Here is a 71,584-nt window from a genome sequence, read left to right as displayed (position 1 = left end):
GGTGTCAACTACCTTGACGAGCAGAGTCCACTGGCTCCCCACCTGCAAGTAACACCATGGCCCGCCAACTTCAGGGCGGGGACCTATCCCAAGTACAACGGCAGCACTGACCCAGCATAGTATATCATGAGCTATCAGGTCGCCGTTGCATCATCCGGAGGGGACGACGCCACGATGGCCAAGTCATTCATCATCGCCCTCGAAGGCCCGGCCCTCACCTGGTACACCAGGTTGCCACCGCTGTCCATCGACTCCTGGAGAAGTCTCCGGGACAAATTCCTGCTCAACTTCCAAGGGTACCGCCCAGACACTGACGCCTTGGCGGAACTTTCACTCTGCAAGCAGCTGGAACGAGAAACTCTGCGGGAGTACTACCGCAAGTTCCTGACTCTCAAGTCACAACTGCCTTCGGTTGATGACCAAATCGCCATTCACTACGCCATCAGTGGCCTTCGGGCTGGCGTCCTTTATAGCCACTGCATCAGAGATTTGCCTAGGAACCTACAGGAGCTGTATCAGCTATTCGAAAAATACGCCAGATCCGAAGAGCTCCACCAGCGCAAAGTTGAGTCTCAGAGGAAACCTAAAGACCCTCCGCAGTCCAGCCGCATGTGGACGAGGCCTTCGCAGGCAGACTCCGGTCAGGATGGCCGCAATCAGCAGCAGGTGCACAACATCGCCAACCAGCACCCCGCTGGCGAAGCCCCTCGCCGCCAGGAGTATCCCCCCCAGGGCCGCGGAAACGGAACTCGTGGCCGAGGCCGGGGACGCGCGCAGCAGCCGCGCAGATTCTACTGCTTGTTCCATGGCAAAGACTGTGCACACCCTACAAGAGACTGCCCAGAGACGAAGGCCACCAGAGACAGGATGGCACGGGCGCAACCAGCCGACAACCCCAGAGTTGTCGCACACACATATCAGCAACCCCCTCAGCCATACAACCACGGCCCCGCTCCGCATCCGCCGCACCACGCATACCAACACCACCAGGAGGTACAAATCCTACCTCCCCCACCCCCACCTCCACACCCGCAACAGCAAAACATCCACCACCCCAACCATCCTCAAGCCCCAAAGCAAGAAGACTTTGCCGATCAGCCATATCGTGGAGTCATTCACATGATCACTGAGGGGTCCAGCGTCGACTTCGATACGAAGCGACAGAAGAGAGACCATTACCGCAACATCAACCATGTCGCCGTCACCGGTCCAGTTGTGCAGACGAAGTGGTCCCATGTGCCATTAACCTTCGACGCCCAAGACGTCGATCTGCGCAGCGCACCCCACATCGACGCCATGGTCATCAACTGCAGCGTGGTAGGCTGGGACCTGCACAAAGTCTTAGTCGACAATGGCAGCCAGGCAGATATCATTTTCCTCCATGCCTTCGACCGCATGGTCATAAGCCACAGCCTGCTCAAGCCTTTGGACAACCCGCTGTACGGCTTTGGTGGCAAGGGCACCTTTCTTGCCGGCAAAATAGAGCTACCCCTCTCCTTCGGTGTAGCACCCAATGCACAAAGCGAGCAAGTCATGTTTGACATCGTCGACATGGTGTACCCGTACAACGCCATAATGGGTTGGGGCTCCATCAACAAGTTTGAGGCAGCCATTCACAGACTCTACCTGTGCATGAAGATCCTAGGTCCGCAAGGCGCCATCACAGTCTACGGCAACCAGCAGGCCGCGCGCAACATAGAAAGAGACTTCGTTCCCGGTCAAAGGAACGTACACTGCCTCACGGCCCAGCGCGAAGTCTCTGAGTCTGCCAGCCCAGCCACCAAAGAACACGACAAAGCACAGTTGCAGAGTAACAACGGGATCAAGACTGTTCCCCTCGACCAAGCAACGCCCAAGCAAACGGTCACCATCAGCGAAGACCTCACTCCGCATGACGAGGAGAGACTCCTCTGCTGCCTGTCCAAAAATAAAGACGTCTTTGCCTGGTCCGCCTCGACCTGGTCGGAGTCAGTCGCTCCATCATTGAGCACAGCTTGGGGATCGACCCTTCGGTGAGGCCGAAGAAACAGCGGCTGCGCAAGATGTCTGATGAGAAAACAGAAGCCGCCAAGGCCGAGGTACATCGCCTGCTTGAGGCCAAATTCATTGAGCCAATCGCCTACCCTACATGGCTCGCCAATGTAGTGATGGTGCAGAAGAAGAGCGGCAAATGGCGGATGTGCATCGATTTCACCAGTCTCAACAAGGCCTGCCCCAAGGACAACTTCCCGCTGCCTCGGATCAACAAAATCGTCGATAGTGCGCCCGGGTGCGAAGTCATGTCACTCCTTGATTGCTTCTCCGGCTACCATCAAATATATATGAAGGAGGAAGACAAGGCAAGCACCAGTTTCATAACACCCTTCGGCACGTATTGCTTCATCAGAATGCCAGAGGGACTTAAGAACGTCGGGTCCACATTCTCTCGGCTCACCAAAACGGTGCTCGAGAGCCAGGTCGGCAGAAACATATTTACATATGTCGACGACATCGTCGTCGCCAGCAGAAGCGAGGATCATCTGGCTGACCTCACCGAAACGTTTGCAAACATGCGGGACGCACGACTTCGCTTAAACCCCGAAAAGTGCGTCTTCGGCATTCGCCAGGGGAAAATATTGGGCTACCTGGTGTCGCACCGCGGCATTGAAGCCAATCCAACCAAAATCCAAGCCATCATCAACATGACGCCACTGCAGTCAGCCAGAGACGTCCAACGACTGATAGGCAGACTGGTCGCCCTCAACAGATTCATCTCCAAATCCTGAGAACACCTAGAGGGGGGGGGTGAATAGGTGATCCTGTGAAACTTGAAACTTAAGCCACAAAAACTTGGTTAAGTGTTAGCACAATAATCGCCAAGTGGCTAGAGAGGAGTCTCAACAAAACACAATAACCACAAGAGATCAGTCACAGAGATGGCACGGTGGTTATCCCGTGGTTCGGCCAAGACCAACGCTTGCCTACTCCACGTTGTGGCGTCCCAACAGACGAGGGTTGCAATCAACCCCTCTCAAGCGGTCCAAAGACCCACTTGAATACCACGGTGTTTTGCTTTGCTTTTTCTTAATCCCGTTCGCGAGGAATCTCCACAACTTGGAGCCTCTCGCCCTTACACTTGAAGTTCACAAAGAAGCACGGAGCAAGGGAGGGATTAGCAACTCACACAAGACACTAAGATCACAGCAAATACACACACACAAGACCCAGACTTAAGCTCAAAAGACTAGCACACTAGAACGGAGCTCAAATCACTAGAATGTCGAACAAGTGCGCAAGAATGGAGTGTGAGTGATCAAGAGTGCTCAAGGAATGCTTGTTTTCTTCCTCCATGCGCCTAGGGGTCCCTTTTATAGCCCCAAGGCAGCTAGGAGCCGTTGAGAACATTCCTGGAAGGCAGATCTTGCCTTCTGTCAACTGGCGCACCGGACAGTCTGGTGCACCACCGGGCACTGCCCGGTGCAGATATCCTTCCTTATTTGGCGAAGCCGACCGTTGGAGTCTGAGAGCCGTTGGCGCACCGGACACTGTCCGGTGCACACCGGACAGTCCTGTGCACCAATGTGACCGTTGGCTCGGTCACGCGCGGAATCCTCGGCCGACCGTTGCCCCGGCTGACTGTTGACTCACCGTACAGTCCGGTGCACCACCGGACAGACCGGTGAATTTTAGCCATACGCCGTTAATCATCTCCCGAGAGCGACGAGTTCGCCTGTGAACGGCTCACCGGACAGTCCGGTGCACCACTGGACAGACCGGTGAATTATAGCCGTACACCGCCGTCGAAGTCCCGAGAGCAGCCTGTTCGCCAGAGCCAGCCTGGCGCACCGGACACTGTCCGGTGCAGCACCGGACAGTCCGGTGCACCCAGACAGCGCAGACTTTGGCTGAACAAAGCCATCTCATTTCCAATTCAATTTTTTCTGTTTCCAGCACTTAGACACAATACATTAGTCCATAAAACAATGTACTAAGTCTAGAAACATACCTTTTGACATGATTTGTACTTTGTCCACCACTTTACATAGATTAACACAAAAGCACTTGTGTTGGCACCCAATCACCAAAATACTTAGAAATGGCCCAAGGGCACATTTCCCTTTCAATCTCCCCCTTTTTGGTGATTTATGCCAACACAACATAAAGTGACTAGAACAAGTGCAATATCAAAGCAAATGAACACTCAAAATTGTTTTGATTCAATTTTGGCATATATGGATCATACTTTGCCACCACTTGGTTTGTTTTTGTAAATCAACCTCAAATTCCCATCTCTAAGTCAAACACACTTGTAAAGACATAAAGAGAGTTGTTCCAATGGAAATTGATCACAGATTTCAAAAACTCCCCCTATTTCCCATAATCGACTATTCTCCCCAACAAGAGGTCAACTTTTGACAAAAGAGACAACAAGAGAGTTTTGACAAACCAAAAGCTCTATTCTACTATTTTCAAAATTTCTCAAGTGGTAGCTGATCCATTTATTGCTTTGGCCTTTATTTTCTCCCCCTTTGGCATCAAGCACCAAAACGGGATCAATCTTGGCCCTTTAACCCCATTGCCTCACAAAAATCTTCAATTAAGAATATAAAGACAATAGGAGTACATGAGATGAACTTGGCATAAGTTACCCTCTCATCGGAGTGCAGTGGAAGTCTTTCATGGTCCAAGTCCACCTTTTCCCTTTCAAACTTCCTTTGAGACTAAATTAAGCAAACTCAAGCACACGGTTAGTCTCAAAGGGTCAAGTTGTAACACAACTCCCCCTAAATATGTGCATCACTTGCACAAGGACTTGTGAGGTCCGGGGAGTGATTGTACAACTTGAGCACCACAAGTAAGCAACAAAATGCAGAAGGAACATGATCAAAGGCATAAACACATGTATGCTATAAATCAATCCGGGTTCCGCGAATCCAAGACATTTAGCTCACTACGCAGCCTGCAAAAGGTCTTCTCATCTAAAGGCTTAGTGAAGATATCGGCTAGCTGGTTCTCGGTGCTAACATGAAACACTTCGATATCTCCCTTTTGCTGGTGGTCTCTCAAAAAGTGATGCCGGATGTCAATGTGCTTTGTGCGGCTGTGCTCAACAGGATTTTCCGCTATTCGGATAGTACTCTCATTGTCACATAGGAGTGGGACTTTGCTCAGATTGTAGCCAAAGTCCCGGAGGGTTTGCCTCATCCAAAGTAGTTGCGCGCAACACTGTCCTGCGGCAACGTACTCGGCCTCAGCGGTGGATAGGGCAACGGAAGTTTGTTTCTTAGAGTTCCATGACACCAGGGACCTTCCTAAGAACTGGCATGTCCCCGATGTACTCTTCCTATCGACCTTACATCCAGCATAGTCGGAATCTGAGTACCCAATCAAGTCAAAGTTAGACCTTTTTGGATACCAGATCCCGAAGCAAGGCGTAGCGACTAAATATCTAAGAATTCGCTTCACAGCCACTAAGTGACTCTCCCTTGGATCGGATTGAAATCTAGCACACATGCATACGCTAAGCATAATATCCGGTCTACTAGCACACAAATAAGGTAAAGACCCTATCATAGACCGGTATGCTTTTTGATCAACGGACTTACCTCCTTTGTTGAGGTCGGTGTGTCCGTCGGTTCCCATCGGTGTCTTTGCGGGCTTGGCGTCCTTCATCCCAAACCGCTTTAGCAAGTCTTGCGCGTACTTCGTTTGGGAGATGAAGGTGCCGTCCTTGAGTTGCTTCACTTGGAACCCAAGGAAGTAGTTCAACTCGCCCATCATCGACATCTCGAATTTCTGCGTCATCACCCTACTAAACTCTTCACAAGACTTTTGATTAGTAGAACCAAATATTATGTCATCGACATAAATTTGGCACACAAAAAGATCACCATCGCAAGTCTTAGTAAAAAGAGTTGGATCGACTTTCCCAACCTTGAAAGCATTAGCAATTAAAAAGTCTCTAAGGCATTCATACCATGCTCTTGGGGCTTGCTTAAGTCCATAGAGCGCCTTAGAGAGTTTACACACGTGGTCGGGGTACCGTTCATCCTCGAAGCCAGGGGGTTGCTCCACGTACACCTCCTCCTTGATTGGCCCGTTGAGGAAAGCGCTCTTCACATCCATTTGGTACAACCTGAAAGAATGGTGAGCGGCATATGCTAGCAAGATACGAATAGACTCTAGCCTAGCCACAGGAGCAAAAGTCTCCTCAAAGTCCAAACCTGCGACTTGGGCATAACCTTTTGCCACAAGTCGAGCCTTGTTCCTTGTCACCACCCCGTGCTCGTCCTGTTTGTTGCGGAACACCCACTTGGTTCCCACAACGTTTTGCTTGGGACGAGGCACCAGTGTCCAAACTTCATTACGCTTGAAGTTGTTGAGTTCCTCCTGCATGGCCAACACCCAGTCCGGATCTAGCAAGGCCTCTTCTACCCTGAAAGGCTCAATAGAAGAGACAAAAGAGTAATGCTCACAAAAATTAACTAATCTCGAATGAGTAGTTACTCCCTTGCTAATATCACCCAATATTTGGTCGACAGGATGATCCCTTTGAATCGTCGCTCGAACTTGGGTTGGAGGTGCCGGTTGTGCTTCTTCCTCTTCAACTTGGACATCTTGTGCTCCCCCTTGATCACACGCCTCCACTTGAGGTACTTGTTCATCATCTTGGGTTGGGGGATGCACCATAGTTGAGGAAGATGGTTGATCTTGCTCCAATTGTTCCTGTGGTCGCACATCCCCAATCGCCATGGTGCGCATTGCGGCCGTTGGAACGTCTTCTTCATCTACATCATCAAGATCAACAACTTGCTCTCTTAGAGAGCCATTAGTCTCATCAAATACAACGTCGCTAGAGACTTCAACTAAACCCGATGATTTGTTGAAGACCCTATACGCCTTTGTATTTGAGTCATAACCTAATAAAAACCCTTCTACAGCTTTGGGAGCAAATTTAGAAGTTCTACCTTTCTTCACAAGAATATAACACTTGCTCCCAAATACATGAAAATAAGACACATTGGGTTTGTTACCGGTTAGTAGCTCATACGAAGTCTTCTTGAGGAGGCGGTGAAGGTAGACCCTGTTGATGGCGTGACAAGCCGTGTTCATGGCTTCCGACCAAAAGCGCTCGGGGGGCTTGAACTCTCCAAACATAGTCCTCGCCATATCGATGAGTGTCCTGTTCTTCCTCTCTACTACACCATTTTGTTGTGGTGTGTAGGGAGCAGAGAACTCGTGCTTGATTCCTTCCTCCTCAAGATACTCCTCCATTTGAAGATTCTTGAATTCGGACCCGTTGTCGCTCCTTATCTTCTTCACCTTGAGCTCAAACTCATTTTGAGCTCTCCTGAGGAAGCGCTTGAGGGTCCCTTGGGTTTCAGATTTATCCTGCAAAAAGAATACCCAAGTGAAGCGGGAAAAATCATCAACCATAACAAGACCATACTTACTTCCTCCTATGCTTAGATAGGCGACGGGTCCGAAGAGGTCCATATGAAGCATCTCCAAGGGTCTTGATGTGGTCATCACATTTTTGGTGTGATGAGAGCCTCCCACCTGTTTGCCTGCTTGACAAGCTGCACAAGGTCTATCCTTTTCGAATTGCACATTAGTTAAACCTATCACGTGTTCTCCCTTTAGAAGCTTGTGGAGGTTCTTCATCCCCACATGTGCTAAGCGGCGATGCCACAGCCAGCCCATGCAAGTCTTAGCGATTAAGCATGCATCTAGACCGGCCTCTTCTTTTGCAAAATCAACCAAATAAAGTTTGTCATCTAGTACACCCTTAAAAGCTAGTGAACCATCACATCTTCTAAAGACAGACACATCTACATTTGTGAATAGACAATTATATCCCATATTGCATAATTGACTAACGGATAACAAATTATATCCAAGCGACTCAACTAGAAACACATTAGAAATAGAGTGCTCGGATGAAATAGCAATTTTACCTAACCCTTTTACTTTGCCTTGATTCCCATCACCGAATATTATTGAATCTTGGGAATCCTTGTTTTTGACGTAGGAGGTGAACATCTTCTTCTCCCCCGTCATATGGTTTGTGCATCCGCTGTCGATAATCCAGCTTGAACCCCCGGATGCATAAACCTGCAAGGCAAATTTAGGCTTGGGTCTTAGGTACCCAACTCTTGTTGGGTCCTACAAGGTTAGTCACAATTGTCTTAGGGACCCAAATGCAAGTTTTATCTCCCTTGCGTCTTGCCCCTAATTTCCTAGCAATTACCTTCTTACCCTTTCTACAAATGGTAAATGAAGCATTGCAAGCATGATATATTGTAGAAGGTTCATTAATTTTCCTAGGAACATTAACAACATTTCTCTTAGGCATATGATGAAAAACAGTTCTCCTAGCAACATTTCTATCATGCACTACACGGGAACTAGAAGCAGTCATAGCATGAGAATCAAAAGCATCATAACTTCTAAAGGCATTCCTAGAATGTCTCCTATCATTATACATGAAAGCATGGTTCTTTTGCACACTACTAGCCATAGGGGCCTTCCCTTTCTCCTTGGTGGAGATGGAAGCCTTATGGCTTGTTAAGTTCTTGACTTCCCTCTTGAAGCCAAGACCATCCTTAATTGAGGGGTGTCTACCAATCGTGTAGGCATCCCTTGCAAATTTTAACTTATCAAATTCACTTTTGCTAGTCTTAAGTTGGGCATTAAGACTAGCTACTTCATCATTTAATTTAGAAATGCAATCTAGGTGTTCACTACAAGCATCAATATTAAAATCTTTACACCTAGTGCAAATCACAACATGTTCTACACAAGATGTTAATTTACTAGATTTTTCTAACTTAGCATTTAAATCATCATTCATGCTCTTTAAGCTAGAAATTTTCTCATGGCAAGTAGATAGTTCACAAGAAAGCATTTCATTTCTTTTAACTTCTAGAGCCAGTGAATTTTGTGCACTAACAAATTTATCATGCTCTTCATACAACAAATCCTCTTGCTTTTCTAGTAACCTATTCTTGTCATTCAAGGCATCAATTAACTCATTAATTTTGCCAATTTTAATTCTATCTAAACCTTTAAATAAACTAGAATAGTCTATTTCATTGTCGTCACTAGAATCATCATCACTAGAAGAATCATAAGTAGTACTGTCTTGAGTACATACCTTCTTCTCCTTTGCCATGAGGCATGTGTGACGCTCGTTGGGGAAGAGGGATGACTTGTTGAAGGCGGTGGCGGCGAGTCCTTCATTGTCGGAGTCGGAGGAGGAGCAATCCGAATCCCACTCCTTTCCGATATGTGCCTCGCCCTTGGCCTTCTTGTAATTCTTCTTCTTCTCCCTCTTGCTCCCTTGTTCCTGGTCACTTCCATTATCGGGACAGTTAGCTATAAAATGACCAATCTTACCGCATTTGAAGCATGAGCGCTTCCCCTTGGTCTTGGTCTTGCTTGGCTGTCCCTTGCGACCCTTTAGCGCCGTCTTGAAGCGCTTGATGATGAGGGCCATCTCTTCATCATTGAGCCCGGCCGCCTGATAGTCGCCTAGAGGGGGGTGAATAGGGCGAAACTGAAATTTACAAATATAAACACAACTACAAGCCGGGTTAGCGTTAGAAATATTAACGAGTCCGCGAGAGAGGGCGCAAAACAAATCGCAAGCGAATAATGAAGTGTGTGACACGTGGATTTGTTTTACCGAGGTTCGGTTCTTTCAAACCTACTCCCCGTTGAGGAGGCCACAAAGGCCGGGTCTCTTTCAACCCTTCCCTCTCTCAAACGGTCCCTCGGACCGAGTGAGCTTCTCTTCTCAAATCAAAGCCGGGAACAAAACTTCCCCGCAAGGGCCACCACAAAATTGGTGCCTCTTGCCTTGATTACAATGGAGTTTTGATCACAAGAACAAGTGAGAAAGAAAAGAAGCAATCCAAGCGCAAGAGCTCAAAAGAACACGGCAAATCTCTCTCGCTAATCACTAAAGCCTTGTGTGGAATTGGAGAGGATTTGATCTCTTTGTATGTGTCTAGAATTGAATGCCTAGCTCTTGTAAGTGGTTGAGAAGTGGAAAACTTGGATGCAATGAATGGTGGGGTGGTTGGGGTATTTATAGCCCCAACCACCAAAAGTGGCCGTTGGGAGGCTGTCTGTTCGATGGCGCACCGGACAGTCCGGTGCACACCGGACAGTCCGGTGCCCCCTGCCACGTCATCACTGCCGTTGGATTCTGACCGTTGGAGCTTCTGACTTGTGGGCCCGCCTGGGTGTCCGGTGCACACCGGACATCTACTGTTCCTTGTCCGGTGTGCCAGTATGGGCACGCCTGCCATCTGCGCGCGCTGCGCGCGCATTTAATGCACCGCAGGGAGCCGTTGGCGCGGAGATAGTCGTTGCTCCGGAAACGCACCGGACAGTCCGGTGCACACCGGACAGTCCGGTGAATTATAGCGGACTAGTCGTTGGAGTTTCCCGAAGCTGGCGAGTTCCTGAGGCCGACCTCCCTTGGCGCACCGGACACTGTCCGGTGTACACCGGATAGTCCGGTGAATTATAGCCGAGTCGCCTCTGGAAATTCCCGAAGGTGGCGAGTTTGAGTCTGAGTCCCCCTGGTGCACCGGACATGTCCGGTGGCACACCGGACAGTCCGGTGCGCCAGACCAGGGGTGCCTTCGGTTGCCCCTTTGCTCCTTTGTTGAATCCAAAACTTGGTCTTTTTATTGACTGAGTGTGAACCTTTTACACCTGTATAATCTATACACTTGGGCAAACTAGTTAGTCCAAAGATTTGTGTTGGGCAATTCAACCACCAAAATTATATAGGAACTAGGTGTAAGCCTAATTCCCTTTCAATCTCCCCCTTTTTGGTGATTGATGCCAACACAAACTAAAGCAAATATAGAAGTGCATAATTGAACTAGTTTGCATAATATAAGTGCAAAGGTTGCTTGGAATTGAGCCAATATAAGTACTTACAAGATATGCATGGATTGTTTCTTCATTTTTATTTACAATTTTGGACCATGCTTGCACCACATGTTTTGTTTTTGCAAAATCTTTTGTAAATCCATTTCAAAGATCTTTTGCAAATAGTCAAAGGTAAATGAATAAGAGTTTGCAAAGTATTTTCAAGATTTGAAATTTTCTCCCCCTGTTTCAAATGCTTTTCCTTTGACTTAACAAAATTCCCCCTAAATGAGATCCACCTCTTAGTGTTCAAGAGGGTTTTGATATATCATTTTTGAAATACTACTTTCTCCCCCTTCTTGAACATAAAAGGATACTAATTGAAAATACTCTTTGAAAAACTAAGTTTTTGAAATTGGTGATGGTGCGGTCCTTTTGCTTTGGGCTCATACTTTCTCCCCCTTTGGCATGAATCGCCAAAAACGGAATCATTAGAGCCCTTAGAATTCCTTTCTCCTCCTTTGGACATAAATGAATGAGTGAAGATTATACCAAAGTAGGAGTCCTTTTGTTGTGCTCTCTCCCCCAAGGATAGAGAGCGGCTCGGAGTGACGGCGAAGGATGAGTTACGGAGTGGAAGCCTTTTGTCTTCGCCGAAGACTCCAATTCCCTTTCAATACACCTATGACTTGGTTTGAAATAGACTTGAAAACACATTAGTCATAGCATATGAAAGAGACATGATCAAAGGTATATTTATGAGCTATGTGAGCAAGCTAGCAAAAGAAATTTCTAGAATCAAGAATATTGAGCTCATGCCTAAGTTTGGTAAAAGATTGTTCATCAAGTGGCTTGGTAAAGATATCGGCTAATTGATCTTTAGTATTAATGTAAGAAATCTCGATATCTCCCTTTTGTTGGTGATCCCTAAGAAAATGATACCGAATGGCTATGTGCTTAGTGCGGCTATGCTCGATAGGATTGTCGGCCATTTTGATTGCACTCTCATTATCACATAGCAAAGGGACTTTGGTTAATTTGTAACCGTAGTCCCGCAGGGTTTGCCTCATCCAAAGCAATTGCGCGCAACAATGGCCTGCGGCAATGTACTCGGCTTCGGCGGTGGAAAGAGCGACCGAATTTTGCTTCTTTGAAGCCCATGACACCAAGGATCTTCCCAAGAACTGGCAAGTCCCCGATGTGCTCTTCCTATTAATCTTACACCCCGCCCAATCGGCATCCGAATAACCAATTAAATCAAATGTGGATCCCCGAGGGTACCAAAGCCCAAACTTAGGAGTATAAGCCAAATATCTCAAGATTCGTTTTACGGCCGCAAGGTGGGATTCCTTAGGGTCGGATTGGAATCTTGCACACATGCAAACGGAAAGCATAATGTCCGGTCGAGATGCACATAAATAGAGTAAAGAACCTATCATCGACCGGTATATCTTTTGATCCACGGACTTACCTCCCGTGTCGAGGTCGAGATGCCCATTTGTTCCCATGGGTGTCTTGATGGGCTTGGCATCCTTCATTCCAAACTTGCTTAGGATGTCTTGAGTGTACTTCGTTTGGCTGATGAAGGTGCCCTCTTGGAGTTGCTTGACTTGGAATCCTAGAAAATACTTCAACTCCCCCATCATAGACATCTCCAATTTCTGTGTCATGATCCTACTAAATTCTTCACATGTAGATTCGTTAGTAGACCCAAATATGATATCATCAACATAAATTTGGCATACAAACAAATCATTGTCAAGAGTTTTAGTGAATAAAGTAGGATCGACTTTGCCGACTTTGAAGCCATTAGCAATAAGGAAATCTCTTAGGCATTCATACCATGCTCTTGGGGCTTGCTTGAGCCCATAGAGCGCCATAGAGAGCCTATAAACATGGTTAGGGTACTCACTATCTTCAAAGCCGGGAGGTTGCTCAACATAGACCTCTTCCTTGATTGGTCCATTGAGGAAAGCACTTTTCACGTCCATTTGATAAAGCTTAAAGCCATGGTAAGTAGCATAGGCCAATAATATGCGAATTGACTCAAGCCTAGCTACGGGTGCATAGGTTTCACTGAAATCCAAACCTTCGACTTGGGAGTATCCCTTGGCCACAAGTCGTGCTTTGTTCCTTGTCACCACACCATGCTCATCTTGCTTGTTGCGGAAGACCCATTTGGTTCCTACAACATTTTGGTTAGGACGTGGAACTAAATGCCATACCTCATTCCTAGTGAAGTTGTTGAGCTCCTCTTGCATCGCCATCACCCAATCTGAATCTTGAAGTGCTTCCTCTACCCTGTGTGGCTCAATAGAGGAAACAAAAGAGTAATGTTCACAAAAATGTGCAACACGAGATCGAGTGGTTACCCCCTTATGAATATCGCCGAGGATGGTGTCGACGGGGTGATCTCGTTGTATTGCTTGGTGGACTCTTGGGTGTGGCGGCCTTGGTTCTTCCTCATCCTCCTTTTCTTGATCATTTGTATCTCCCCCTTGATCATTGCCATTATCTTGAGGTGGCTCATCTTCTTGATTTTGCCCTTCATCAACTTGAGCCTCATCCTCATTTTGAGTGGGTGGAGATGCTTGTGTGGAGGAGGACGGTTGATCTTGTGCATTTGGAGGCTCTTCGGATTCCTTAGGACACACATCCCCAATGGACATGTTCCTTAGCGCGATGCACGGAGCCTCTTCATTACCTATCTCATCAAGATCAACTTGCTCTACTTGAGAGCCGTTAGTGTCATCAAACACAACGTCACATGAGACTTCAACTAGTCCAGTGGACTTGTTAAAGACCCTATATGCCCTTGTGTTTGAGTCATAACCAAGTAAAAAGCCTTCTACAGTTTTAGGAGCAAATTTAGATTTTCTACCTCTTTTAACAAGAATAAAGCATTTGCTACCAAAAACTCTAAAGTATGAAATGTTGGGCTTTTTACCGGTTAGGAGTTCATAGGATGTCTTCTTGAGGATTCGGTGAAAATATAACCGGTTGATGGCGTAGCAGGCGGTGTTGACCGCTTCGGCCCAAAACCGATCCGAAGTTTGTATTCATCAAGCATAGTTCTTGCCATGTCCAATAGAGTTCTATTCTTCCTCTCCACTACACCATTTTGTTGTGGAGTGTAGGGAGAGGAGAACTCACGCTTGATGCCCTCCTCCTCAAGGAAGCCTTCGATTTGAGAGTTCTTGAACTCCATCCCGTTGTCGCTTCTTATTTTCTTGATCCTTAAGCCGAACTCATTTTGAGCCCGTCTCAAGAATCCCTTTAAGGTCTCTTGGGTTTGAGATTTTTCCTGTAAAAAGAATACCCAAGTGAAGCGAGAATAATCATCCACTATTACAAGACAATACTTACTCTCGCAGATGCTTATGTAAGCAATCGGGCCGAATAGATCCATGTGGAGTAACTCAAGCGGCCTGTCGGTCGTCATGATGTTCTTGTGTGGATGATGGGCTCCAACTTGCTTTCCCGCCTGGCATGCGCTACAAACCCTGTCTTTCTCAAAATGAACATTTGTTAATCCTAAAATGTGTTCTCCCTTTAGAAGCTTGTGAAGATTCTTCATCCCAACATGGGCTAGTCGGCGGTGCCAGAGCCAACCCATGTTAGTCTTAGCAATTAAGCAAGTGTCGAGTTCAGCTCTATCAAAATCTACTAAGTATAGCTGACCCTCTAACACTCCCTTAAATGCTATTGAATCATCACTTCTTCTAAAGACAGTGACACCTACATCAGTGAATAGACAGTTGTAGCCCATTTGACATAATTGGGATACGGAAAGCAAATTGTAATCTAAAGAATCTACAAGAAAAACATTGGAAATAGAATGGTCAGAAGATATAGCAATTTTACCAAGACCTTTGACCAAACCTTGATTTCCATCCCCGAATGTGATAGCTCGTTGGGGATCTTGGTTTTTCTCGTAGGAGGAGAACATCCTTTTCTCCCCGGTCATGTGGTTTGTGCACCCGCTGTCGAGTATCCAACTTGAGCCCCCGGATGCATAAACCTACAAAACAAATTTAGTTCTTGACTTTAGGTACCCAAACTGTTTTGGGTCCTTTGGCATTAGAAACAAGAACTTTGGGTACCCAAACACAAGTCTTTGACCCCTTGTGTTTGCCCCCAACAAACTTGGCAACGACCTTGCCGGATTTGTTAGTCAAAACATAGGATGCATCAAAAGTCTTAAATGAAATGATATGTTCATTTGATGCATTAGGAATTTTCTTCTTAGGCAACTTAGCACGGGTTGGTTGCCTAGAACTAGATGTCTCACCCTTATACATAAAAGCATGATTAGGGCCAGAGTGAGACTTCCTAGAATGAATTTTCCTAATTTTGTCCTCGGGATAACCGGCAGGGTATAAAATGTAACCCTCGTTATCCTGAGGCATGGGAGCCTTGCCCTTAACAAAATTTGACAATCTTTTAGGAGGGGCACTAAGTTTGACATTGTCTCCCCTTTGGTAGCCAATGCCATCCTTAATGCCAGGGCGTCTCCCATTATAAAGCATGCTACGAGCAAATTTAAATTTCTCATTTTCTAAGTTGTGCTCGGCAATTTTAGCATCTAGTTTTGCTATGTGATCATTTTGTTGTTTAATTAAAACCATATGATCATGAATAGCATCAATATCAACATCTCTACATCTAGTGCAAATAGTGACATGCTCAATGGTAGATGTAGATGGTTTGCAAGAATTAAGTTCAACAATCTTAGCACGAAGTATATCATTCTTATCTCTAAGATCGGCAATTGTAACTTTGCAAACATCAAAATCTTTAGCCTTAGCAATCAAATTTTCATTCTCTAATCTAAGGCTAGCAAGAGAAATGTTTAATTCTTCAATCCTAGCAAGCAAATCATCATTATTATCTCTAGGATTGGGAATTGAAACATTACAAACATGAGAATCAACCTTAGCATTTAAACTAGCATTTTCATTTCTAAGGTTGTCAATCATCTCACGGCAAGTGCTTAGCTCACTAGACAATTTTTCACATTTTTCAACTTGTAGAGCGTAAGCATTTTTAACCTTAACATGTTTTTTATTTTCCTTGATTAGGAAGTCCTCTTGGGAGTCCAAGAGATCATCCTTCTCATGGATGGCACTAATTAGTTCATTTAATTTCTCTTTTTGTTCCATGTTAAGGTTGGCAAAAAGAGTTTGCAAATTATCTTCCTCACCACTAGCATTATCATCACTAGAAGACTCATATTTAGTGGAGGAGTTGGATTTAACCTTCTTCTTTTTGCCGTCCTTTGCCATGAGGCACTTGTGGCCGACGTTGGGGAAGAGGAGTCCCTTGGTGACGGCGATGTTGGCGGCGTCCTCGTCGTCGGAGGAGTCGCTTGAGCTTTCGTCGGAGTCCCACTCCTGACAAACATGGGCATCACCGCCCTTCTTCTTGTAGTACCTCTTCTTCTCCTTTCGCCTCCCCTTCTTGTCGTCACCTCGGTCACTGTCACTAGATATAGGACATTTAGCAATAAAATGACCGGGCTTACCACACTTGTAGCAAACCTTCTTGGAGCGGGACTTGTAATCCTTCCCCCTCCTTTGCTTGAGGATTTGGCGGAAGCTCTTGATGACGAGCGCCATTTCCTCATTGTCGAGCTTGGAGGCGTCTATTGGTTGTCAACTTGGTGTAGACTCCTCCTTCTTCTCCTCCGTTGCCTTGAATGCAACGGGTTGAGCTTCGGATGTGGTGGCATCATCAAGCTCGTTGATCTTCCTCGAGCCTTCGATCATGCACTCAAAACTTACAAAATTCCCGATAACTTCATCGGGGGTCATTTTAGTATATCTAGGATTACCACGGATTAATTGAACTTGAGTAGGGTTAAGGAAAATAAGAGATCTTAGAATAACCTTAACCATCTCGTGGTCATCCCACTTTACGCTCCCGAGGTTGCGCACTTGATTCACCAATGTCTTGAGCCGGTTGTACATGTGTTGTGGCTCCTCCCCTTTGCGAAGCCGGAACCGACCGAGCTCCCCCTCGATCGTTTCCCGCTTGGTGATCTTGGTGAGCTCGTCTCCCTCGTGCGCGGTTTTGAGCACATCCCAAATCTCCTTGGCGCTCTTCAACCCTTGTACTTTGTTATACTCCTCTCTACTTAGAGAGGCGAGGAGTATTGTTGTTGCTTGAGAGTTGAAGTGCTCGATTTGGGCCACCTCATCCTCATCATAGTTCTCATCCCCTACGGACGGTACCTGTGCACCAAACTCAACAACATCCCATATACTTTTGTGGAGCGAGGTTAGATGAAATCGCATTAAATCGCTCCACCTAGCGTAATCTTCACCATCAAAAGTTGGTGGTTTGCCTAATGGGACGGAAAGTAAAGGTGTATGTTTGGAAATGCGAGGGTAGCGTAGGGGGATCTTACTATACTTCTTGCGCTCATGGCGCTTAGAAGTGACGGAGGGCGCATCGGAGTCGGAGGTCGATGTTGATGAAGTGTCGGTCTCGTAGTAGACCACCTTCCTCATCCTCTTGTGCTTGTAGCCTTTCCGATGCGGCTTGTGGGAAGAAGATTTTTCCTTCTTCTCTTTGTGGTGAGAAGAGGAAGACCTTTTCTCCTTCCGTTTGGAGGAGTCCTTCTTCTTCTCCTTCCTCTTGGTGCGGGACTCTTCCGATGAAGTGCTCCCGTGGCTTGTAGTGGGCTTTTCGCCGGTCTCCATCTCCTTCTTGGCGTGATCTCCCGACATCACTTCGAGCGGTTAGGCTCTAATGAAGCACCGGGCTTTGATACCAATTGATAGTCGCCTAGAGGGGGGTGAATAGGGCGAAACTGAAATTTACAAATATAAACACAACTACAAGCCGGGTTAGCGTTAGAAATATTAACGAGTCCGCGAGAGAGGGCGCAAAACAAATCGCAAGCGAATAATGAAGTGTGTGACACGCGGATTTGTTTTACCGAGGTTCGGTTCTTTCAAACCTACTCCCCGTTGAGGAGGCCACAAAGGCCGGGTCTCTTTCAACCCTTCCCTCTCTCAAACGGTCCCTCGGACCGAGTGAGCTTCTCTTCTCAAATCAAAGCCGGGAACAAAACTTCCCCGCAAGGGCCACCACACAATTGGTGCCTCTTGCCTTGATTACAATGGAGTTTTGATCACAAGAACAAGTGAGAAAGAAAAGAAGCAATCCAAGCGCAAGAGCTCAAAAGAACACGGCAAATCTCTCTCGCTAATCACTAAAGCCTTGTGTGGAATTGGAGAGGATTTGATCTCTTTGTATGTGTCTAGAATTGAATGCCTAGCTCTTGTAAGTGGTTGAGAAGTGGAAAACTTGGATGCAATGAATGGTGGGGTGGTTGGGGTATTTATAGCCCCAACCACCAAAAGTGGTCGTTGGGAGGCTGTCTGTTCGATGGCGCACCGGACAGTCCGGTGCCCCCTGCCACGTCATCACTGCCGTTGGATTCTGACCGTTGGAGCTTCTGACTTGTGGGCCCGCCTGGGTGTCCGGTGCACACCGGACATCTACTGTTCCTTGTCCGATGTGCCAGTATGGGCACACCTGCCATCTGCGCGCGCTGCGCGCGCATTTAATGCACCGCAGGGAGCCGTTGGCGCGGAGATAGCCGTTGCTCCGGAAACGCACCGGACAGTCCGGTGCACACCGGACAGTCCGGTGAATTATAGCGGACTAGCCGTTGGAGTTTCCCAAAGCTGGCGAGTTCCTGAGGCCGACCTCCCTTGGCGCACCGGACACTGTCCGGTGTACACCGGACAGTCCGGTGAATTATAGCCGAGTCACCTCTGGAAATTCCCGAAGGTGGCGAGTTTGAGTCTGAGTCCCCCTGGTGCACCGGACATGTCCGGTGCGCCAGACCATGGGGTGCCTTCGGTTGCCCCTTTGCTCCTTTGTTGAATCCAAAACTTGGTCTTTTTATTGACTGAGTGTGAACCTTTTACACCTGTATAATCTATACACTTGGGCAAACTAGTTAGTCCAAAGATTTGTGTTGGGCAATTCAACCACCAAAATTATATAGGAACTAGGTGTAAGCCTAATTCCCTTTCACCGCCTCAACTTGCGCCACCTTGCTGGGTAGCGCCTCCTTGCTCCTCGTTGCCTTGAGAGCAATGGGTTGAGGCTCATGGATTGGACCGTTCAACGCGTCGTCCACGTATCTCGCCTCCTTGATCATCATTCACCCGCTTACGAATTTCCCAAGGACTTCTTCGGGCGACATCTTGGTGTACCTGGGATTTTCACGAATATTGTTCACCAAGTGTGGATCAAGTACAGTAAAGGACCTTAGCATTAGGCGGACGACGTCGTGGTCCATCCATCGCGTGCTTCCGTAGCTCCTTATCTTGTTGATGAGGGTCTTGAGCCGGTTGTATGTTTGAGTTGGCTCCTCGCCCCTTATCATCGCGAATCTTCCAAGCTCGCCCTCCACCAATTCCATTTTGGTGAGTAAGGTGACGTCGTTCCCCTCATGTGAGATCCTGAGGGTGTCCCAGATCTGCTTGGCATTGTCCAAGCCTCTCACCTTATGATACTCGTCCCTGCACAAAGAGGCTAACAACACAGTAGTAGCTTGTGCATTTCTATGAATCTGTTCATTGATAAACGTAGGACTATCCGAGCTATCAAATTTCATTCCACTTTCCACAATCTCCCAAATGCTCGGATGGAGAGAAAACAGGTGACTACGCATTTTGTGGCTCCAAAATCCGTAGTCCTCTCCATCAAAGTGAGGAGGTTTGCCAAGTGGAATGGAGAGCAAATGAGTATTTGTACTTTGCGGAATACGAGAGTAGTCAAAAGAAAAGTTTGAATTAACCGGTTTTCTTCTCTCGTAGTCGTTGTTGTCGTTGTCCTTTTGGGAACAAGATGACTCATCGCTGTCGTCGTAGTAGACAATCTCCTTGATGCGCCTTGTCTTCTTCTTCTTCCCATCTTTCTGTCTATGGCCCGAGCCCGAGTCGGTAGGCTTGTCATCCTTCGGCTCGTTGACGAAGGACTCCTTCTCTTTATCGTTGATCACGATACCCTTCCCCTTAGGATCCATCTCTTCGGGCGGTTAGTCCCTTTGTGAAGAGAACAGCTCTGATACCAATTGAGAGCACCTAGAGGGGGGGGTGAATAGGTGATCCTGTGAAACTTGAAACTTAAGCCACAAAAACTTGGTTAAGTGTTAGCACAATAATCGCCAAGTGGCTAGAGAGGAGTCTCAACAAAACACAATAACCACAAGAGATCAGTCACAGAGATGGCACGGTGGTTATCCCGTGGTTCGGCCAAGACCAACGCTTGCCTACTCCACGTTGTGGCGTCCCAACGGACGAGGGTTGCAATCAACCCCTCTCAAGCGGTCCAAAGACCCACTTGAATACCATGGTGTTTTGCTTTGCTTTTTCTTAATCCCGTTCGCAAGGAATCTCCACAACTTGGAGCCTCTCGCCCTTACACTTGAAGTTCACAAAGAAGCACGGAGCAAGGGAGGGATTAGCAACTCACACAAGACACTAAGATCACAGCAAATACACACACACAAGACCCAGACTTAAGCTCAAAAGACTAGCACACTAGAACGAAGCTCAAATCACTAGAATGTTGAACAAGTGCGCAAGAATGGAGTGTGAGTGATCAATAGTGCTCAAGGAATGCTTGTTTTCTTCCTCCATGCGCCTAGGGGTCCCTTTTATAGCCCCAAGGCAGCTAGGAGCCGTTGAGAACATTCCTAGAAGGCAGATCTTGCCTTCTGTCGACTGGCGCACCGGACAGTCCGGTGCACCACCGGACACTGTCCGGTGTAGATATCCTTCCTTATTTGGTGAAGCCGACCGTTGGAGTCTGAGAGCCATTGGCGCACCGGACACTGTCCGGTGCACACCGGACAGTCCGGTGCACCAATGTGACCGTTGGCTCGGTCACGCGTCACGCGTGGAATCCTCGGCCGACCGTTGCCCCGGCTGACTGTTGACTCACCGGACAGTCTGGTGCACCACCGGACAGACCGGTGAATTTTAGTCGTACGCCATTAATCATCTCCCGAGAGCGACGAGTTCGCCTGTGAACGGCTCACCGGACAGTCCGGTGCACCACCGGACAGACCGGTGAATTATAGTCGTACACCGCCGTCGAAGTCCCGAGAGCAGCCTAATCGCCAGAGCCAGCCTGGCGCACCGGACACTGTCCGGTGCAGCACCGGACAGTCCGGTGCACCCAGACAGCGCAGACTTTGGCTGAACAAAGCCATCTCATTTCCAATTCAATTTTTTCTGTTTCCAGCACTTAGACACAATACATTAGTCCATAAAACAATGTACTAAGTCTAGAAACATACCTTTTGACATGATTTGTACTTTGTCCACCACTTTACATAGATTAACACAAAAGCACTTGTGTTGGCACCCAATCACCAAAATACTTAGAAATGGCCCAAGGGCACATTTCCCTTTCAAATCCGCAGAGCGAAGCCTCCCTTTCCTCAAAACACTCCGCGGTGCAAAAGACTTCGCATGGGGACTAGAGCAGGCGGCGGCCTTCGCTTCATTAAAACAGTACCTGTCAGAGTTGGCGATTCTTACAAGCCCCGACCCCTCGCTACCCCTGTTGCTCTACATCGCAGCTTCGCCGCATGCGGTCAGTGCAGCACTGGTTCAAGAGCAGAACAGAGAGGGCACGATCAGGCAATGTCCAGTTTATTACGTTTCCGAAGTACTCACGACATCAAAATGCAATATGTCCGGATTTCCGAAGCACTGGAAAAAATTGCCTACGCAGTTGTTATGGCTTCGCGCAAATTGCGCCATTATTTTGAGGCATTCAAGGTCCGGGTCACCTCAGATAGGGGACTTGGTGAATTGTTTAGAAACCCGGAGGCATCAGTCCGGATTGCCAAATGGGCAGCCGAACTCTCCATCTACCACATCACATTTGAACCCAGGACAACCATCAAGTCACAAGTCCTAGCAGACTTCGTCGTCGACTGGACTGGGCCAATAACACAGCCGGACCCGCCCGCAGAGAAGGTGTGGATAATCCATTGCGACGGTGCATGGTGCCATGCGGGGGCAGGCGCCGCTGCAGTCATCACTTCACCTGCAGGGGTCAAGCACAGATACGCAGCACGCCTCAGCTTTGCTTTGGAGTCTGATAGATGCACCAACAATATAGCAGAATACGAAGCTATCATTCTCGGCCTTCGCAAGCTAAGGGCACTTGGTGTCACCACCTGCATCATTATAACAGACTCCAAGGTAGTCGCCGGCCAAGTCAAGAAAGACTACGCAACGAAGGACCCCGCGCTTATGCAGTACCTCGCGGCTGTCCGCAGCCTTGAAAGACAATTCAAAGGTTTTACCCTGCAGCATGTGGACCATGCCAAGAACGAAGAGGCCGACGCATTGGCCAAGGCAGCCGCCAGAGGCGAGGCCCTCCCCTCCGACGTATTCTACCATGTCATCGGCACGCCAGCTGTCCGCAGCCCAGAAGGGCTCCAAATAACCAATGACAGCGAGGGCCACCGCATAGTTAACCTAATCATGACCGAAGATTGGTGGGCACCAATAACCTTGTTCCTACAGGGGTACTATCATCCAACCGATGTCAATGAAGCCAAGCGCCTCAAACATCGAAGCCGGGACTTCACACTTATCGAAGGTCAGCTTTACAAGAAGGGGATCAGTCAACCCATGCTTAAATGTGTCACCGAGACCGAAGGCGTCCAAATCCTGCGCGAAGTCCACAGCGGGACTTGCGGCTCTCACGCAGGGCCTAGGGCCCTAGCCGCAAAGGTGATCCGTCAAGGTTTCTATTGGCCCGCCATGATCTGCGCCGCAAATCGGGTCACCAGGTCCTGCGAAGCCTGCCAGAAGTTTTTCCCACGCTCGGGAAGCCCTTCGCAACTAACAAAGCTAATCGCCCACACGTGGCCTCTTCAGCGCTGGGGCCTGGACATTGTCGGACCCCTACCCACGGCCCAGGGGAACCTCAAGTTCACCTTCGTCGCCGTTGAGTATTTTACCAAATGGATCGAGGCGAGGGCAGTATCCACGATAACATCGAAGACTGCCCAGAAATTCTTCTGGCAGAACATCGTTTGCCGCTTCGGAGTCCCGTCCGAGCTCACAATTGACAACGACAAGCAATTTGACAGCCAAGACTTCAAGGATTTCTGCTTCTCCATTGGCACCAAGCTTGCCTTCGCCTCAGTGTACCACCCGCAATCCAACGGAGTCGTGGAACACGCCAATGGTAAAATTTTCACAGCCATCAAGAAAATGCTCCTCGATGACAAGAAAGGCAAGTGGGCCGACCTGTTACCCGAAGTTGTCTGGGCGCTGAACACGACTGAGTGCAGGGCGACTGGGTTCACCCCTTTCCGCCTTCTGTATGGATCGGAGGCCATGACCCCGCAGGAAATAAAACATGGGTCACGTTAGCCGTCCCCGACGTAGACGAGCCTACTTTGAAGGACCTCATCGACGGAGACCGCGTCTTTGCCCTACAGGCTCTAAACAAATACCAAGCTCAAACAAAAGCATGGCGCGACCACACAGTCATCCCGAGGGAATTTAGCGAAGGAGACCTCATACTTGTCCGAACAACCCGGACAGAGTCACGGGGAAAGCTGGAACCAAAGTGGGAAGGGCCGTTTATCGTCAAGACAAAGTTGTCTCCCAGCGCGTACAGATTAACAACACAATCCGGCGAAGATCTAGAACATTCCTGGAACATAGACAACCTTCGGAAATTTTTTGTTTAACTACTCAGGGTCAACTCACCCTTGTAATTCCCCAAACAGTTTTATTCCGGCTCGCACTCTTTTCCTCCCGAGGCGTGAGGTTTTTAATGAGACGGAGCCATGTAATATATACGCAAAAATCCCCCGCAAAGAATCACGTCGAAAACAGACCGCATTGACGGTCTTCGGCATTCGACCACAACGAAGTTACCGCGAGGGGTAGCGCTAGCTACCCTCGCGTGCGACACTCCGCGCAAAAGTCGCCTAAGGGTGCAGCTGGACTAGCACAACAAGTGCGCAAAATCGAAGTCTTCTCCGAAAGACTATCCGTGCAAAAGTCGCCTAAGGGTGCAGCCGGACTAGCACAACAAGTGCGCAAAAGCGAAGTCCTCTCCGAAAGACTATCCGTACAAAAGTCGCCTAAGGGTGCAGCCGGACTAGCACAACAAATGCGCAAAACCGAAGTCCTCTCCGAAAGACTATCCGTGCAAAAGTCGCCTAAGGGTGCAGCCAGACTAGCACAACAAGTACGCAAAAGCGAAGTCCTCTCCGAAAGACTATCCGTGCAAAAGTCGCCTAAGGGTGCAGCCAGACTAGCACAACAAGTGCGCAAAAGCGAAGTCCTCTCCGAAAGAATATCCGTGCAAAAGTCGCCTAAGGGTGCAGCCGGACTAGCACAACAAGTGCGCAAAAGCGAAGTCTTCTCCGAAAGACTATCCATGCAAAAGTCGCCTAAGGGTGCAGCCAGACTAGCATAACAAGCACGCAAAATCGAAGTCTTCCTAAAAAGACTATCTGGGCAAAGACCGACTACAAGTGCAGTCGGACCGACATCATAAACGCGCTAGATCAACTGCATACGTCCCCCACGGACACGACCGGATCAGCGAGGGCATACAACATCATTGTCCAAATTATAGTTACATACGTACAGCGAGGGCATCACACCTTACATCGGTTCAACCTTTGGGATGATACCCATCTCCCTATAGTTAAACAGCATTATCCTCAACTCTTCACCCTCAAAAAGACTTCGCAACTCCCCCTCGCCTACCCCAACCGGCGAGGACAACAACTCCCGCTTGCCAGCCCTGTCCACACGAAGACGAGCACCCTCCACCTCACTCACTCTACGCTTAGCCACCGCCCTTTGCCGCCTACGCCCAGCACTCGGACCAGGAAAAACTTCCGCGTTCGTCGCACACGGAGAAGCCTCCGCCGCAGCCACGTCCAAGGCCGCAAAATAATCCAAGTAGACACAGACTCATCAGATTCATTTCCAGCAACCATGATAGACGCCACCACAAATTTAGCAGTAGCGATTGCGTGCGCAGGCCCAAAATCCTGAACCTGCGCAGCAACCAAGGTTCAGTAACACAGACAAAATTCACTAACTCCCCCACACCCACTAAGCCACCTGCGAAGGCCCAGCCGCTGCCACGGGATCCTCTGCCGCTAGCTCCGCCTTCGGGGGATCTTCCGCCATCGGCGCAGGGGCTGGCAACGAGCCTTCACCAGACTCAGTAGACGCAGGTGCAGCGAGGGAGGCTTCGCCGGTTTCCGGGGGCAATGCTGGGTCGACCTCAGCCTCGGGCAGCACCGGGTTAACCTCCGCCTCGGGCCGCGCGCCATTCAAATTCCCAAAGTCTTCAACATCCTCGGCACGCGCCATCTGCAACAACAGCACATTCATTCAGCAAACCCACGCGTACCCACATTCCACGACGCGAAACAGAAGACAAACTTTACCTGATCCCTCGCTCGGTCAGACCGTTCCCTAACCGCCTCTCGACCATAAGGTCCCCACATCCGATCGAAGAGTGCCCCCGTGGAGCCCTTCACCATAGGGTCTTCGACCCTAAAAATTTCGTGCTCAAAGTCTTCATCTGACTGATCGAAGACCTCATAGTGTTTGCACCCCTCGCGCGACAGCGCGTTCATTGCCCCCTCGCATGTGACGAGGGAGGCGTAGGACATGAAGCCTTGCACAATAGTCGGGAGCACCCGCAGCTCCTCCTGCAACCATTCAAGGAAGTGAAGGCTGGCCTCATGGTCGGGCACTTCAAAATCTGCAGTCCGCGCACCCAGTTCGTGGTATCCCTCCACGAGCTGCGCGTGCGTCCGCATGATTTCTGAGCGCACCGAGGTCTCCGCCTTGTCCAGGCGGCTGCGCAGGGCGTCGAACCTCACCTCCCATTCCTCGGCGCGTTGGCTGGCGAGGCTACCCTTCGCCAGCGCCACCTTAGCCTCCGCTCGCGCAACCTGCGCTTCGGTGACAGCCTGGTTAGCCTCCCTCCTCTCCTCTGCCAGCTGGCGTTGGAGGTCAGTCCTCTCAGCCTCCAGGACGGCCACCTTCTCCGCTAGCCTACGACTCTTGCTCTCCGTGGCCGACTTATCCCGGACAGCATCTGCGTGCTGCGCCCGAAGATTTTCGACTTCGGCGGCGATGTCCGCGGTCAGGACGCCCGACGCAACACAATCGGCGAAGTCGGCCGCCTGGCAAAAACACAAGTCAAACCTTCATGAGACAGACGCATGAACCAAAACACAGCAAACATAGAAGTCCAGCGCAACTTACTTGCTTCAGCTGCTGCGTCAGCTGCTGCGACAACTGCTGAGACACTTCCCTCAGCCGCTGGGACATGGTGCCCGCCACGTCCCTAGCGGCAGCGGCCGTCAGAATCTCGCTGCTCGCGCAAAAGGCGGCCCAAGGGTCCTGCGTGACCCCCTTCACCTTTACCACCGCCGATGGCGAGGTGACTGCCAGCGAAGGCGGGACAACAACCAAGTGCCCCTCGCCCGACCCTGCAACACATCTCTGGTCAAAAAAAAAGAAGAAGACTTACCGCCCAGGTAGTCCTCGACACTTATATTTGTGCCGAAGTCAGCAACACGTTCCGCTGGCGACGGACCGCCCGGGAGAGGCTTGGTTTCGCTAGCAGTTGCAGCCTTCTCGCCTGTCGACGCCTTGCTGGCACTAGCTTGCCGCTGCCGGAGGCCGCAGCCTTCGCGCTTCCTCGCGCCCTCTTCGCCTCGCGCACGGGGTCGACCATCCTGACGACCGGCCGATGCTTCTGCGCAGCATCCCGACGGTCCTTGTTCATCACTGCCGACACAACAGCAGCAATATTCCGTCTGTAAGGAAACACTCTCAAGTCACGAGCCATGCGAGACGTAAAGAAGTCTTCGCCAGCCGCGCGGGGGATAGGAACGTTCTTGCGCCATCGACCCCCGGTAACCTCCAGCATCCGCGCCGAAGACTCCCGGAGCTCAGGCGAAGACATCCTTCCTCCGGGGGCCACGCATGTCCCCATCAACTCCATAGCAAATCTATTGGAGACCTCCAACTCCCCCACCGCAGTACCTAGCTTCCTTTTCTTAGTGGCTGGGGCGGCCTCCGGCGCGGGGTCTTCTTCAGCCACAGCCGCTGATCTTTTCCCGCGGCGGTCGACAACATCTTCCCCGGGATAACCGCCATATGGTAAACGATTCAACTCGAAGACCCTATTCAGGCGGTCGTTGGATCCGCGTATATCCTAGCTCCGCAAGGCCTCCGTCTTCGGCACGTAGCACCCCACAATTCACACTGCCCCATCCTCCACTTCGCGCACAACCGCGGCAAGATCCCGCCCTCGCACATCCAAAGCAAAAAGCGGACTTCATACTTTCTGCCCACCCAGGGAGGGCATCACGCGAGGGCATACTTCGCCCAACGCCCATCCATGCACCAAGGGCCACACCCCATACCCTATGAACTCCTCAACTAGATCACGCCCACTACTCGTACGGGCAGCGATCCGAAGGGCCACTTCATTCTCATCATCCTCTGCTACTTCAAATGGCGGGTACGCCACATAATAATGAGAGCACATAATGGCTGCAGGGAGCCCTGGGCGGTCTTTGACTTCGGCCTCTGAAACATAGAACCAGTAATTCCACCAGTTGCCCCACTTATTTCGGGCACAGGGGACCAGCTCCACGACTTCCATCGAAGTCTTCCCGGACTTCGGCGTGAAAGTGCACGATCCGAATTGCGCAATCTTATGTCCAATTTTTCTCTTCTGCCAGTGCAGACAGTAATGCTTGGCGAAGACCTCCACCGAAGGCTGACCGCCATACGATGTCATTGCTCAGACGTACTTCGCCAACGCCACCACATCGTTCGGTGTCAGTTGGTGAACCTGGACTTCGAACTTCTGCAAAACCTCTGACACAAAACGGTGCGCAGGCAAACGAAGGCCGGCGATGAAAAATGCCTCGAAAACAACCAATCCGCCCTCGGGCTCGGGAACCTCCTCTGCCCCCGGGACACGCCCAACCCCGCCGCCAAAATACCCCAACTATTGCATATCTTGCACGCGGACCGACGACATCCGTGAAACACCAAATTCCACCGTATCACTCGGCCGTAACTCTGCCACCGCCACAGTGCCCGAGGTAACTTCGGACGACGCCTCGGCCGTCGGTATGGTCGCAGCAGACGAGGAGGAAGACGGCATGGCTACGTACCGTCGATGGCGGCGTGCGGTCTGCTTCACGCGGGCCAGATCTCTGACGAACAGGAGCAAGGAGGGCACACGAGCAAGCGAGCAGTTCGAAAAGGAGGTTAGAGTTTTCATGGCGCGCGGAAAGGTAAATTTCAACCTGCGCTGCCCCCACACCCTTTTATACACAGGGCGCGACGCTTGGGGAAACCCGCAATCCAACAGTACGTCGTCAATCAACGGTCATGTCAAAAACCCCCGCGGAACCACTTCGAGCGAGGGCAGCGTCTCCACCATCTAGCGACGCCTTTGGCACCAGATGACTTAGTCGAACTGGTCCCTCAGAGGGCAAATGTTGGGGCGAAGGCGAAGACGCCACCCTTCGCTCGATGCCTTCGCCAGTCTCGCTGCACCAACGGAGAAAAGACGACCGACAGACCCCTTTGCTCGATGTCTTCGCCAGTCTCGCTGCACCAACGGAGACAAGACGACTGGCAGTCTCCACCCTTCGTCCAATGCACCGAGGAACGAAGGCTTCTGGCGAGGTCGTCCCATCCCGCGGCGTCGTCCAACACGAAGGCCCACGTGCAATCTGGCCCATTATAACAGGCCCTGCGTGGCCGCGGAGCATTACGGGCCTGATTTGTAAAGGCTTCTCTGTAATTACAGTCTGTAACCCTGCTTTAATGGGAATATTCTGGGGATAACCTGGGCGCTTGAGGGCACATGCATACTTAACCCCTGGCGCTGGGCACTCAAGCACCTATAAATACCTCCACACAGTGCCCTTGTGAGGGGAGATTGAGAAAGCAATTGCCCTCTTGAGCAAAACCTTGTCTGCATTACTTCTACTCCCCCGTTGGATCAAACTTGCTCGGGGGAACAAGTTCCAACACGGCACCAGAGAACTCGATCCTTTAGGTTTCCACCCAAGGGACCCAGCTTCAATAGACCAGCTGGACCCACTCCATCGCATTTCAGTCAGCAGAGTCAGAGCTCCTTTTAGGCCCCTCGGTTGTAAGCAACCAACCACCAGCAAATGTCTGTTGGCACTGCGGAGACCCCAGTCACTTCAAGAACAAATGTCCCCAGTTGAAGGCATCAGGACCTGCTTACTCCAACTCGGTGAATGGCCCCAAGAATACCTCAGCACCCGCCCCCAAGGCGCCCTCCTCCATCAGCCAGCAGAACAAGACCCAGTATCAGGGAAGGGCACGAGTAAACCATGTCGATGCTCAGGAGGCTCAGCAAGCTTCGGGAGTAGTGCTCGGTGAGTTCCTTGTTGAATTTACTCCCGCTACTGTACTTTTTGATTCAGGAGCATCCCATTCTTTTATAGCCACTAGTTTTGTGGAAAAGCATGGCATCCCCTCTACCCACCTAGAAATTCCCTTGGTCACCCGAACCCCAGGGTCAGACCTTCTATGCCAGCTCAAATGTTCCCAAGTCAGAATTCTTTTAAGTGGGGTAGTGTTCTTGGCAGACTTAACCATCTTGCCATCCCAAGGGATTGATGTGATCTTAGGAATGGATTGGTTAACCAAGCACAAAGGCATCATAAGTTGCGCCAACAAAACTGTCCTTCTCATGGACCACCAAGGAAAGTCAGTTTCTTGTCAGGCTCAGCCACCCGCCAATGATCCAATGGTGTTTAATCTAGCAACAGAAAGCATATCAGTGGTAGAAGAATTCATGGATGTATTCCCAGAAGAGTTGCCAGGAATGCCGCCAGAAAGAGAAGTGGATTTCTGCATAGATCTGATCCCTGGCATGGCACCCATCACAAAGAGACCATACCGCATGGCTCCTACCAAGTTAGCAGAATTAAAGCTCCAAATCGTAGAGCTTCAACAAAAAGGGTACATCCATCCCAGCTCATCCCCTTGGGGAGCACTAGTCCTTTTCGTCACCAAAAAGGATGGAAGTATGAGGATGTGTATTGATTACCGATCTTTAAATGAAGTTACAATCAAAAACAAGTATCCACTCCCTCGGATCGACGACCTCTTCGACCAGCTTCAAGGGGCCAAATATTTCTCCAAGATAGACCTAAGGTCTGGATATCACCAGCTGAGAATCAAGGAAGCAGATATTCAGAAGACTACATTTGTCGCCCGGTACGAACAGTACGAGTTCACAGTAATGCCTTTCGGACTAACGAACGCACCCGCCTTTTTCATGAACCTCATGAATAAGGTATTTATGGAAGAAATGGATAAGTTTGTCGTAGTCTTCATTGACGACATCCTTATCTACTCCAAGAATCATGAAGATCATGAGCATCACCTCCGGATCGTCCTCGGAAGACTTAGAGCACATCAACTCTATGCTAAGCTCAGCAAATGTGAATTCTGGTTAGAAAAGATAGCCTTCCTTGGGCATATCTTGACTGTAGAAGGAATAGAAGTAGACCCGTCCAAGGTAGAAGCAGTATCAAAATGGAAGCAGCCATCCAACGTCAGTGAAGTTCGAAGCTTTCTGGGAATGGCAGGATATTACCACCGCTTTATCAAGGGATTCTCCAGCATAGCAAGACCTATGACCGAGCTCCTCAAGAAAGACAATAAGTTTGTGTGGACCCCGAAGTGTGAGGAAAGTTTCCAGATCTTAAGGAAGAAGCTCACGACCGCGTCCGTTTTGACACTACCAGATATACATCAGGATTTTGTTGTCTATTGTGATGCTTCAAGGCAAGGCTTAGGGTGTGTTCTAATGCAGAATGAGAAAGTCATTGCTTATGCATCATGCTTACTCAAGCCGCATGAGCAGAATTATCCCACCCACGATTTGGAATTGGCAGCCATAGTGCATGCCCTGAAAATATGGAGGCACTACCTAATTGGGAACAAATGTCACATCTTCACCGATCACAAGAGTCTGAAGTATATCTTCACTCAGCCAGACCTCAACCTCCGTCAGAGAAGATGGCTGGAACTGATCAAAGATTATGACCTTGAGATCCATTATCACCCCGGAAAGGCCAACGTGGTAGCAGACGCCCTCAGCCGAAAACCTTTCGGGAGGAAGGGGACCAACTTTTTGGAAGATTGGAAGAAGGAATCAGCTCAGCTGAATACATGTCTGGGAAACAACAGCAGCCTAGAAGTCAAGCCAATGCTAGAAGACCTCATATGCAAGGCTCAACGCCTGGACACGGAGACAACAAGATTTATGGAGAAAGCTCACAAAGAACAACTTTCGGACCTCAGGACAGATGAAGGAGTCCTTTGGTTCAAGAACCGTCTATGTGTACCAAAAGGAGAGGCACGAGAAGTCCTAGTCGATGAAGCTCACAACTCAGCCTACTCCATCCACCCAGGAACCACCAAGATGTACCTAGACCTCAAAACCAGATACTGGTGGAGAGGGATGAAGAAAGAGATAGCACAATATGTGGCCCAGTGTGACACTTGTCAACGAGCTAAAGCCGAGCACCAGAAGCCTGCAAGCCTATTGCAACCCCTTCCAGTACCCAAATGGAAGTTGGAGGAAATAGGCATGGATTTTGTAACCGGACTGCCCCGGACACAAAAATGGAACGACTCTATCTGGGTGATAATAGACCGTCTTACCAAGGTAGCCCACTTCATTCCAGTGAAAACTACCTTTGGAGGAGCCACCCTTGCCCGGATTTATCTTAAAGAGATAGTCAGACTCCATGGCATTCCAAGGAAGATAGTGTCAGACAGGGGAACCCAGTTCACCTCCAAATTTTGGACGAGCCTTCAGCAAGCTATGGGCACCAAGCTAGATTTCAACACCGCCTATCACCCCTAGTCAGATGGTCAGACAGAAAGGGTCAACAAGGTCCTCGAAGATTTATTAAGAGCCTGTGTGTTAACATTCGACAGAAACTAGGAGTCCAGTTTGCCTTATGCAGAGTTCTCGTATAACAACAGTCATCAGGCCAGTATAAAGATGTCACCGTTCGAAGCATTGTATGGACGAAAGTGCCAGACCCCCCCTAATGTGGTCCAACGTAGGGGAAAAGACACTGGAAGGACCAACCTTTGTTAAAGAGGCCGAAGAGAAAGTTGCCCTGATCCGCAAAAGATCACTTGAAGCTCAGAGTCGGTAGAAAAGTTATGCGGACAACAGGCGGAGCGAACTCAGATTTGAGGAAGGAGACTTCGTATACCTCAAGGTCTCCCCGATGTGTGGTGTCAAAAGGTTCCAAGTGAAAGGAAAGCTAGCACCGCGATTCGTCGGCCCCTATCCCATCATTGGCAGAGTGGGACTCGCAGCATACCGTCTTGGATTACCAGAATCCATGTCTGATATCCACAATGTGTTTCATGTGTCCTAGCTCCGCAAATGCCTGCAAGTACCAGAAAGTCACATCGAAGAGGAGACAATCTAGATTCAGAAAGATCTTCAGTACCGAGAAAAGCCAATAAAGATTCTTGACTCGGCAGTCCGAAAGACCTGCAACTCAGAAGTGAGACTCTGTAAAATTCAGTGGAGCAGAGAAGGAGAAGAGTAAGCAACCTGGGAAAGTGAGGACTCTTTGAGGAGGGAATACCCTTACCTTTTCTCGAGCCCAGTCTGAATCTCGAGGGCGAGATTCCTTTAAGTGGGGTAGGTTTGTAACATCCCAAAATTTCAACCCGAGGTTGGGAATCCTAATCACCTAACCCCCCTTTTTTTATTATCTCTCCCTAAACTCCACCCCATAGGTCATCTCATCATATGCATACACTTTGATTATTAGAAGCACCTCACAAAGATTATTAGTTTTCTAGCACCCAAGATTATTTAGCTAAATATTTGTTCAAAAAAGGAGATAAAAGAAATAGAAATAGAAATAAGAAATAAGAAATAGAAAAAAGAAAAAAAAGAGAAAAGGAAAACACCCTCGACCGGGTCGCTTCCGGCCCAGGCCTCCTCTCTCTCTCGCGCGCGCGCCTGCACTCCCCTCCCTTCCGCGGCCCAAGCGGCCCATCGCTGCGCGCCCACGCCCGCCACTGACATCTCGCCCCCATCCGTCAGCTTCCCCCCTCCCTCTCTCGTCGCTCTCTCCTTGGCAAGCGGGCCCCACATCAGCGCCTTCCTCGCGCTCGTGACCGGAGCTAGCGACGCGATCGCCGCCGATCGCCACTGCCCCGTCGTCTCGCCATTACTTGCTCGCCTGCCCGGTTGGCGCCTTGCGCCTCTGTCCCCTTGCGCCAGCCGAGCCATCCCGTCACCCCCCTGCCCGAGCCGTCTCGTCGTCGCCACTATGCACCACCATCCCCACCGTGGCGAGCTCGTCGGTGCACGCCACCTTTCGCCCCTCCCCCGCTTCGGGCGCCTATAAAAGGACCGCCCCGAGCTCCCCAATTCCTCACCCCGGCCTCGGCCACCCGCTTCCTCCTTCCCCGAGCTCGATTGAGCCAACGTCGTTGCGTCCTTCCTCTGCTCCGGTGAGCCTCGCCCTCCTCCCTCTGGTAAGTTCCAGTCTAATTCATATAGTTCTTGAGCTTCACCATTCCCTCACAAACACAATGCACCCATCCTCGCCTCCTATTGCGCTCGGCTGCCTCGCCGGCGACCTCACCGCCGCGAGCGCCCGCCACCGCACCGTGGACCGGCCACCCCGAGCACCCTCTGGCCAAATTGGCCCCTCCACCATGATCCCCTACCCCCGCCCGTGCCTCGCCACCTCTCCTCCGTCGCAAAACCGGGCTCCCGGCGGAGAACCGCCATGGACCTCACCGACGGTCGAGCTCGACCGGTTCGCCCCCCCCCCCTCCGTCGCCCGCTCCACGCCGTTACCCCCCTCCTCTCGCTGACGCATGGGCCCGCACCCACAGCGTCCGCCCGCGCCGCTCCGCTCCTCCGTGGGCCGGCTGGGCCGCCTGCCCGTGCCCGCGCGCGCGCGCCCGCGCTCGCTGGGCCAAAATCTCCCCCAGCCCAGTTAGCTGGGAATTCCTTTTCTTTTTCCCTTTTCCATTTCTTTTTCCTATTTTCATATATATATTCATATATTGATATTTTATGCACCAAAAATAGTCTAAATAAATTATAGGGCACAAAAATAATATGTCTAACAATTGGCACACCCCACCAAGTCACCATGATTGATGTATTGTTCCTTATCCATGTTTGCTAGCGGAAGAGGGATCCGATCCTCCGGAATTTGTAGCTCCGGAAGAAGGGCAGGAACCCAACCCCTCTGAAATAGATCTTTTGTGCTAGGAAAGCTTCGACGAAGACAAGTCCATTCTTCCCTTGATGCATAATTTACCTATTCTTTCTACCACTACCTAAGCCGGTATTAAGGGACGGAACATTTGCATTGTGAGCAGAGAGATAGCCCGCATTAACAAACATCTTTTGAGTACAAAATGTGGGATGGGAAAAGGGCAGTGTTTTGACTAAGCGATGTTTTCAAAAAGTGTATGATGAAGGGTATTCACCCTCATCACCTTGTGAGTGGGATGATCATGGACTCCCTGGTTTAGGGGAGGGCCTAAGGTGATGGCTCAACTGGTTTAGGTGTGAGGAGAAGGATTGTCCCCTCATATAAGGACCGGTTTGTCATCCTTCACTACCTATACTCATGATAAGTACAACCACTCGAGACTGTATGGGCAGTCACTCAATCTGAACTCGTACGGTCCAAACCCCAGGGTTATGAAGGCTGGGGAGCACCGGGAGGATAAGGAGGAATAATGTTTTGTCTGGTTTGGGCATGGCGGTGGCCTGACTCCTTCCGGTATAACTGTTAAGGTTAGGACGTGCGAGGAAAGAAAGAGATTCGGATTCGGATCTCATTGGCCATGAGATCGCAGAGCCGGACTAGTGGGTAAAGTGTACCCCTCTACGCAGAGTTCAAACCTATTCGAATAGTCCGTGTCCACTGGAATGGACGAGTCTGGTGTGGTATGACAATTAGTGTTTTTCAACCTCCGTGAACAGGGAAATGTGTGTGTGAGTGTGTTTTTTGGAAATGAAAAAAAAACGATGCCACGGGAGCGAGAAGCTTAGTGGTGGTTGAGTAATGTGTTATTTTTACTCCTTTGGGAAAAACCCTCAAAGTACCGCCTTTCTCCAAGAAAAAGAAGAGTTGCTTCAACTCCACCATATAAAGCATGTATTATATAGGTCCCTTTCTCTTTACAGGAGCGGGATGGGCTTGTGGAATACCTAGTGTATTCACCCAGATTTATTTATGTTTTTCAGCAGCTGAAGACTTCTTTTCTGCTATGCTTGATTGAGGGGGTTGTGTCTGCACCCAACTCTGCCTGTGGCATGGGCTAGTTTATCTTCTACTATGCTTTATATTTCTGGCTCTCTCGAGCTTGTACTCTGGTAGTGTAATAACTTTTATTTGAACTCTGTAGTATTTGAAGTAAGGAATGTGGTTACTAGCCTCCTGTGACTAGTAATTGTATCACATTTGAGTCCCAAAGGATCGGGACGCTTCAGAAGTCGGGCCAGCGGGTGGGATCACAGCATGACTCCAGGAGCGTGTGGTGATATTACCAATGCCCACGAATGACCTGATAATTCACAAAGAGCAGGCCTTGAGTTGGATGAAAAAAAGTACAGTGCACTTAAAAATTATCTGAAGCCCTTAAGTCCAATTTCCCTGACGCAGTCAAGAGGGGAAAAGAAAATGAATAAATCCTTGGCTGCAACTATACTGATTTGTGAAATCTATTATATAAGTGCTGAGTAAAATCACTCTGACACCAAAACTGAAACATCAGACCTGAGAACATCTGGCCAAAATAAACCACAACTTTATAAAGCTTGAATATGAGTATTGACATCACTCTTAAATTTCAACAGATGGACACTTTTAAAGCGCCCTCATCTGATGCAAGATGTAATCAGAGACAATCCAAAAATGAGTCTGAGTTTGGTTACCATTTGGGGACAACTCATATGATGTTTATTCTTTAAGACAACACAGAATCATCACAATACATACTTATAGTGTATAATTTGGATCCAGCAAAGGAACAATTAGAATCAACGCAACTCATACCGTGGTCGTCGCCCTCCTCCACCACCACCAAACTGTTGTAGTACCCCTAGATCCAGCGGTTCCTGGGGCAGAAGAACGAGCAGGTGAGATCTGTAGTGCTTCTCAAGGTGTGGGAGGGGAAGAATGGCGAGGTGCACGAGGGGAGGCGGACGCAAGTCATGTGGGTGAAGCTGGTTGGGATCTCCTCATGGCCGACCCATCTTCCTATGAACGCTACCCCTCATCCTTCATTACCTCACGTGGCGTCCGTGGCCTCCTCCTCGAGCACGCAGAAGGCGGGCGTCGAGCGTCTCACAGCAGTGCTTCCTGGCCAGCATGGGTTCGGCGGCGACAACGTCGAGGGCCGCTGTCGGGTCTCCATCAGGGGCATATCAACCTCCTTCACTGGAGCGGCAAGGGTAAGCCGCGTCGGGGATGGAGCCGCCGCGTCGGGGATGGAGGAGTCGAGGGGGAGTGGAGGAGGAACCGCCGCGTCCGAGAGCTCCAAGGCTGGCGACGACTAGGGTTTGGAATGAGGGTGGTTGGCAATTTGGTGTGACCCTGGGGTGAATTGGGCTAGCACTCGGGCTCGCCCAGCTGGGCCTCCAGAGGTTCGGATCTCCGCCACGCACATCACAGGTCAGTCAGACCGAATAGTATGACCATAGCTCCCTCTAGTTATAAAAAACCTAGAGCTTCTAATACCTAAACTATATATATATATATACTCTTTGAAACTGTGCGAAAGCTTGTTTGCAAACCTGACACTTTATACGTATTGAAAGTTTTTGAGGTGGGAATCTGATTCATTTTCCACTTCAATGTATATGGATTGAGTTTATCCACTTCACAGAAATTCATTCCTATGGAAAATTTTCTCAAAAACGAAGGCCATGTAACCATTGTCTCAAACCGGACGTTTCCTTTCCCGTGAAGGCAGCATGCTAAGGCTAAGCAGCGTGTTGGCTCCTCCTGTCACGACTCACGAGAGAAGCCTGGACAGACAAAATAAAAAAAAATTGTGTTACCATACGACCTATATTATGCTAGTTTTCTAAGTTTAGGATTCCTGTGTTCCAAACATCATTCTCTATTTTTTAAATTTTCCTATTCCTGCGTTCCTTTTCCTTTCCTTTGTATTGGTTTGATCCGATGCATGCCGGTCGTCTAACCAAATCCATCCCATTCCCATGCAGTTGAATCCGATCCAACCCAAACCGCTCAACGGGGCTGGTTCCGTTTTCCACACAGCTCACCCGCCGCAGCGGCAGCGCCCAAAGCCCCAACCGCAAACCACCCGTACCAGTAGTACAGTACCGCACGTCCGCACCGCACAGTCGGCCAGTCGCCTTCGCCTGGATCGCATCTCGGCCGTCCATTAGCGTAGGCGCGGACCCGAAACCCGCCGCAACAAAACTAACGACTCCCGCACGCCCGAATGGGTCGCAAGTCGCAACCCACGCTGGCTCTCTCCCGGCTCCGAACTGCTAAGCCCCCCGCCGGATCGGGTTGCGGGTCGCCATCCCCGACCCAGATCCACCACAGCTCGCCGCCGGTCGCCGCCGCCGCAGAGGTTAGTTTCACATCGCTCACCTCTCCTCGCCTTCTGTTTGTTCCTTCTTAACGGATCCGCTTACCCGGGTTATAAACCCTAGCTAAAAGGCGCATTCTGCGAGCTATCTCACGCACGATTTCCTAGGGTTTAACTGTTCGAGCGTGGGGACTGGACCCCGCTGGGTTTCGATTTGGCGGGGGATGTCAGGTCACTTGCTCGCTCCGGCCTCCGGCTGATTGTGCCGTAGTTACGAGGGATTGGGGATCTGCTTGTCATGTGCAAGGGGATTTGCTACTTCGGGTGGTATGTGCAAGGGGATGGTGTCTCTCTGAGGTCAGAGGCATTAGGTAGTGCTCGTGCAATGTGCTTGCTCAGCATATTAGCGCTTTGCAATCTGAGTTTGGAGAGAGCTAGACAAGCTTTTTGTCTGGTTATGGGTGAAAGGCGGATTGCTTTCCAGTTTGTGACGAAAGTTACTTGATATATGCAATCTGTATTTGATTGCTGCTACCCTTTCGTTTCTGGTAAAAAGAGACGAAACTGAGAGCTTTTCCTTTGGTACTGTTATGTATGATGTGCATCTCTGTATGTACTGCAGTGGGTGATAGTGTACGTGGTAACATGCTGGAGCCAACAGCAATGGAAGTGGTCGTTGCTGGCTCAGTGAGCAATGCAGTGGTGCCTGCGCCTGTGGTTCACAACCCACGGGCACGCAAGCTGCGGTCTGCAGTTTGGCAGGACTTCACGAAGGAGCGTCGTGCCGATGGTAACTGTGTGGCTGTCTGTAACCACTGCAAGAAGCAGCTCACGGCAACTAGCCGGTCAGGCACAACGCACCTCCGCAACCATCTCGCAATCTGCACCACCACCTCCACACGGCGTGCTGGTAAGCGCCGGAAGCTTGTTGTGCGCCGTATTCTCCACAACAAATCCTCCATCGATGGGCGCTCGGGTGAGGGTCACGCCTCAGGTGAGGACAATGATAATGAGGGCACACACTTTGATCAAGAACTCAGCCGCCGAGACCTTGTGCACATGATTGTCCAGCATGGCTACCGGTTTTCGATTGTGGATGATGTGGGCTTCCAAAAGTTTGTTAAGAACCTCCAGCCTCAGTTTAGGATGGTGTCGTATGAAACAGTGAGGGCTGATAGCATGGAAATATATGAAGGTGAGAAACTTAAGCTACATGATGTTCTCTTTAAGATCCCCTGCAGGGTTAGCATATCAGTTGACATGTGGCGGTCAAATACACAGATGGAATACATGTGCTTGACTTGCCACTACATTGATCATGCCAATGATGAGTGGAAAGTCAGGAAAAAAATTCTCAACTTTGTGCATATGGAGGCACCTTTTACACTTGATCAGATGGTTAATATCATTGTAGAGAAGTTGCATAGTTGGGGTATTGACAGAAAGCTAGCTGCTGTTGTGCTAGACAACTGCAGCAGCGGTGAAATTGTTGCTAGAGAGCTTCACAGAGTTTTCCAGGCTCGGAGGCTTCTATTGAATGGGGATTTGTTCCAAGTACGCTCTTGTGCACATATTCTAAATCTCACTGTCCAAGAAAGCTGGGAACGGGCATCTGATATAACTGATAGAGTTCGCAAGATGATTAACTATGTCAAGTTTGAAAGGTTCCAAAAGTTTCAGGATATTGCAAAGGTATTGCGTATGGATCAAAAGCTGCTAGTTATTGATTCTCCTGATAACTGGCCGTCTACGTACTTAATGTTTGACTCTGCATGCTACTATCAAGATGTGTTTGTGCGCCTGACAGAACAGGAAGGTCATTATGATGTTTTTCTGTCTGCTAATGACTGGGCTGATGTGAAAGCCCTCACTGAAATACTGGACGTAGTCTATCATGCTATGGAGAAGTTTCCTGTAGAAAACCCAACTGCAAACCTCTATTTCAATGAGATGTGTGAGATCCACGTGCTTTTGAAAACCTGGTGCAAGAGTCCATCTACTGTTGTTGCCAAAGTTGCTGGCCAGATGCTTTCTAAGTTTGAAGGTTACTGGGATCTCACTAGGCCTGTAATGGCATTTGCATCTATTCTTGATCCCCGTTACAAGATGAAGTCCCTCGAATACTTTTTTCGGCTCATTTATTCTGATGAGCAATTTACAGCAAAGACAATGATAGATGTCATCCAGAATACCTTTCACAATCTGTATAATGATTATAAACATCAGTCATCAGACTCATGGAAGAATCCATCTGTTCTCTGTTACTCTAGAAACAGTAATTCTTGCATGGGCTCTGTGTACAGCAATGGGGATGATTCTAAGACCTTTTCGCGTATCACATTATCTGATGCTCGACGGGGACTTGATCAGTATATACAAGAGACCTCATCAGGGCAATCCTTGAAGTCTGACTTGGAGATGTATCTCGAGGAAGCAGTTTTTCGTCAAAAAGAAGGAAATCAGGATAATTTTGACATTCTGGGATGGTGGAAGTCCTTTGCCGCCAAGTATCCTGTACTTTCACAAATGGCTCGTGATATTTTAGCTATCCCTGTATCTATCATCCCTTTGGACAGTGAAGCCCGTACACTAAATGAGTATCTCAGTACTATGGATCCTTCAACGGTTCAGGGATTAGTGTGTGCACAAGATTGGTTACGGGATGACCCAGAAGGTATCTCTAGCTTTCTCTAACTGCTGTGAAGATTGTAGATTGGTATTCACTTAATAATGAGTGTTTTCCATGTGCTTCTGCAGTTGTTGCTGGTTCAGGTGGTCATGGAGATGATGGAGTACCGCGTGGTGACGAACTTATTGTGGTGCCAAAATAGGTGAACACGTTGGAGGCTCTGCGCTTCTTTCAGTTTATTTCCAATATAAATTTATCTTATCCCCTGTTGAGCATGAGCATGCATGAGATATTCTAGCGAGAAAAACGTTGACACAAAAGGCTTTTTACAAGAAAAGTTGAAAGAAGCTGGTTATGCATACTTCTTTGATGTTTGTCTGTATGCATGGTTAATAAAAGTTAAAAAGCACAAATCGTGCATTTAAGATGTTAAATAATATACGATAGCTTTAAGGATCTTCAGCACTTGTTAGAGTGATACTTACCTTATGTCTTAAGCAGAGAATAGTACTAGCAACCTGGAAGTAGTATGCATTGGCAGTTCAAGAAAATGATAAGTTTTGCCATGGAGATTATATATAAACTAAGTTCAATGGCTGTAATAGTATTTGTAATGATAGAACTGTCAGTTTGTACTGGATGGCCATTATTGATGAAGGGGACTTGCAAAAGTGCAAATTACCAAAGGTTTTATTAGGTGTTTGAATTTGGAGGTGCGTTCAGTTTCAAGACTACTACTTTCAGTCATTTGTTTTGAGGCAACTTTATTTACCCTCAAACCATCTTACCATGTCACTTTCAGCATATATATGCCAACTACCAATTTTGCTTTCACTATGTGGGTCCAGGGTTCGTAGCACATAATTACATAGACGGTCCCTAAACTATCATGTGATTCTCACCTAGATTCCAAACTACAAAATTACTCATCCGGGTCACTAACCAAACGCCTCCCAAGTTCCTAACCGATCTAACATTGTCCAGAGTGGAGTATTCTGATACAAGTCTTTTGAAGAAGACGTGGGCGGCGATGGTAAACTACATAACTTATTGCGCAAGAACATATAGTACTCTGCTGTAAATGCATCTTTCTAGTTCTAGAGGCTGATATGTACAATGAACCTGTTGGGGGCTTGTTCTCAAATGCTATGAATTAAGAACAAGACAACATAAAAGTGTTAAATGTTAAACTCCTTCGTCCTTAAAAACAGTATACCCCTTTGGATATAATGAATCTCGGACGAAGGTTATAAAAGAAAAGACCTGCGTAAGGTTGATAAATGGTAAAACAGAGCAATCATATATAATACACGAATAGTAATACCGGTATTATCATCAATGTATTTCTATTATTAAATTCATAAAAACGAATTACAAATGTACCTTCAGATTGATGTAAGTAAGTAAAGGTACAGACGTGATGCGAAAAAGCGCATGCCAAGTCAACGTGAACAGTACGGGAGTACTGTTCACCTATTTATAGGCACGGGACAGCCCTTGTAAAATTACATTGATGCCCCCTTACATTTATCAATAACTCTATAGTAATTCTTTAAGGTCCAATTTGGCTTTTCATCTTTAAGTCGGTTCCTCTTTTCTGTCGTTATGCCGAAGCTTTTCTGCACATAGCTTCGTGATCGTCTTATCCTTCGTCATGATCGTTTTTCATTCCAGTCAAGCTTCGTCTTAACCCTGCTCTTGTATATCCGCGACCTGACTCCGAAGGTGCCTGTTCACATATTACACTCGGAAAACATTGTCAAACTATGTTTTTGAGGACCTTCGGGAGCCGAAGGCACCCAACAGTAGCCCCTCGCAATATTAATTTACTGTATTGATAAATTCATATTGCGACATGGACGAAGGCTTTATGCCGAAGGTCCGAAAAAACACCTTCCTTTTGCTAGAATAGCAACAGTCATTGACAAGCGGGGCCCTCCAGTTTTCGACACACTGGGTGTATAAATACGAGCTCACCACGAGTTTATTTGGCACGCTCTTTTGCCATCTGCTTTTTACTCACTCAGCTTTTCAGCCTGCACGCGACAGCATTTGCTCGGTTTTAAATTTTTAAGCTTCGGTTTCAAGTCTGGTTTGGCAGCATTCGCGAAGATGTCTGAGGATAAGAAAGTTGCTGGTGCTTCGAAGCTAAGTCTTTCTGAGGAAATGCACCTGGGTTTTCTTGAATCAATGTCGAAGACCAATACGGAGAAGATTGTCAGGGAGACTTTGGAGGGTTTATCTGAAGATACTGGCGACAGTGATAGTTATGATGTGGATAGTGGTGGGGAGGATTCCGAAGATCGCCCGTGGCGGCCTAGTCACTCAAATTTCGGAAAATCAACTATAAAGCAGAGTCACCTTGAAAATATGAGGGGGAGATATTTCCGAGATATATCCATCGTGAGGGCAGATGACGGAGAGAAAACTACGCCGACTCTCGAAGATAACGAAGTCGTGATCTTCCAAAAGCTTTTTTAAAGCTGGGCTACGATTCCCTCTAAGCAGATTTGTGGTAGAAGTTCTGAAAATATATCAGGTTTACCTTCATTAACTTACCCCTGAAGCAGTGATAAGATTGGGAGTCTTCGTCTGGGCCGTGAGGAGCCAGGGCCTGGAGCCAAGCGCAAAAAGCTTTTGCAATATACACGAGCTAGTATATGAGACGAAGCCCTGGGGTAAGGAGCAATATCATAATAATTTTGGTTGTTATAGCTTCGGTGCCCGCTCTGGGTCAAGCTGTCCCGTGCCAACTTTTCGAAAGAGATGGCCCGGGGAATGGATGAAGGAATGGTTCTATGTGAAGAACGATTTGAAGGTTCGAGAAGATATTAAAGATATCATCATGCGCCCTATCTGGCAGCGCTTCAGACTCCGGAAACCAAAGGTAGAAATGGACGAAGCAGCTGAAGAATGTCAGAGAGCCTTCGGCGTAGTCTGCTCTTTTATTGGGACCAGGGATTTAATGCAAGAGCACATTGCCTTCAGAGTGTGGCCACTTGCAGATAACTGGGAAATGTCGAAGGAGACCGTTAAAGAAACTGACGAGGGTGGACTAATCAGGCTGAAATATACATTCAAGTATGGAGATAAGTTCGTTGAACCAGATGATGATTGGCTAAAAAGCATTGAGAATGTAAGTGATGAATTGCTTGGGGCATACTCAAAGGCCGAAAATATTGCATTATCAGCGGCTTTCGGAGGCCGAAAGAAGAAGAGACTCAACCGAGTATTTGATGCAATTGGGTTTATCTACCCCGACTACTATTATCCAATGCGAGGCCAAAAAAAGAAAAATACTTCTCCTGCAAAGGAAATTGCTTCGGCTGCTCCTAGGGAGCCAGCGCCGAAGAGGAAGAAGGTAAAAGTGCTCACCCACCCTCCACGATGTATTGAGCCGGCCATAGTGCCTGAGTTTATTGGTGAGGCTTCTTCGGCCACCGAAGCCAAAGAACCAACTCTAGCGCCAAAATCCAAAGAAATGGCCGCAGCACCAGCAATAGAGAAAACGGAAGAACCGAGAACTGAAGAAGGAAAAACATTAGACATTTTAAGTCCTTCATCAAAAGTTGAGGCAGCTAAAAGCCAAAAGGGGCCAGCAGCGACCCCGAAAAGAAAAAGGATGGTTAATGTGCTGGATGTTTTGGAGACAATTAAATCTTCAAGCATAACTCCAAAGAAAACCGTTGAAACTTCTGAAGTGCCTACTGAAGCCTTTGTTGCTGAAACTTCGAAGCAACAGTTTGAAACTGAAGCTGGGTCTTCAGAGCCCACCAAGATACAACCTTTGGAAGCCGAAAAAATGTCAGAGGCAAGTTTAGAAGCTGAAAAAACAAAAACAACAGAGCCGATTTTGATTGAGGAAATCGACATTGCCACCCCCGAAGCATCTTCCAAAATACGTGATTATATTGTGCGACATGCTTCGGGGAAGAAACTATCCGAAGAAGAGATTTTTGAAGCCAATCACTATGCCCGAGAACTGAAGTATCCGAGGGGGGCGTAGTGTTCAATGGGACAAACGAAGATGACTTCCTATACTGTCTCCCAGACAATAAAGAATTATCCGTCTGCCGGGAGATGGGTAGAAGCATGGGGTTCCCGAAACTCGAAGCTGGCCTTTGCGCCATGACGAAGGACGATCTTGTGGATAGCCTGACATACAATAGTCTGAAGGTACAAAAATTATGAATTTTGAAGTTTATGAATTTTGATTTAGTCTTTTGTTCTTATGTTAACTCATTCATTCTTTTGAATAGGGCTTAATACTCAGCAATGCCTTAAGGGCACAGAAGAATGCCGAAGATGAGAGCTGCACCATTGCTCTTAACAACCTTCGAACAGAGGTTATCAGGCTAAGAAACGAAGCCTTGGAGAAGGACAAAATTCTGCTTACGTTGGTGGAAAAAATGAAGAAAGACGAAGCTAACTCTAAAACTCAAGCCGAAGCTCAGAAGCGCGAAATCGAAGATCTTCGGAAACAACTAGCCCGAGCTAAAGAAGAACGCATTCTTAAAGAAACAAAACGAGAATTAAGTGATCAATGGGCAAATCATTTGGAAGTAAATGTTAAAGAGCTTCGTGCTTCGAAGAAGAGGTGCTATGATAAATCCATAGAGTGTGTTAAGAAAATAAAATTCAGCTTCGCCTCGCCAGCGTTGGCGCGTTCTCTAGTGAAGAAAATTTCACAAGGGGAAATCCAGAAGGCCTGATTGAATGGATTAGTCACGAAGCTGATGCTTTCGACGAAATCTTGAATAGTCGCGGGGACATTTGTGCTTTTTCGGGCGCCAGGGGAATTGTTACTATTTTAGAGAAGAAAGGGTGCGAGCATGTGAAATCTTTGGCACAGTCTGAAGCTACTTTATCCTCTGAAGATATCAAAGACCCTTCAGCCGAAGCAAGCCAGGTCGGTGGAAAATTTTTCACTGACATTTGGGACAATGGCGGCCGAGAAATGGCTCAAGAGATCATTCAGAGAAGCGAAAAAGGCATCCATGATGCTAGGGAGGTAGCGAGAGCTGCTGAAAAAAGCACAGGGCCCGAAGGGCAAATAGGTATTAGTTAGTGATTTTTATTTTGTTGTAATTTTTGATTTTGAACTTTATTCGTAGTTTGTAATAGTAATATAGCCGTGTCCTCTCCTCCCTCAGAACCCGCTGAGGCATCTGCGGACCCTCCCCCGAAGGGGGACGACGAAATTAGACAAATGGTCGAAGCCATCATGGACGAAGTTGTCAATCAGCTACTAAACGAAGCTGCAGAAGTAGTTCTTAGGGAAGATTAAATGCTATTGTAAAAATACTTGGAACATGACATGTGTAAAACTTTGTAACTTTGAATGTAATATATATTCTATTTATGGTTCAATTCTTTACGATGCATGAAATTTTTTCATACATACCGCTTTTTGAGCCTTCGGTGAAAAAACACCTTCCCTTCTTTTCATGCTTCGTAAAGAAAATCTTTTATGTATCACAAGAATTGCCATACTTCTTTGATGAAGAATCTCCAAACTTCGTGAAAACATTCTTTGAATCCATAAAAAAGTCTTATGTTGCCTCTCAAATGAAGCTACACTTCTTCTCGATTTATCTTGTGCCTTAGCACGATTTTCTCTTTTTTAAAACATTCTTCGAAGATCAATGTTGTGTCCCCCTTCCTGTTCTACATGCGAAATGATGGATGATGCTTATGTTATGCAAAATGATGTAACGATGTTATGTTATGCAAAATGACATTTATGCTGAAAATACAAATATCCCTGTAATAGAGCACACAATCTTTTTATCTTAGCGCTGACTTTTCGCTGTAAGCCTCCCTTAGGAGCTTCTTCGCCTTTTACTTTCATCGGAATCAGCGTTTATTTTTCGTTGTAAGCCTCCCTTAGGAGCTTCTTCGCCTTTTACTTTCAGCGGAATCAGCGTTTATTTTTCGCTGTAAGCCTCCCTTAGGAGCTTCTTCGCCTTTTACTTTCAGCGGAATCAGCGTTTATTTTTCGCTGTAAGCCTCCCTTAGGAGCTTCTTCGCCTTTTACTTTCAGCGGAATCAGCGTTTATTTTTCGCTATAAGCTTTGCATTCCCTTTGGAACGACTTTCGAGCAGAAAACTTACACTGCGCTCCCTTAGGAACGACTTTTTATTACTTCGAAAAAGTTACGGCTCGTTCCTTAGGACAAGTTTTCGATAATCCGAAGGTTCTCCGTGCCTCCATAAATTCTTGTGCTTCGGCAACTCAAGCCTATGGAGGAGATATATTTTCATTATGATAATAAGCTAAACTGTTACAAGAATTTGAAAAACGATAAAAAAACACTTAAACTTCCCATAATTGTTCTTTACTACGAAGAAAGTAAAACTGAACGTGAAAGTGCAAAAAGTTGCTGTGGAGGTAGGATATTTTGTCAGTAAATGTGCTTTGACTCTGGCACAGTGCTATTGACTGTGCGAGCTTCGGATTCTTCTCTGAAGTCCCTCTGGGGGTGAGAATGTTGGCTCCCTTCTGGCTGTAGAGCTCGTTGTATTAGTGGTGGCGGTGGAAGCTGTTGCCAGGAAGCTTGGGGTTGGCTTGCCGAAGCAACAGAGGCTGCAGGGTGATTGCCTACATATTCTGGAATGTAAGGCGAATGGTACGAAGCAGTATGCATAACCTGCTTCGGCTGGCTCTGTTGTGCTGCAGCCTCTGCTAGCTCCTTTTGCTTTTGAATGGTAGCATGACACATTCTGGTGGTATGGCCCTTGCCTTCACCGCAGAATAAGCAGTAAATTTTTCTTGGTTGATCTCCAAATCTTCCCCCGAATCCCCTGGCGCCTCTGCCTCTTGGCGCTGGCGGCCGAAAAGAGCTTTGCTGTTGTCCCGAAGCTTGCTGTTGCCCCGAAGCTTGCGAGGAACACTGTGGCCTTTGCTGCTGACTTCCTTTGTCATCATTTTGAGTAAAATTGTGAATTGACCTGACATGCCTCGGATAAAACCTTCCTCCGAAGCCCCTGGTCATTTCTGAAAACCTGAGAGCTTTCTCTCTTCTTTGGCGAAAATCATTGTCAGCTCGAATATACTCGTCCATCTTCTGGAGCAGCTTCTCCAAAGTTTGAGGAGGCTTCCTGGCAAAGTACTGAGCTGAAGGTCCTGGCCGAAGCCCCTTAATCATGGCCTCAATGACAATTTCATTGGGCACTGTTGGTGCCTGTGCCCTCAGACGTAGAAACTTTCGGACATATGCCTGAATGTATTCTTCGTGATCCTGGGTGCACTGGAATAAAGCTTGAGCAGTGACTGGCTTCGTCTGAAAGCCTTGGAAGCTGGTTATCAACATATCCTTCAGCTTTTGCCATGAGGTGATTGTTCCTGGCCTAAGGGAGGAGTACCAGGTTTGTGCAACACTCCTGACAGTCATGACGAAGTACTTTGCCATGACCGTTGTGTTGCCACCATACGAAGATATAGTTGCCTCATAGCTCATCAAGAATTGCTTCGGGTCTGAATGACCGTCGTACATAGGGAGCTGGGGTGGCTTATAAGACTGTGGCCAAGGTGTAGCCTGCAGTTCTGTTGACAGGGGAGAAGTATCATCAAAAGCAAAATTTCCATGATGGAAATCTTCATACCAGTCTCCTCGTTGTAGAAACCCTCTTGCTGAAGCTCTCTGCGCGGGGGCCTTTGATTCTGGTCATCTTGAGCGAGGTGTCGAAGCTCTTCAGAGGCTTCATCTATCTGCTTTTGAAGATCAGCTAGACGAGTCATCTTCTCCTTCGTCCGTTGGACCTGTTGATGGAGCATCTCCATTTTTTGGATTTCTTGGTCCAAGTCGTCTTCCGAAGGCGTTGGACTGGTGGCCTTCCTCTTCTGGCTTCGGGCCTCCCTAAGAGAAACGACATCCTGATTGGGGTCCAGCGGCTGCAGAGTGGCAGTCCCTGTCGCTGAAGCTTTTTTCGGCGGCATGACGAAGGTGATGCTTGCCGAAGGTTTTCAAAACTCAAAAAGTGGAAGTGAGTTCACCGGAGGTGGGCATCAATGTTGGGGGCTTGTTCTCAAATGCTATGAATTAAGAACAAGACAACATAAAAGTGTTAAATGTTAAACTCATTCGTCCTTAAAAACAGTATACCCCTTTGGATATAATGAATCTCGGACGAAGGTTACAAAAGAAAAGACCTGTGTAAGGCTGATAAATGGTAAAACAGAGCAATCATATATAATACACGAATAGTAATACCGGTATTATCATCAATGTATTTCTATTATTAAATTCATAAAAACGAATTATAAATGTACCTTCAGATTGATGTAAGTAAAGGTACAGACGTGATGCGAAAAAGCACATGCCAAGTCAGCGTGAACAGTACGGGAGTACTGTTCACCTATTTATAGGCACGGGACGCAGCTCTTATAAAATTACATTGATGCCCCTTACATTTATCAATAACTCTATAGTAATTCTTTAAGGTCCAATTTGGCTTTTAATCTTTAAGTCGGTTCCTCTTTTCTGTCGTTATGCCGAAGTTTTTCTGCACATAGCTTCGTGGTCGTCTTATCCTTCGTCATGATCGTTTTTCATTCCAGTCAAGCTTCGTCTTAACCCTGCTCTTGTATATCCGCGACCTGACTCCGAAGGTGCCTGTTCACATATTACACTCGGAAAACATTGTCAACCTATGTTTTTGAGGACCTTCGGGAGCCGAAGGCCCCCAATAGAACCATCTGTTGACTCGATGTGAAAGCAAGTGAATTCGACATGGGCTGGCTGGGCTTACGGAGAGGATCCGAGGCCGTACGAGTGAGAGCAACGCCCGAGCTACCTGTGCTCAGCTTTAATTTCTCTAGCCCACATGTCAAAAAAAACCTCTCGCGCAGAACGAGCCAACCGACCGACGGCCAACCGCCAACGCGTACCGCAGGAGGGGCACATGACATGACGCATTTGCACGTTGTTCACGCACACCGAAAATATGCAGGTAATCCATCCATGCACCGATGCACGGGCGTAAAAGAAACGGGCTTTCTGCACATCGGCATACCACATATATCTGTCGATTAATAAGCAACTCTCGCAACCACCGTGTCCTGCAGTGCATTGCTTTGCTTCTCAATAAATTGGAATGTTTTAAATTAGAGTCTCCATCAAACCTTTTTCTAACACACGGCTGAAGGTTTATCGTGTTTATTTATATAGAGAGAAAATGGTATCAGAAGATATAGCACTGTTTTCTTTTACCTGAAGACTGTTTCGGCCTTTAAGAAGACGACCTAGAAGATCTTATCCTGGGTCCGTGTAGACGGACATGGCCAAGTCCAGAGACGCCAAGTCCTGAGAGCAAAGAATGGCACAGAATACACAGCGACGCGTACGGAGCAGCCCATTTGGTACGTTTGTCTGTGCTAATTATCACATGTGTAATAGCTGTTAATAAATCCTACCAAGGGCTATATGGACTACCAAACCTACATACATACTCTATAACAAAAGAAGACTTTGTTCACCGTTCCTTTTCGATTGGCTTTAATCCGTACCGGTTTCTACTACTTGTACAGTGTTTTTGTCTCTATAGATTACAACAGCAACAATCCAAACAACTGAATATAATACGAAGCAAACGGCCCCGTGTCCCTCTTTGTTCTCGTGCCGTCGTAGTCGTGGGAAGGAAACAGAGAAACATGTATTCTATATTTTCCTCTCTTTTTTCTTATTTTGTTTTCTGTTTTCTATTTCTCATTTTTGTTTTAGTTTTAAGTTTTAAAATCCAACTTAATGAATCAAATTCAAATTTAGATGCACGGTTCAAAGATTCAACATGATGCATCTTTATTTATTTTAGTGCTGTTTTAATTATTCTAGTCAGATTCAAATCCTTCGCATGGTGGTTTTATATTCTTGGTAAATAAATATGAAAAAGGAATGAAAGGAATCTCATACTTATTAGCTATATATAGAAAACCCCTTTATTTCTTATAGAACTTGGATGTTACAACTGATAGGTAGTGTCGTGCATTCACATAAATTATAATGAGTCTGAGAATTTGTGGCTATGTTTCTAGGCCCTTAGATTATGTGCGGTGCCGTGTGAGCATTGGTTTTACATTCAAGCTTGCAAATTGACCCTCCCCCTAATAGTATGACATTCTTATACTCAAATTCAAAATATAATTATATTATTAAATCCTCAGTCAGTTGGGGGTACCACCACTGTGAATGTATACTTCCTTTATCCTATCATGATACTCGGAAAAATTATATCGGTACTGAATTGCATGATCATTATCACCAAAACCAACAATTAGTGATTGATTGCACTTACAGTTTTTCCCCTTTTGATGGTTGATGGAAACATAATTACAGCTTATACAAAAGATGAATAAGACACTACTAATTTTCAAGTCGTAGATGTAGGATCACCCCTTGAATCTATAAAAAAAGAGAGAACTGAAATCTCACTGGTATGAAAGGCCGAGTGTTTATAAAATAAGTCAGTTGGAATACACATGAAGAAGTAATATTTATGCAAAAACATCAGAGTGTGTAGCTACGATTTCTTCAGCATGGCACTGTTGCTATGCTATGAACATGCATTAAGGGACTCCACATTTGGACAATGAAGTTTAAGTTAGTAGAGAAGGTGCAAAGATGGCCACTCCACTTCGCACGGGGGTATTTAATCTTTTGTTATCCTTATAGATGGCATAAAATTGCACGTTATTTATCAATGGGGCCAGCTAAGTCACTAGCAGGCATTTGGTCGATCATCCTCTCCGTAAGGGTGGTAAAAAAATTAGAATGCCCCTTCGCGAGAGAACAAAGACAACAAATACGGAGACCAAAACAACAAACACAACCGTCTCACTTTAAAGTGGCTTGTTCGATTCTACCCTAATCCATATAGATCGTGGAGGATTGAAGGAGTTTTAATCCCTAATAAGTCAAAATCTCTCTCAATCCGTATCAATCCCCTCCAATCCATATGGATTAAAAATAACCGAACAAGCCCTTACTGGATTCAGGACCACTCATCGTCAAATGTCCGCTCCACGAAGCCAGACAGATGTATAAGAGGATGAGGTGTTGATTATGTAAGGACATCTACAACCTAGATACTCTTGATCGTAAGAGACAACTAAAATAAAATATCACGCAGCTCGTTTCAACTTTCAACGGCACGCGGAGACCGTCTGAAGCCGTTTGATGGACGGCGTGTGTACGTAGCCTCATCGTCAGTGGGCAACAACGGACTGACTAGTAAAAGCCAGGTGGGTGAGCCTGTGGCTGCAGGCTTTAGAGAATGCCTTGTTGACTCAGGCGGCAACACAATACCTGCCGCACAGGCACAGCTCCAACCAAAAGCGGCTAGCTAGCTGCTGCTGAAGCTGAACTGCCGGATCCTCAAGGGTTCATCAGCAACTTACCGAGCTGCCTTATCCGGTTACCCGGCACAGCACAGGTGATGACTCTTGAGCCATCATCGTTTAATTATATATATATAATATTAGCATGCGCGCGCGCTAATGGAGAGCGATGCATGGTGTTAGGCCAGGAGCTAGCGTTCCCAATTGCGATGAGGATGATGGATGGTACCGTGGAAAGCCACACAGCAATAACTCCATCTCCGCCCGAGCTAGCTAGCTAGCTGTCGTCTGTCGATCGATTCCCTGCGGCGAGAGCGAGGCCAGCAGCAGAGAAAAGTAGCTCGCCGCCGCCCGTCGCCGGTCGGTACATGCATGTAGCGTAGACGTCCACTGATGAGGAAGAGGAATTGGCTCCTTTTTGGACTTTGTTTATTTCAGTCATCTCAAGGTCGATTGGTTGACTCCGCAATGAAGCCTGGCCTGGCCTGGCCCTATCCCCTGTGTCAACGCCAGGTTCGACGTTTGAAGCACTTGGAGGCCGGCCATCTTTGAGTCTTGCAAGGGATCTACAGTAATTTTTTTTTATTGGCGAGTGATGAAGCACTGCTGCTGCTTTGCTTGTTTTGGTTTGACACGCCGCCTCCGAGTGTGAAATAAAGGCTGAATGTGTTGGGTTGGGCATGCCTTTAGCCTGATCTACAGCGAGACATTCAGACATATATACTGATTTTTTTTTCCCGTGGCCGAGGATAAGGTGGAAAACCGGCTGGTAATTTGTAGCTGAACCTACATGTGGAAAGCTCAGAAAGAAGGCAAAGCTCCGTTGGTTGAACTGAAAAGAGCCCCAAACCGAACTGAAACATACGTATATTTTGCAGCTGCAGCGAGCCATGGTGAGTGAGTTGATAGATGGTGGGCGCGACGTCATTCCACACAAACATGCACGCTACTTTGTTTGTCGAGATTAGACTGACCTGGAGCCAGCCACCTGCCCGCTTCCATGCTTGTTCCTCAGCGCGGTTCAGAGCATCTCTGGCGCGGCCATCACTATAGGTACGTTTTCTGCTTGAACTCGAATCAAAAACCACGCCGACCTGATTGATCGATGCCTAGGCAAGTTCGGCGTGAACTGTTCGTGAACCACCTCTTGTCCATTTTTTTTTTGTTATTGGGGTTGTCCGTTGACAATGTTCAATAGTCAACAAGCCTAAACCAGCGGCAGAAACACACAAAGTTGACCTGCTGCATGACCAGCCTGAAGCCCTGAACCTTGTAGGACCAGAAACGAAACAGCACAGGGAGGGACGGGACGAGACGAGACAGAGGCCTAACGCTACACGGCCTATAAAAGCCGAAGGCAACAGAGCAAGCGAGAGCGGTGAGCGGCACTGTGTGAATAATGGCCTCGGGTCGGGCGGGAGTGAGTGGAACTTGCATTTTAGCACGAGCAGGCGGAGTTCGTTACCCAATCGGATCTACGCGCACCTACTGCCGATCGCTTCCGAATCGACGACGGGCCTGCTGAAGCTGATCGCCCCCGCCTTTCGTCTCGACCCCCGATTTGATCTCGTCACCGTGTTGTTGGGATAGGGTGGGTGGGTGGGTGGGTGTGCCATTTCTGGTGCAACCGACGATCGAGCGGGCAGTACAGGTCAAGCGCCTACCTACCGACGATCGCCGGGGGTGTGGGTTTGGTGGAGCAAACGCTGCTGCTGCTGACCCCTCCCTACGCTAGCGCATGGTAGCAGTAAATTCTGTTCTACGCGGGTCGCAGCGAGCGCCCTTTTTTAGGCGCACGCGTTGACCTCCCGCCGGCCCGAGCATGTCCCGATCGCCGGCCGTGCCCGTGCTACGGCCGCTGGACCTCGCTTTCTCGGGGCGCCACGATCCGTATCCTTTGTGAGATGGAGAAGCGGCCACGACGCGAGGAGGGTCGTCGCGTCGCAACTTGGCCTTGTTCGGTCGGCCGCTGCACGTCCACTCCTGGCCGGTCCTGCTGCACCCTGGACCCGGTTCAAACGGTCCTGGACCGGTGCATCCGCTGATTAATTAGCGCGACCGACCGGAGAACGTAGCAGCAGGCATCAACAGCACGCTCGTGTTTCATACCTGTTTTTTTTATTTATTTCTGTCCCAGGAGAAGTGCCGCCTCTCGCTCCACCCATCTGATCACACGAGGAACACGAGCCGATGGCTGCTGCCGATGCTGTTACGGGTTTAGACTTGCTAATACTGCGGGAGTAGTTTTTTTTTTCACTTTCTTTCATGGACATAAATAGGCTTTCTATAATACCGATCATTGGCAATTTGGCATGTGGTAGCCATCTCGGGATCCCCTCCAAATCAGGCATCTCGTTTTTTCGGGATCGCAGATCAGGTGCCTTTAACACGAGACAATTGGAAAGCGCGGCATGTTTATATGGCATCAAAAAAGAAAAGAAAAAAAATCAGAAAACGGGGTGACGCTGACGCCGCTGGCGGAACGGAAAGGGTTTCACGCCGCGCCGGTCAGGAGGGGTCAGGCGGCCCGCAGGCCCTCGTTAATTAGCCGCACGAGTCGCGCCCGCCCACACGCCGTCCAATTGCCGCGCGTGGGAGGGAGCGACGGCTACGCGAGGCGCGACCCACGCCTTCCCCCCCGTGCCGATTTCCTAATCCCGCCCCCACCCAACTTGAGCCTTTGACGCACACCAAACAGCCTCTTATAACTAAACTAATCCACCCACCCACCCAAATTAACTTCCCCTCCTCCTCCTCCTCCTCCACACCTTGCCGAGCTTTGTATATAAACGCTCGCAACTCACCCACATCAAGGGCAGGCTCACGATTCCAGCTCAGGCGGCCAAACAAACAAAAAAAAGACCACCAAGAACATCGCAAAAAAGACAGAAAGGAAGAAACAGAGGCAGAAGCCCATGGCGGCGAGCGGGCGCTGGAGGAGGCTGCGGACGCTGGGCCGCGGCGCGTCGGGCGCCGTGGTGTCGCTGGCGTCGGACGCGGCGTCGGGGGAGCTGTTCGCGGTCAAGTCAGCCGGCGCGAGCGGCGCGGCGACGCTGCGGCGGGAGCATGCGGTGCTGCGCGGCCTGCGGTCGCCGCACGTGGTGCGCTGCGTGGGCGGCGGCGAGGGCGCGGACGGGTCGTACCAGGTGTTCCTCGAGTACGCCCCCGGCGGGTCGGTCGCCGACGCGGTGGCCAGGGGCGGGGGCGCGCTGGAGGAGCGCGCCATCCGCGCGCTCGCCGCGGACGTGCTGCGCGGGCTGGCCTACCTCCACGGCCGCTCCGTGGTGCACGGCGACGTGAAGGCGCGCAACGTGCTGCTGGGCGCCGACGGGCGCGCCAGGCTGGCGGACTTCGGGTGCGCGCGGACGCCCGGCTTCTCCGCGCGGCGCCCGCTCGGCGGCACGCCGGCGTTCATGGCGCCCGAGGTTGCCCGCGGGGAGGCCCAGGGCCCCGCCGCCGACGTGTGGGCGCTCGGCTGCACGGTCGTCGAGATGGCCACCGGCCGCGCCCCGTGGGGCGGCGCCGACGCCGACGTCCTCGCCGCCGTGCACCGGATCGGGTACACGGACGCCGTGCCCGACGCGCCGTCCTGGATGTCGGCCGAGGCCCGGGACTTCCTGGCCCGCTGCTTCGCCAGGGACGCCGCCGAGCGGTGGACCGCCGCGCAGCTCCTTGAGCACCCGTTCGTGGCGGCTCCCTGCCACGGCCACGGCGACCACGAGGCCCCGCGGGTGTCGCCCAAGAGCACGCTGGACGCCGCATTCTGGGAGGCCGAAGACGACGACGACGACGCGGACGAGGCAGTGTCGGCGAGTGCGTCGGAGAGGATCAAGTCGCTGGCGTGCTCCGCCTGCGCCTTGCCCGACTGGGACGGGGAGGACGGGTGGATCGAAGTGCTGGGTGATCAGCAGCGGGTCGAGGTCTGCGGCGCGGTGCAGGTGGCGCGCAGCGCGCCAGGCAAAGTGTCCAGCGTCCTGGCGGTGCCAGCTGGGGAGATGGATGTCGGCGGCGGCGGCGGCGGCGGCGGTGATGAACTGGAAGCAGAGGACGTGTCGTTCGGTGGCGAGGTTCCAGGATCAGCGGATGCTTCGGCTGAGCGTCAGAAGAAACGCTATTTGATTTTGCGTTCGCACTACTGTCATGTACTCTCGTGTCAGTTAGTGCCCTGTAATCTACCACTAGTAGTTGTTAATAATGCAATAAAGTTATGGGTTCCCACAAATGTCTTGTTGTGCCGCTCTGTTCGATTCCCCTTGTCATGATACTCCTCTCTGCTCATGTACGCGATACATGGCCACGACTTGCTGTCCGCACGTGCATGGCTGGCTGGAATATACTCCGTAGTCGACTTGCTGTGGAGTACCTCCCTCCATACCCTGCTTTGCTTTCTCTTAGGGTGCGTTCGGTTATTCAGGATTCTGCTTCAGTAAAGAATCCAGCTAGAATAATTGTATAATTTATAGAACAATTGGTAACCTGGAATAGTTCTTACTCTTGTTCCAGGCCTTAGTCTTTACAGTAGGCCACACTCGCGCCACGCCACGCCAAGGCAAAAAAAAGAAGAAGAAGAAGAAGAAGAAGCAGGGACGTGACGACATAGCATGACCTGGTTCGTTCGACTCGGGAACGCTATTTGTTCGATAACACCTGGGTTTGTTTATCTCATATTGGAACTTCCAATCCACGGCTAGGTCTGGACCGGGAAACCGGCGGTGGATTCTCTTCTCTCCGGGGCACGGCCGGCGGGCAGGCATCGGCTGACGCGAAGAACGAAAAGAAGCAGGCACTCCGATCGCGCAAAGGCAGGCAGGCAGCAGCATCTGCCCCTTTCGACGGGGAACGGGCAAAACGGGATTATCCACAGCCGACACCACAGCGTCATGCGGCCGGGCTGGTGGGTGGCGGCCGAGTCGGTGCGCGCTTGATGGGGGGCCGGCGAGGCGGCACGCCGGCTGACGCGACCCCCGCATCATGGGTTCCGTCACGGCGCAATATGCCTATGCTATGCGGGTGTCTCACCGTACCGTACGCGGTCAAAGCACAAGCCGGCACCATGATTTACTCGCTCCTCCGTGGCGGTCAGCGTAGGCGTAGCTACAGCTGCCATGCCATGTCATGCCACCACCCCGGGCGCCGATTGTCCGCCCGTCACGTACCGGTCGCCCGCGACGCACCAGCAGGTTGGCAACACAGGTGTTGCTGCTCTCTCGAGTCTCGACTCCGAAGGCGTGCGTGGCTGGTGCGGTGGTTACCCGTAGTCGCGTCATCGCCGCCGCGCTGGTCAGCCGGTCAGGGACGCATCGTGCTATGTGACTGGGCCACGGGGTAATGAAGGTACCGGAGAGCGCAGAGATAGATGGAGTCCACGGGGGAGTGAGTGCATTTGGAGGCCAGCTCCTGCTGCCACGGTAGAGTCCAGAGCTTTCGGCCGCCTCTGTCTCAGGTCTCTCCTCCGCCTGTGTAAGTGTGTAGCGTAGCTTATGCCCCGGGCGGCACCTACTTTGTGCACAGTGCACTGCCCGTGGATCAAAATTCTAGAACGTGTTGTTCTAGTGACTCCTGGTCGGCACGCCCAGGGTTCTAGAGAGGTACAGAACATCTGTTCTCCCTCTGTCTGGATATGGCTTCTTCAGTTCTTCGGAAGGCTTGGGTTCGGTTCGGTGAAGTCAACGGCTTTGGAATGTTCGAGGGGGCGCGCAGAAGGGTGTGAACATATATGTACATGTCCGTGATGGCGACCGTGTTCTGTCTAGAAGCAGCACTAGCGGGGCTTGGCTTGCTGCCTGCTGACGAGGTGCTGATGTAATAATAAAGTAAGCTCGGATGGATAAGCGAGGAAAAGAACTCCAGGTGCTGATCTCTAGACTCACATGTAGGCCTGCTAATGGCAAAAAATCCAATCCACTCCCACCCATACCCAAATCTAATTACTTTGATATTCATCCCACACCCAACCAAAAATACTAGAGGGAAGTTAAACCCAACCCATCCAATAACATTATTGATTCCAAACCAACCCGTAATTGGGTGGAAACCCGTGGAAAACCCGTGGGTTTAGCTTATTGTCTCACATCAAGCCAACTGCATACACATTTTAAAAATCACATTTTAAAGCAGTAAATTCATTTAAATGAAAAAGTTTTCAACTACAAATTTGTATAACTCATCATGATGTACATTTTATATTTTGAACATTTCTTCATATGATAAACTAAAAATAAATTTGTTAATAAAACCTATATCTCTCTCATAGTTTATGGAACTACGAGAGATATGTATAGAATTTGTGCATATTGTTAGAACTATCATGTGAGATGAACAAATGATCAAACAACCAAAATAAACTTTGTAGATCTTGAAAAGTTATAGAAGTTTATAGTTGATAACTTTTTCATTTGAAGTCATATTGTCAACGAAAACTATGCCTGAATTTAAAAAATTAAAAATTTGAATTTTGAAAACAATCTCGAAAGAAAAACCACCAACATGAAAGTTGTAGGTATTGAAGAGTTATGAAACTTTGTAGTTGACAATGTTTTGGTTTGAAATCATCTTGCCATGCAAAACTATATTTGAATTTTGAATTTTAAAATTTTCAAACTACCTCGGATGAAAAAACCACCAAAATAAAAGTTGTAGGTCTTGAAATGTTATGAAACTTTGTAATTGTCAACTTTTTTATTTGAAATCATCTTATCATTGAAAAATTCGTGTGAAGTTTTCAAATTTAAAATTCAAATTTTGTAAACGGTTCTCGGATGTAGAAACTATTAAAATAGAATTTGTAGATATTAAAAAGTTATACAACTTTATAGTTGGTCACATTTTTAAAAAAAATGGTACTGATAAAATGGTATAGTATAGTGTGCTGTGTGTGACTAAAGAAATCAAAGACTTCTCTAAACCTGAAATAAAATGGTACTGATTAAGGTGGTAGTCTGATTGGTGAATACCCATGGAAACTCATACCTATACAAATCCATTTATATCTATGGATATCCACCATTTTGACCCGCAATATAAAATAAACCCACCTAACCCAACCCGTTAATAATTAAAACCCATCACAACCCACCAAAACAAAACCATTTCTTAAACTCACCTAAAATACCCATTTACACCCACCCCATTTGCAGCCCTACTCACATGCGCCAAGCCTGTGTGCGCTTCCATTCTTCCACACAGTACGTATGTTCACTTTGGTGATCGATGACTGTTGAACGAAACTCGCGCTACGAACAGAGCGAGCTAGCTACCTGGAGTTCGATACGAGAGCGCGGTTACATGCATCACTAGTGCTGGGAATTGGGCCGGGCCGGGCCAGCCCGGCCCAAGCCCATCGTGCTTCGTGCCAAACCGGTTCGGGCCAAGAAAGCCCAAACATTTTTTGGGCCGTGCCGTGCCAGCCCGAAGTGTAAAAACAGTGGCCCAGTCCGGCCCTAAACCATGTCGTGCCTTCGTTGGGCCGTGCCGGCCCAAGCCCGGTCCATATATTTGACCACATAAAATCAAAATATTATAAACATATAAAGTTCATAGCTTACTAAATTAAAGATATTAAACAACTTTAGCATCATTTAACCACATAAACTCCAAATATAACAACAATATAAAGTCGACATCTTACTAAATTAAAGAAATTAAATAAATTGGGCTTAATTGGGCCGTACCGGCCCAAGCCCAGCCCATTTATGCGGGCCGTACTGGGGGCCCGACGGGTCGGAATTTGAGGCCCGGCCCAGGCCCGCCTTTGGACCGTGCCAGCCCGGCCCATATTATTTCGTGCCGGGCCGTGCTTTGGGCTCTTATTTTCGGACCGTGCTCGTGCTAGCCCGAAAGCCCGGCCCAGATTCCCAGCACTATGCATCACCCACCGCCTTTTTACCTGAACATCCGGGGTTTTTTTAATGTGCCAGCAGCACTGTCTCCGTGCAGGTTGACTCCACGCATGTCCCCATTGGCGTTGGCGTGCTTAGAGATGTCCAAACGGGCCGCCCGGCCCGATCCGGCCCGGGCCCGGTGAAGCCCGGCCTGTTTTGGGCCCGGCCCGCCAGGCACGATTAGAAAACCGGGCCGGGCCGGCTAAGCACGCGGGCTCAATTTCTTGTTCGAGCCCGGCCCGCAACGGGCTTAAACGGGCCGGGCCGGCCCGTTTAGCACAAAAAAAGCGGGCCGAAAAGCGGGCTATACGGGCCAAAAAGCACGTTTTAGTGTAAAAAAAGCGGGCTTAACGGGCATAGAGCTAAATGGGCCGTGCCGGGCTAGCCCACCGTGCCTAATTTTCTGTCCGAGCCCGGCCCGCTTATTCATGCCGGGTTGGCCCGGGCCCGCATATAACCGGGCCGTGCCGGGCTCGAACCGGGCCCAAACAGCGGGCTTCGTGCCGGGCTCGCGGGCCTCGTGCTTATTGGATATCTATAGGCGTGCTAGTCTCTCACACACCATGCAAAAAGTCAAACTGCCGCGGAAGCGTGCTCTCTCTCTCTCTCACACCATGCAAAAGGTCGTCGCCGCCATCCGCAGCAAATAGTAAAGCACAGTGTAAACGCCGCCCAGTCCCCACGCCACACAGCTATACTGCTGCCTGTACGTGCCTCGTGCTCTCCCGCCCTTCGTTTTCTTGCCGTGCTCATGTCCTCTCCGTCCGTCCACTCTTTATTTTATTTTTTTCTCTTGAAATAAATAAATAAACGGACGACGAAGGTCTACACCTCCCAGCGTCGCGTCGTCCAGTAGCGCCGCGCAACGTGTACCCATCCTCCGCCAAGAACCAGAACCAGAACCCGCCGCCGCAACCGCCTCTGCCGGACAGGACATCCAATGCAAGCCGCACTCGCAGAGCGAACCTGTGATCCGGACACCTGTCGAGGCCGCAACTGCGACAGGTCATGCAAGTGGAGCCTGGAGCGCCAACCCAACCCAGCCCGAACCGAACCCGAGGCGGCCGGCCGGCCGCCAGCGAACGGCGCTGCACAGGTGGCGCGACTGGGAGAGGCGCGGGCGTTTTAGGGCGGTTTGGTTGGTGGCTAAATGTGCCACATCTTGCCTAAGGTTAGTCGTTCGAATTGAAGAACTAACCTTAGGCAGAAAAGTTAGGCAAAGTGTGGCAAGTTAGGCACTAAACCACAGTGTGCTTTGTGGCTGTACGTGAGCTTGGATCTATATATCACGCACCTGTCAAAAGTTTCGGTAGAGCTGGCAAACTGTTCGGTCGATGCCGGGAGGGGATCACCTTTCCGCTGGCAAGAGGGGGCGATGCTTATCATCACAACGTGATTGGAACAGGCTGTGGAACAGGCTGTGCCGCTTATTTTGATCCCGCTGTACCCCTGTGTATCCATCGATGAGGAGGGGGGCGGGGGGGGGGGGGGCGTGGTGCGTGTCCGGGGTTCAACAGCCAGGTGACCTTACTGAACTTTCAGACACATTCGACCATAAACATATAGCAAGGTTGGGCAGGACAGATACCCAACAGCTGCAAAATTTGTCAAGAGCTAGCTGTTCGATTAGAGGTTATATATACACCTTTTGAGCTCTAAAAAGAGCAGTGCGGACGGTCCGGCCCCGAGGCCGGACGGTCCGCGGTCCGGACTGTCCGCGCGTGCGCAGAGTCAGTTAGGGTTCCTAGTTTCTCGCGGGATTTGTTACCTAAAACCGCGGGATTAACTCGGAAAACAGTTGGAAACGGATCCAGACCTCCCCTTTATATAGATGAAGGGCTACGGCCGATTAAACCCCCAACAATCGATCAAATCCAATTTATTACTCGTTTTTACCTTATGCATTAGGAGTAGTTCTAGTCTAGTTCTAGTTTAGCCTTAGTTTAGTATTCCAATCCCCAAATTCTCCGCCTCTCCTCGACTCTACGTCGATTAGAGGAGTCTAGGTCGGCCTGCCCGAGCCTAGACAATTTCTAGGATCTCTCCTCCCCGACGGGGTCCCTCCCGGGAGCGAGATCCAGGCGCCGCCGGCGATCCTCCGCCGCCCCTGCGCACGCGCGGACCGTCCGGCCCCAGGGCGCGGACCGTCCGGCCGTCAGGCAGGGAACCCGTGCTCCTGCGCCAGGTCGCGGACCATCCGCGCCTAACCAGAGAGCACCGCCACCTCACGCCAGGTCGCGGACCGTCCGGCCCTGTGTCGCGGACCGTCCGCGCCTGACCAGAGAGCACCGCCGCCGATTCTTTTGAAGTGATTGGCGCCTCCAAAAAGGTGTCAACATACTTTTTGGCGACTCCGCTGGGGACTAGGTGTCTAGATCTGCTAAAAATCGGCTCATAAATGGCCGGTTCTAAGGATCACACCAAGATCTCCACTACCAACATCATCAAGCCGGCCATGGAGGCGCTTCCAGCTGATGACCAAAGGCCCTTTGAAGACCTCGTAATGTGCGATGAGAAGGAGGTGATGCGGCAATGGAACGAACAACGCGACAAGGAAGAGGCGGAACTGCTGCATAAACTCTCCGAACGGCGCAAGGAGGCGGCGGACAAGTACTTGTCACACTTCACGGTAGATCGCCACCAGAAGATCGTCCATCAAGGGGAGATCGATATGGAATCTCTCCTACCTCCACTTCAGGGTCCCGCTGTAAGTACTCCAGACCTATCTCTTACGACTTTCATGGATCAACGAGGAGATCAGTTAAAGCAATATGTAGATGAATCTATTAAAATGCATTTACGTGCATACGAGAAATCAGCTGCTCCTAACTTTCCATCGCGAGAGTCTAATACAGTGCCACCCATGTCAAACACATCGGCTATAAACGGGTCACCCTTGACCCAGCCATCATATGGTATGCCGATGCACGCTTTCGTGTCACCATCACAGCCGCAACCACTAGGCACGCGGCAGGTACTGGACACGACTGGACCGTCCGAGCATCATCTTAGACAGTCCGATTATACCGCGGACCGTCCGGCGTATTTCGCCGGACCGTCCGACCAGATGCAGGCCCGCACACAAAACACTCAGGTCGCACCATACATGGCCGGACCATCAGGGTACAACCCTGAACACTTCGGCCCCATCACGGACCGTCCGGTGCATCACGCCGGACCATCCGGATATGTTGCAGACCGTCCGCCGTCTTACGTCGGACCGTCCGGATATGGCATGAACCGACCGACGTATTACGCTGGGCCATCCGACTCCACACGAGTCCATGCGCAGACTGCCCAAGTCACGCCATATATGGCCGATCCGTCCGGGTACAGCCCTAGACCATTCGACCCGATCACAGACCGTCTAGTTCTTTATGACAGACAGTCTAGGTATGAGACGACCCACGTAGCACCATATACGACTGGACAATCTGGATATACCTTCGGACCATTTGGCCAGGTCGCGAACCATCCGGCTTCGTATGCCGGACCGTCCGGATATGAACACGCAGAGTCGAGAGCTGCGTAATACGCACAGTTCCCACATTCATCGCAGCAACATTATGGTGCCCCACCGGCAATATATTATAATCATGCCATACCACCTCATGGACATAGGGCTGAATACTATTCGGCCACAAGAGAGCCTGAGAGGTATAGGGCAGGAGCTGGTGACATTAATAGGACACCTAGCACACACCTCAAACATCCCTGGGAGGAAAGCCGACAGAGTGATGTCAGGCAACCTGAGATTTCCACCCACAAACTCAATGGATGGTCGCCAGATATGGCGGAGAAGATCAGAGACGAGGTAGCCAGGATGTTCAGGGACAAACTCGGTGTTAGTGTGTCAGGTACAGGGCAATCGTATCGGAAGCCTTATAGCCACCGATTCGACACCGTGCCATATCCACAGGGAACTAGAATACCAGACTTCTCTAAGTTTTCTGGTGAAGGTGGGAAAAGCACACATGAACATATAAGCCAATTCATAGCACACTTGGGAGAATTGGCTCATGGGGAAGCCTACCGCGTTCGTTTATTCTCGTTGTCCCTTACTGATACTGCATTTGCATGGTACGCAACTTTGCCACCAAACTCTATTAACTCTTGGGAAGAATTAGAGCAGAAATTTCATGAACACTTCTTCTCAGGAGAACGTGAGTTAGAATTGGCTGACTTAGCTTCAGTCCGACAGGGGCCTGAAGAATCGGTTAATGACTATATCCGAAGATTCCGGGACACTAGAAACCGATGCTTTCAGATTCATGTCGCAGAAAAACAACTGACAGGGCTAGCTTTCAATGGGTTGCGACCCTACTTAAAAGAAAAATTAGATGGCACCCAATTCTTTTCGCTAGTGCACTTACACCAGCGGGCTATGACCTGTGAAAGCCGAAGTAAGGAAACATCAAAATCGGCTAGCCATAAGATGCATCTAGTGGGATACGATAATTCGGACGATGAATCCACGGATGTATACACCGCCGAACTGGTTTGGCCAGGACAGGCTAAACCTTTAGCGTGTTCTGCTTTACAGTCGATTCGAAAGAATCGACAAGAAGAAGTTAAGTTTACCTTTAATGTTGCCAAATGCGATAAAATATTTGACGAGTTACTGAAAAATGGCAACATTAAATTAACTCATACTATTCCTCCACCTGATGAATTAAAGAGGCGTGCTTATTGTAAGTGGCATAATTCCTTTTCTCATGCCACCAATGATTGTAATGTTTTTCGTCGACAGATACAATCGGCCATAAATGAGGGTCGATTGGCTTTTCAGGAGATGCAAGTAGACACACAACCCTTTCCTGTTAATACAATAGAACTCACACGCAAAAAGGTCTTGGTTCGGCCTGAAATGGCCGATAAAGGCAAAGGCAAGGGCATCGTCATCAGCAATCCTCGCATGTCAGATATATCACAAAAGGAGATTGCTCGAAAGGCTTCGGACGAGAAGGCTAAAAGGTCCGAAGACGCCGGGGGCAGGCACAGTTAATGAACCAAACACATCAGCCTAGCCCCAGCATCGTAGATGGTCCGGCACCCACGTGCGGACAATCCGGTGCTCAGACAAACGGTCCGGCTAACTCAGCTGGACAGTCCACCTATGACCAAAGGCGTCAACCTCTACACAAAGCAAGGAAAAAGACGCAAGGTCAAAGCACATATAATCGGCTGATTAAAGCTGATCCTACTTTTGATCAGTTGCTCTCCAAAAATACTAGCAAAAAGACTGTTCCACGTGATCGGTCAACAAAGAAACCCCGGTCACCTGCTAAAACAAAACGGTCAAACAAAACGACCCAAAAGGCGACACAACAAGCATCGCCTATTCATTCTATGAGACTAGGGTACTTTCCACCTATTTACTCATTGTCGGTATATTATCCTGTTCAAACATGGAATGGCACGATGATGAATCCATGGTACATGTATAGTCCCTTCGTCTATCCAGACTGGGCGGCACCTCCATTCTATTCCTTTTGATCCATTGATCAAATGGTCATGGCCGAGAAAGATACAATCCGAAATGGCCTTTATATTGGTGCTTTATTGAATAAACTCCATATCGAAAAGCCGGTGACCTACATCAGGTTTAGTCCATATGCTTTTGGTTCGTCAACCTTCACCAAAAGGCAGGGGGCATATGTTGAGCTCTAAAAAGAGCAGTGCGGACGGTCCGGCCCCGAGGCCGGATGGTCCGCGGTCCGGACTGTCCGCGATGGCGGCACGGACGGTCCGCGCGTGCGCAGAGTCAGATAGGGTTCCTAGTTTCTCGCGGGATTTGTTACCTAAAACCGCGGGATTAACTCGGAAAACAGTTGGAAACGGATCCAGACCTCCCCCTTTATATAGATGAAGGGCTACGGCCGATTGAACCCCCCAACAATCGATCAAATCCAATTTATTACTCGTTTTTACCTTATGCATTAGGAGTAGTTCTAGTCTAGTTCTAGTTTAGCCTTAGTTTAGTATTCCAATCCCCAAATTCTCCGCCTCTCCTCGACTCTACGTCGATTAGAGGAGTCTAGGTCGGCCTGCCCAAGCCTAGACAATTCCTAGGATCTCTCCTCCCCGACGGGGTCCCTCCCGGGAGCGAGATCCAGGCGCCGCCGGCGATCCTCCGCCGCCCCTGCGCACGCGCGGACCGTCCGGCCGTCAGGCAGGGAACCCGTGCTCCTGCGCCAGGTCGCAGACCGTCCGGCCCTGTGCCGCGGACCGTCCGCGCCTAACCAGAGAGCGCCGCCGCCTCACGCCAGGTCGCGGACCGTCTGGCCCTGTGCCGCGGACCATCCGCGCCTGACCAGAGAGCACCGCCGCCGATTCTTTTGAAGTGATTGGCGCCTCTAAAAAGGTGTCAACAACACCCCTAACTCGTTTATGTTAGCTCTCTTTTCATTTCAACTACCGAATAAACTTATTTGAGCGTGAGAAGAGCCTTTGCCTAGTGAGGGACTTGGGGGGCTTATAATCACTTTATTAGCGTTGTCGGCGTTTCGACCCAGGGGTCCCTGGACCGACGAGTAAATTGTCGCTGCGTGCCCCAGCCCAGATGGGTCGGCACGAGACGAAACACAAAGGGGGGAGAACAGCGAGGGGGAACCACGGCCTTCGTGTTGTCCTGCGCCCAGGGCGGCTGGATGCGCTTGCAGTAGGGGGTTACAAGCGTTCGCGCGGGAGCGAGAGAGAGAGAGAGAGAGCGAGAGCCTTATGCGCCGGCCCGTTCTCCCGCGCGGCCAACCTCCCCGTACGAGAGCCCTGGACCTTCCTTTTATAGACGTAAAGAGAGGGCCCAGGTGTACAATGGGGGTGTAGCAGTGTGCTAACGTGTCTAGTAGAGAGGAGCTAGAGCCCTAAGTACATGCTGTCGTGGCAGTCGGAGAGGTTTTGGCATCCTGTTCATATGATGTCGTGGACGTCGGAGGAGCACTGGAGCTCTGCGGAAGTACAGCTGTTGGGGCTGTTGGGTCCACGCTGACGTCTCCTTGCTGACATAAGAGGCTGGGAGCTTCCGCCGTCATGGAGCGTGCGAGGTGTCATCATTACTTGTTTACCGGGGTGAGCCAGATGGGACGCCGGTCTTGTTCCCCGTAGCCTGGGCTAGCTAGGGGTAGGGTAATGATGGCCCTCCTGGCGACGTGGCTGGTCCGAACCCGAGTTGGGGCGAGGTGGCGATTCCTCCGAGGTCGAGGTTGAGTCCGAGCCCTGGGGTCGGGCGAGGCGGAGTCCGTCGTCTTCCAGAGCCGAGGCCGAGTCCGAGCCCTAGGTCGGGCAAGGCGGAGTCCGTCGTCTTCCAGAGCCGAGGCCGAGCCCTAGGTCGGGCGAGGCGGAGTCCGTCGTCTTCTAGAGCCGAGGCCGAGTCCGAGCCCTAGGGTCGGGCGAGGCGGAGTTCGTCGTCTTCTGGAGCCAAGGCGGAGTCCGAGCCCTAGGGTTGGGCGAGGCGGAGTTCGTCGTCTTCTGGAGCCGAGGCCAAGTCCGAGCCCTGGGTCGAGCGAGGCGGAGTTCGTCGTCTTCTGGAGCCGATGCCGAGACGGGGGCCGAGCCCTGGGGTCGGGCAAGGCGGAGCTTCCTATGTCACCCGAGGCTGGACTTAGCCGCTGTCGACCTCACTCTAGCGAGTGGCACGACAGTCGGAGCGGGGCAGGCTGCGCTGTACTCCTGTCAGGTCGGTCAGTGGAGCGGCGAAGTGACTGCGGTCACTTCGGCTCTATCGACTGGAGCGCGCGTCAGGATAAGATGTCAGGCGATCCTTGCATTAAATGCTCCTGCGATACGGTCGGTTGGTGTGGCGATCTGGCCAAGGTTGCTTCTCTGCGAAGAATGGGCCTCGGGCGAGCCGAAGGTGTGTCCGTTGCTTGAGAGGGCCCTCGGACGAGACGTGAATCCTCCGGGGTCAGCTGCCTTTGCCCGAGGCTGGGCTTGGGCGAGATCGTGTCCCTTGAGTGGAGTGAGCCTTGACCTTAATCGCACCCATCAGGCCTTTGCAGCTTTATGCTGATGGGGGTTACCAGCTGAGATTAGGAGTCTTGGGGGTACCCCTAATTATGGTCCCCGACAGTAGCCCCCGAGCCTCGAAGGGAGTGTTGGCACTCGCTTGGAGGCTTTTGTCGCACTTTTTTGCAAGGGGACCAGCCTTTCTCGGTTGCATTTTGTTCCGGTGGGTGCGCGCGAGCGCACCCGCCGGGTGTAGCCCCCGAGGCCTCGGAGGAGTGTTTTGACTCCTTCGAGGTCTTAGTGCCTTTCGTGATGGCTTGGTCGATTTGGTCGTTCCCTCATGCGAACTGGCCATAGCCCGGGTGCATAGTCGAGTTCCAAGTTCTCGGGCTAGTATGTTGACGCTGTCAACGGTTTGGCCGGAGCCGGGTTCGCGAGAGCAGCCCCCGAGCCTTCGCACAGAGTGAGAGGACGGTCAAGGACAGACTCGGCTTTTTTCATACACCCCTGTGTCGCCTTTCCGCAAGGAGGGGGGGAAAGCACCATGCTGCCCTCGGAGGGCGCCGAACATGGTGTCTCCAGTGAGTTGCTAGCGGGTAATCCGAGTGGACACCCGTGCCCCATTCGTTAGGGGTCGGCTAGTGACCCGGAGGCGCGCTCCAAAAGTACCTGCAGGTGATTCGCCGGACCCGGTCCCCTTTTGATGGGGTCCGAGGGCTCGATGCCTCCCTCTGGTGGGATTCCATTACGAAAATCGCTCCCGCTGGTCTCGGAAATGTCCTAGGGTACCTCGGGAGCGTAGCCCGAGCCTTGGTTATGTATCAAACGTACTAGGGTCATCCCTTGCTCTGCGTGCTCTGAGGCGGCTGTCGAACCCTTCGGGGGCCAGCCTACGAACCCCTGATCAGTAGTGGGCGCGGAGCTCGAGTGGCCTGAGGCGGCCGTTGAACCCTTCCGAGGGGCCAGTCTTCGAACCTCTAACCAGTAGTGGGCGCGGAGCCCGAGTGCTCTGAGGCGGCTGTCGAACCCTTTCGAGGGGTCAGCCTTCGAACCTGTGATTAGTAGGGGGGCTCGGGGCCCGTTTCCTTCGTGGAGAAGGATCCCTTTCAAAGTATCCCCTTTCCCGGTCCCTGTGGCAAGAGAGAGAAAAAGAGGAAGCGGAAAAGGATACAAAATCGAACGTCATGGCGTACCTTTTTGACGCGGTCATTATGGCGGAGGTGAAGCGTCGCCCGCTTTGCCTGCCAAAGGTGCCGCCTGCCTTGCCGCAGAGTTAATGCGACGGGACGAGTGGTTTGCGGGGCAGCCGTTGTGCGTGCGCGAGCCGTTCGAGGAACGGAACACGGGCGCGTCATCTTCACGCCGTGGGAGAGGGTTCTCTCGCTGTTCCAGGAGGGGACGTGAGCCTGCAGACGATTTGACCGCTGCTTCCGCCCGCCTGCCATTGCTATTACTGCCGGCCCATTTTTGGCCGTATCGACCGTCACGCCTTCTCCCGCGGCTGACTGACCCGTGACCGGCGTGCCTGGTTGGCACTGCTGGGCCGTGTGCAGGGTTGCCTCGAGTTGCGGCACCAGTTCCGCAGTCGAGGAGGCGCGGGACTGGCGCGAGTGGCGGTGCAGTTTCTCGCACGTAGTAACCGGCGCGCCGGTTACATGACGTGTGGGCCTGGGCCTCCAAGCTGGACGTGGCGAAGTTGGAAGGGTGCGCCCTCTTGGTGCGGTTGCATGCCGCCTGCATGGCGGTCCGCCCTTTCACCCGCTGGTCCGAGCGATAGTGGAGGAATGCTTGTAACCGCTGGGCTGTTGTGTGCTCCGCGCGCGGCGGTCTGGCTTCCTCTGTCCTGGGTCATCTTGCGTGACGCGTGGGACCCAGCCCCCGTGTCGTAGGGGGAGGACCTTGGAGCGTGTTGGAGAAGACTTTGTCCGCGACGGCTGAGGACGCTAGTGGGGAGAGTCGCCTTTAAAAGGAGGGTGACCCCCTTGGATGGCAACCATGCCTTCGCACTCTCCTCATGCATCGCGCCCTTCCACCTTCCGAGCCCCCGGATGGGGAGCGCTCGCGTTGCTTTCGTCTCATCGTCGGAGGAGGAACGCAACTTCGTGGAAGTTGGTACCTTTCAGCCATCGTTCGGCTTCAAGGATTTTCATCAGGCAGCCCGACCGCATCCCCTCGCCGGTGGTCACCCAAGACGGTGACCACCAGTTCAATGGTGGGGAGAAGCGAGCCGGGCTGCGGCCTCTGCCCCGCCCTCAGCTTCAAGGATCTTCATCATCCTTGCTGGGGCGGAGAGTGCGCCGAGTTGGGGCCTGTTTCCGCGCGGGCAGCGGCCCGCTCCTTCCCTCAGTGATCGGGGGGAAGGGCGTTCGCCGTTCGTGGCGCTAGTAGCTGCCGCGTGTCCGGCTTCTCCGGCCTGAGCGGGTTCAGCGCTGCTTCCGGTGCCACCTCCCACCGAGGCAGCCGGAAGAGGTTTCTCTGCCGACGAGATAGTCGGCGCCACCCGCGGACTGACCTCTGGCTCCATGGCCTTGGTAGCTTGTCCTCGCCCCTCGAGTGGGGTTGTGGGCGAGGGCCTTGTCGCAACAGTGTCCGCCCTGAGGTCATCGCTGCTGCTGTTTGGCCACTTCGGAGCGGGGGTCGTTGTCGCTGCTACCGGAGCGGGCGTCGGCGAGCCACCACAGGTTTTGTTGCCCCGCAGGCCCTCCAGCGTGGGGGGGTTGTTCGTACCTGTGGGGGTGGAACCAGAGTTCCGTTTGTAATGGCACCTAGAGTGCCGGTGTTTGTTCATTGTGGCTATCTGGGCCTGAACATGTAGGTATTTTGGGTGTAATACCATGTTTTTTCCCTCATTTTCGAGCACTGGGACTCGCCTGTCGGCTAACCGAACCGCTTAACCAAATGTGAGTTGCTCTGTGCGGAAGGTGATGAGTGAGGTATCCGTATCCCGGAGGCGTAGGAATCCCTCGGCTCGGTCGGCCTTGCCGCATGAGGCTTCACTTGTTTAGTCAAAGAAACCCTCGGCCGCTCTCCGATGAGCCGGAGCCGGAGGCTGCGGTGCCAGCACGGACAGAGGCAGAGTTGGCTCGAAAAAGGGAGCTTCGTCGGCCGGGGCTTGGCCGGGACCAACGTCGGAGTCGAGTCGCCGAGGCCACGAGCCGGGCCGGTGTCCTCGGGGGACGGCTGGCTGAGGCTTCGAGGCGGCCGGCCGAGCCGTCTGCTCGGGCCGGGTTCCTGGAGGAGACCCTAGCGGCGATGGCCCAGGCGTGGTGCTGACGTCGTCCTTCGGTGCGGAGATCCTCCGCCCGTGTTGCCGTCCGAGGCTCGGTCGGACTTCGCCGAAGGTGGAGTTGACGCCGAGGGTGCTGCTGCTCCCTCTCCATCGACATCTGAGCCTGCAGCATCGGTTCGCCTGTAGTATGCATATGTTTTTTGCGGCCGCCGAGGCCCAAACATACTATTGTCGTGTTGTGAAGCTGCGTTTCTTTTCCCCTTGTTTCGAGTGTCAAGACTTGCTTGTCGGTGGCAGAATCATTCATCCGAGCGAGAGTTACTTCTCACGGAAGGTGATGAGTGAGGTATCCGTATCCCGGAGGCGTAGGAGTCCCTCGGCTCGGTCGGCCTTGCCGCTTACGTGTACCCTTACTCGTCCGTAGGATTCTTTTGTCGACATGGTCGTGATGGCACGAAAAATCGTTTCGGCAGAAGAGTCTTCGAGCGTTAAGACTTGTTCGGTCAGCGGAACCGTTTATCTGAGCGCAAGTTACTTATCGCAGAAGGTGATGAGTGAGGTATCCGTATCCCGGAGGCGTAGGAGTCCCTCGGCTCGGTCAGCCTTGCCTGCTTACGTGTACTCCGTCGTTTTCAGGATCCCACCGTCGAAGTAGTCGAAAAACACGAAAAATGTTCTTGCCGAAAGACTTTTCCGAGGAAAATTTTGACGCGGAGGGGGTTCGCCCCTTCTAGCCCCCGAGGGAGGGTCGGGCTTTGCCGAGGCAAGGCCGATCCTTCCTTGATGGTTAGACTTCATTTGTAAACGAGGTATATGAACGCCTTGAAAACATCTTAAGGGTAGAAGCGACGTAGTTGTCGGATGTTCCAAGCGTTGCTGTAGACCTCGCCTTGACTGTTGGCCAGCTTGTATGTCCCGGGCTTCAAAACCTTGGCGATGATGAATGGCCCTTCCCAGGGAGGCGTGAGCTTGTGCCGTCCTCGGGCGTCTTGTCGTAGT

At 50.0% G+C, this 71,584-nt stretch overlaps 2 protein-coding genes across 3 annotated transcripts; both read left to right on the top strand.

The window, feature by feature from the left end:
* The first annotated feature begins 37,475 nt into the window (after window positions 1–37,475).
* On the top strand, window positions 37,476–40,880 carry LOC100285402 (uncharacterized). 2 transcript variants are annotated; one of them, NM_001158295.2, is made up of 4 exons: window positions 37,476–37,610; window positions 38,191–40,242; window positions 40,326–40,399; window positions 40,699–40,880. In NM_001158295.2, the coding sequence occupies exons 2-3, from the start codon at window positions 38,214–38,216 to the stop codon at window positions 40,397–40,399; spliced, it is 2,103 nt and encodes a 700-aa protein (NP_001151767.2). In that variant the 5' UTR covers window positions 37,476–37,610; window positions 38,191–38,213; the 3' UTR covers window positions 40,699–40,880. The 2 variants fall into 2 exon arrangements, with proteins under 2 accessions (NP_001151767.2, NP_001400416.1); NM_001413487.1 differs by having other exon boundaries at window positions 40,326–40,880.
* Window positions 40,881–54,163: 13,283 nt separating this feature from the next.
* On the top strand, window positions 54,164–55,809 carry LOC103652527 (mitogen-activated protein kinase kinase kinase 18). The gene has a single exon (XM_008678087.4). It carries the CDS (start codon window positions 54,448–54,450, stop codon window positions 55,792–55,794), a length of 1,347 nt encoding a protein of 448 aa, XP_008676309.1. The 5' UTR covers window positions 54,164–54,447; the 3' UTR covers window positions 55,795–55,809.
* The last annotated feature ends 15,775 nt before the right edge of the window (window positions 55,810–71,584 follow it).

Source organism: Zea mays, chromosome 3 (assembly GCF_902167145.1).
Source record: "Zea mays cultivar B73 chromosome 3, Zm-B73-REFERENCE-NAM-5.0, whole genome shotgun sequence".
In the NCBI taxonomy this organism is placed as follows: domain Eukaryota; kingdom Viridiplantae; phylum Streptophyta; class Magnoliopsida; order Poales; family Poaceae; genus Zea; species Zea mays.
This window is presented reverse-complemented; position numbering and strand designations above follow the sequence as displayed.

What these genes read in the sequence shown, in the direction of transcription:
- LOC100285402 (NM_001158295.2), top strand. Translation starts at nt 38,214, where the DNA reads ATGCTGGAGCCAACAGCAATGGAAGTGGTCGTTGCTGGCTCAGTGAGC. An exon ending in GTTACGGGATGACCCAGAAG is followed by an intron (nt 40,243 to 40,325) that starts GTATCTCTAGCT and finishes GTGCTTCTGCAG; the next exon opens with TTGTTGCTGGTTCAGGTGGT.
- LOC103652527 (XM_008678087.4), top strand. Translation starts at nt 54,448, where the DNA reads ATGGCGGCGAGCGGGCGCTGGAGGAGGCTGCGGACGCTGGGCCGCGGC.